The 62,223-nt window shown below is 39.2% G+C and overlaps 3 protein-coding genes across 5 annotated transcripts; 1 reads left to right on the plus strand and 2 right to left on the minus strand.

Annotated features, from left to right (window-relative positions):
• Positions 1-638: 638 nt before the first annotated feature.
• On the plus strand, positions 639-3,925 carry LOC114261513 (protein NRT1/ PTR FAMILY 6.1). Its single transcript, XM_028201777.2, has 4 exons — positions 639-1,387; positions 1,739-1,956; positions 2,183-2,763; positions 2,868-3,925. Exons 1-4 carry the CDS (start codon positions 1,069-1,071, stop codon positions 3,730-3,732), a joined length of 1,983 nt encoding a protein of 660 aa, XP_028057578.2. The 5' UTR covers positions 639-1,068; the 3' UTR covers positions 3,733-3,925.
• A 167-nt stretch (positions 3,926-4,092) lies between these two features.
• LOC114261514 (E3 ubiquitin-protein ligase At3g02290) lies at positions 4,093-13,978 on the minus strand. Of its 3 annotated transcripts, XM_082871525.1 has the most exons (7): positions 13,718-13,976; positions 13,509-13,615; positions 13,278-13,424; positions 11,563-11,633; positions 8,145-8,583; positions 7,825-7,934; positions 4,093-4,461 (listed from the first exon to the last, which is right to left on the minus strand). In XM_082871525.1, exons 4-7 carry the CDS (start codon positions 11,620-11,622, stop codon positions 4,435-4,437), a joined length of 636 nt encoding a protein of 211 aa, XP_082727651.1. In that variant the 5' UTR covers positions 11,623-11,633; positions 13,278-13,424; positions 13,509-13,615; positions 13,718-13,976; the 3' UTR covers positions 4,093-4,434. The 3 variants fall into 3 exon arrangements, with proteins under 3 accessions (XP_082727651.1, XP_082727650.1, XP_082727652.1); XM_082871524.1 differs by lacking the exon at positions 11,563-11,633 and having other exon boundaries at positions 13,718-13,978; XM_082871526.1 differs by lacking the exons at positions 11,563-11,633; positions 13,278-13,424; positions 13,509-13,615; positions 13,718-13,976 and adding an exon at positions 9,439-9,573.
• A 1,615-nt stretch (positions 13,979-15,593) lies between these two features.
• Positions 15,594-24,630, minus strand: NEF1 (no exine formation 1). The gene is made up of 4 exons (XM_028201776.2): positions 23,135-24,630; positions 17,962-18,533; positions 17,643-17,862; positions 15,594-17,074 (listed from the first exon to the last, which is right to left on the minus strand). The coding sequence occupies exons 1-4, from the start codon at positions 24,410-24,412 to the stop codon at positions 15,737-15,739; spliced, it is 3,408 nt and encodes a 1,135-aa protein (XP_028057577.2). The 5' UTR covers positions 24,413-24,630; the 3' UTR covers positions 15,594-15,736.
• Between the last annotated feature and the right edge of the window lie 37,593 nt (positions 24,631-62,223).

Consider the following 62,223-nt stretch of genomic DNA (forward strand, 5'->3'; position numbering starts at 1 on the left):
CGTTTTGCAAATATGAATATGAGGTTCCGATACAATATATGTTAGATTCACAGAGAAGAGAAGGGGAGTTTTAACAAATGTAAAAAACTCAAGTCCTCATTGTCCAAAGTAATAATCCATTTAGTAGGGATTAGAATTACCTATAATAAATATTTAGTACTTGTTTAGGAACATCATTGTTTAGTTTGAAAATTAAAAAGTTATTAAAAAAATCAAAAGTTTAATAAATTATATAAAAAAAATTAAATCTTATTTTTTCTGTATTTTTTGTATATCTTTTCGTAAAAAATTAAAAAATTATTCAAAACATATTAATTTTTTTTATTTCATATTTTAGTTAAAAAATTAAAAAATTATTAAATAATCTATTCCCATACGAAGCTTAATTTGTGTTTTAGTTGTTATTTAATTTTAATTTTAAATGTTTAATACATAGTTTATTGTAATTAAAACTATAGTAAAATTATTGTAAGAAAATGATGGTAAATAAAATCAGGCTCATTGGTGAGAATCAAAATTCAGCCTTGCGATCGTAGCGACGAAATAATTTTGTCCCATTTAAGGATCGAATGGCATGGAATGGGAATGGGGGCCTACCCACCTACCATTCCCATATACATACATAACTCACTACTCGCATATTACGAGAGAGAGAGAGAGAGAGGAGCTGTCAAGTCTCAAGTGGGACCTCACTCTGATAAAAACGTAGAACGACTGAACAATGGAGCTGCAACTACCTCCTCCACACGCACTCTCTCTCTCTCTCTCTCTCTCTCATGGGAGGAAGGAAGTATCTTTCATATTTCTCAATTCCATCTATTATTATTAACACTCCATTTACTCTTTAACCATCTTGACAAATGACCACTTAATTAGCTCCACTTGTTTGTAACCCCTTTTTTTGTTTTTGTTTTGGTTTTGGTTTTGGTTTTGGTTTTGATTTGTTCGATGTGGGGATAGGAAGCTCCACTTGCAACCTTAGTTGACAAAAAATAGTTGTTGGGTTGGGGGTTTTATGGTGTATATATTTATTTATTTGCAGCAGGGACAACTTCATAGTTGAGGGATATGGGTAGCACTAGCACAGAGATCAAGTCACCGGAAGTGTTGCAGCAGCAGCAGGAGGATCCACCTCCTCCTCCACCTCCTGCTGCTACTAGTTTAGAGGGGAATTCAAATGCAAATTCAAATTCAAATTCTGAATCTGATCAATCATATATGATGAGAAAGAAGCTTGGAATCTACTTCATTGAGTCTGACCACAGACCACACACTACTTCAGCCGCCGCTTATTCTGCAGGGGGAACTACACCCGTTAATATCCGCGGCAAACCTATTCCCGATCTATCCAAAACTGGCGGTTGGATTGCCGCCTTCTTCATTTTCGGTAAATTTTATTCACTTCACTTCACTTCACTTCACTTCCCCCAAAAACAAAAACAAAAACAACAATCTTGTTGAAACATTACTAGCTACTGAGAGCTTAATACAACTGATGGCATGTCAAATATGGTTGTGGGTGTTGATGTTTTCTTTTGTTGTGGGTATTATTTTTCTTTTATTTATTTATTTATTTATTTATTTTTGTTTTGTCATTCATGTCAAATATGGGTTGGGTTGGGTTGGGTTGGGTTGGGTTGTGTTGTGTTGTTGTGAGGGTTTGTTTTTATGTTTGATGATTGTCAGCCGGCGGCAGTGAGAAAGAGCTTGACTCCTTCCCTTGCTTGCTTTGTCCCAGGGAATGAAATGGCCGAGAGAATGGCTTATTTTGGGCTTGCAGTTAACATGGTGACATTTATGTTCTATGTTATGCATAGACCTTTCTCAAGTTCAGCAAATACAGTCAACAATTTCTTGGGAATATCACAGGCCTCCTCTGTGCTTGGTGGCTTTTTAGCCGATGCATATCTTGGTCGATATTGGACTATTGCAATTTTTTCCACTTTATATCTCGCAGTAAGTAAGATGTGTTCCTCCAATCTATCTAGCCCCACTATTTTTTTACAATATCTACTGTGATTTCTAAATTTATTACTTGATAATAAATAAATAAATAAATAAATAAAAAGCAATACCAATTCATTATAGATATCAAACCAACTTTTGTGAAACCTTAATTGAAAAACCACGTGTTCTATCAAAAATTGCCTAGATTATTAACATCTTATGTTCATTTCTGGAGGGTTTGATAGGAATTACCTTATGTGCCACCAAGACCATTTTTGTGCCAAACCAAGCTGAGTGTAGTCGGATTGCCCTTCTTTTGGGAAATTGCGAACCCGCAAAACCATGGCAGATGCTTTATCTCAACTCGGTTCTTTACATGACTGGATTCGGAGCTGCAGGTATAAGGCCTTGTGTTTCTTCTTTTGGGGCCGATCAATTTGATGAAACAAGCAGAGATTACAAGTCTCACCTGGATAGATTTTTCAACTTGTTCTATTTGTCTGTCACTGTTGGGGCAATAGCGGCCTTCACTGCAGTGGTCTACATACAGAGGGAACATGGTTGGGGATCCGCTTTTGGTTTCTTGGCCATAGCTATGGGGATCTCAAACATGGTCTTCTTCCTTGGCACTCCCTTGTATAGGCACAGATTGCCCGGAGGCAGTCCTCTGACCCGTGTTGCACAAGTCCTGGTTGCTGCCTTTCGCAAGAGAAATGCTTCCTTTGATAGCGGTGAGTTAGTGGGCCTCTATGAGCTTCCAGGCAAAAGATCTGCCATAAAGGGCAGCACCAAGATAGTTCATACTGACAGTTTCAAGTAAGCCATTTGTTATCTGTTGGCATATCTATTTGTTGATTCTTTACACTCAAATATGTTATTGTTTTAGTATATATTTATTTCTGAGTCTTTGGCCTTTACAGATGTTTAGACAAAGCAGCCCTGCAATTGAAGGAAGACAGTGCTGAATCGAGTCCTTGGCGGCTCTGCACCGTCACACAAGTAGAAGAAGTGAAGATTCTTTTAAGGCTCCTTCCAATTCCAGCTTGCACTATAATGCTCAGTGTAATCTTGACAGAGTTCTTGACTCTATCAGTACAGCAAGCATTTACACTGAATACCCACCTGGGTAATCTTAAACTCCCTGTGACATGCATGCCTGTCTTTCCAGGACTCAGCATATTCATTCTACTGTCCCTCTATTACTTGATATTTGTCCCTCTATCGCGGCGCATTACAGGTCACCCCCATGGGGCCTCTCAGCTTCAGAGGGTAGGCATTGGGTTGGCAGTTTCAATTCTTTCAGTGGCATGGGCTGGCGTTTTTGAGAGGTACAGAAGGAATTATGCGATACAACACGGGTACGAGGCTAGTTTTCTAACAGCCATGCCAAACCTGAGTGCATACTGGCTATTAATCCAGTATAGCCTGATTGGGGTAGCTGAAGTATTTTGTATTGTGGGATTGCTAGAATTCCTATACGAGGAAGCCCCGGATGCCATGAGAAGCATAGGTTCAGCTTATGCGGCTGTAGCTGGGGGTTTAGGTTGCTTTGCAGCCACCATATTGAACAGCATTGTCAAATCTGTAACGGGTAGGAGTGATGGAACGCAACCATCATGGCTGTCCCAGAATATTAATAGTGGAAGGTTCGATAACTTGTACTGGCTCCTTGCGGGTCTGAGTTTAATTAACTTCTGTGCTTTCCTATACTCAGCGCATAGGTATCAGTACAGGGAAAAACAGCAGGAAAATATTGAAATTGAAATTGTTGGGGATAAAAAATAATGGACCTGCCTTTCCATTTGTAGTAAGTTAAGCTAGGCTAGCATTATATATGTGAAACTTCAAACGAATTGGGTTGACTTTGGAATCACAGATTCCATCTCTCAATAGAACTGAACTTGGCTTGATAAGATCTGTATATAATTATGTTTTTCATTTTTGTACAAATGCAGCATAAAAAGCTTCTTCTTGGTCCCTTTCTTTCTTTCTTTCTTTCTTCCTTCCTCACTTTCGTGTTTATTTATTTATTTTATGCGTTAATAATTTGCCAAAAGTCTTTTTGCTTTGGCAAGAGCAAATGGCCATGGAATATATCAAGCTTGAAAATACCTAGTTCATAAAACCTAAATAACCTTAATCATGTACAATAATCCAAGTTCACTTTTATTGGTAGTACACACAAATTCAAGGGATATTCATAAAAGGTATAGGTGTTTCCAGATGATTCCATGACAAATATAATTACACGAATCAGTTAATGTGATCGAACACTGGCCAATATTTTCCTATACAAAAGAGACGCAAAAGTGCATTGAAATATCAAGTAAGGAGGAGGATATCATTACATGAAAATACAAACGAGTGCCATAAAAATAAACCACCAGCTTCCTCCATGGGAACCTGTTATGCACAGTACTTATTACACATTCTTGGCTGCTTTGTACGTTTGCTCTTTTACTTTGAAATCAACCTCCTCGCAAAACTTCAAGGGCTTTCACAGAATTCCATCTCCTGAGACACCAAGATTAGACGTAATTGCAGCTGACTTGCTAAATCAGTGAACATTGAACTATGGAGATCAAATTATTATTCAAGAACCGAAATAGAATTATTAATTTCATGTCTTAAAAAAGAGCAATTCTATTCACACTTTGCCACTTTCCCTTACTCTCTTTTGTCTTTTAGAGGGAAGCGTGAGAGGTTAATAATGAAGTGTGAATATCATTATTACTCCTGAAAAAATCACAAAACTCTAATTCAAAACCATAAAAGTTTATTGCTCTACTAATAAACCTGCAACCGTAGAAGAGTAACTTATTAACAAACAACTATCAGAGGCATCTTATTTAAAACTAAACAAGGATTGGATAAACAGACCCCTAGCCCATGATGCGCATAAAATATAAAAAAGAAAAAAGAAAAGAGGGGGGAAAAAAAAAGTAAAAACGAATCATGTTTTGTTGCTGAGATAACTTGAATAACATTTCAGATAATTTAGCATATGGACTACCAACATTATATTCCATCAATACCTCCGTCACGTGTGCATGCATGCGAGCATGTGTTTAAGAAGGCTTCACAAATAATGTTAAATTTGATATATCCAACTTACTGAAAGATGGAGGAAAATGTGCAATAACTAACATCCAAAATGGAACCACCTACAGTTTGGTATATTTAAGGGTTTAAATTAACTATGGATTATTATGAGTTTTGGCATAACATTGAATTTAGAGACTTAGTATTCTCTCTCTCTCTATCTTGGGGCTGATGCTCCCACTTTCTCCCAACTTTCTTTCCTCTGTTCTTCACCTTTTCTTCCCTTCTCTTCCCTTCTCTTCTATCAAATTCATAAATGGACTAATACATTGCATCCCGTTGTCCACATCAAACCTTGATCCTTAACTTTGAGCCATGAGTTTGGAAGACCTGAATTGACTAGGAAATTAACCCTTTAGATGAGTCCTTAGTGTCGAAGGAAAAGGGTCATGAAATCTTTGAAAATGGCCACAATTACATTAGTGTCATGAGGTGCAATTCATGCTTGGAAAACACCAAATAGTTCTCATACATTTGTGAAATTAAGGACAAGGTTTGTAAAGTCACCATTGATGGTGTGAGTTCCACTAATATTTATGAAAAACCGCCACCTAAGGCCCCACATTTTCAAAAGCCCCCCAACATTTCTAAGTTACTTGTCTAAACACCCAACCAAAAAAAAGGGTCAAATGAAAGGCTTAAAAAACTTACTGAAAAAAATCCTCATTGTTCAAAGACCCTTAATGGTAAAGGCTTTAAAAAATAAATAAATAAATCCTCCTTGTCTAAAGGCCAACAAAAGCATAATATCCTCATTCAAAGACCTATGACGACTTTTGGAGATATCTTATGCATTGGAAGAAATCATCAGAACACCAATACCGCTTAGAATTTCGAAGACGATTTTCATTGCTTTGATATTGTGGTACTCACAGGAGGATAGTTTTTAACCGGGGAGAATTGACGGAGACCATGTGTTTGCACCCATTTTTGTAAAATTCCTATTGACAGGTGGATTAATCGGATGATGACACGTGGCAGTGAAGTCAGAATGAAGTCTTTTAAAAGTCAGGGGCTACGTGGTGTGAAGGAACTGATCAGGTGCATCAATTGGCTGAGAGGGTCGTGAGCTAGTTATCAATTGGTTAATTGGCTTGGTGGACTGATTTATAGGGGACCATATTTGTGAATTGGAAAGCTTTTCTCTGCCGATCATGCTCATTAATTGAAGGAAAATTGTGTGATGACGTGGTTGGAGGTTTAAAAGCGGAGTTGGGTCAAAGATAAAAGTTTAAAGAAGCAAAGGAGGTTACAAGTAGTTATGGGCCTTAGTAAAATGTTTTTCTCTGTCGAAGGTAGTGCTAGAGATCATGGGGGACATGTGACAGCATTGAGAAAGTTGGTTTTGCTTTAGAAAGAGGAACCAAAGAAGGTTTGAAGGTTCAAGAAGGCCAAGGTAGTTTTGAGCAGTTGAATGAAAGTGGCCTGCTGATTTGAAGGATCATGGGATAGTGGCTAAAAAGAACGAAGGCGTGGTTGAGATTTGGGGCATTATAAAGGAAGTAAATGAGCAAGAGAAAAAGACATCAACAACAATACAACAACTTAGGCCTCATTTGGGGACTAGCCGGTTTAACCAAAAAGTCAAAAAGCTACTAAAAAAGCCAAAAAGCCAACAACCTATACAAAAAAGTCAAAAATTCTCTTTTCTCTCTACTTTTTGCACATCTTTTCGTAAAAAGTCAAAAAATTATCCCAAACATACTAGTTTTTTTTAACTCATATTTTAGCCAAATAGCAAAAAAGTTACTAAATTAGCCTGTTCCCAAACGAGGCCTTAGTTTTAGACTTAGGAGTAGTTTCAATTGTAATTTAGGAGTAGTTCATTTGATTGTGACTTGTACTTTTTTTAGTGAACTTCAGTAATTTCAATATGAAATTACTTATGTTTATTCAAATCTACTTTGCTACCATCAGTTTATATAAAAAGTGTGTTCTTTCTTCTTGTTTACTTTGTTATCATTGATCCAAAAAAGTCATCATTCTTTTAAGGCATTCGAATCAAAACCACAATTGCTTGATTGTTCTTGTTTAAATTATTCAGTTTGAATTATTGTTTGATTGCTGTCGATCGAACCCCAGCATAATTTTTACTAACACCATGAAAAAGGCAACAACCAGGAATTCTACTTATTTAAGAGTTTACAAGAGAAGTCTGAAAAGCGGCTAGTTGAAGCCTTGTGACACCAATAACAGTCATTTCTATTAATTAGGATTTTATTATAAAATTTCTTATTTTCAATTTATTTTCTTATTTTTATTTATTTCTCTTTTTGGGGACAAGCATATATATTTTATGTCTAAGGCGGCTTGGGTGTATCGAATTTTTGGAGTTTTTGGCATAATATTGAATTCAAAGACTTTGGCATAATACACTCTCTCTCTCTCTCTCTCTCTCTCTCTCTCAGCAGGTTCTCCCCATTTTTATCGATTTTTTTTCACCTTTTCTTCTTCCTTTTCCCTTCTATTCTAGTCCTTCCCTTCCTCTGTAGTTTCTTCTCAGTGCTGCATCTATAAGATTATACCAAATATCTCACTCTCACCTAACTCACGGTCGGGCTAAAGAGATATCATCCATCTGCACGTGAATGTTTTTGTGAGGAGTTCTCTTGAATATAAAATTTGGTCACCCCCCTAACCTCACCACACACGCGCGCGCGCCACACACAGACAGAATATAGATAGATAGATAGATAGATAAATTGGCATAAGGAAAAATATTTTTTTAAAAAAAATCCATACAGAAACTGGCATAAGAAACTGCGTAGTGTGTACCTTGCCACAAATTGGACAACTGTCACTTCTTTCCATCCATTCGTATATACAACCAAGGTGAAAATGATGAGAGCACTTTGCTGTGATTTTTGGATTTTCTGGAGTATATTCTGCAATAGTATATGTCAGTAAATATCAAAGTAGTTAAGCAAGTGCATAAGAAAACTGATTTTTCAATCTTAACATTCACCACTCATGGCTAGCATAAAAGTTTAATCATATTCAAATAATGATCTACCAGAAAACTACAGGATTTTAACGCCACAAAAGACAAGTTCACATTGGCTGCTAAAAGTATGAATGAGGATATACTAAAGTACCGTCAAGACATGTAGGGCAAACATCCTCATCTTCAGAAGAATGTTGTATATAAATTAGTCCATGTGCAACTTTTGTAGTTAAGGCCTTCTCTGAAGACTCTGAATGGCCAAGTTTGAACTCTTCTGCAGAATCAACTCCATTCCATTTCTTCCCAGAACCCAATGGTTCCATACCAGAACTACTCATATTTCTTCTCAGTGGTTGTGAATCTTCTTGAAAATGAGTCATTGACTTATCACGCCTAGAGACCAAACCATCACGTTGCGAACGAGAGAATCTCTGATCAGCATCATAAGGCAATGGTCTAGAGACAGAGTGGTGTGCATCATTGAGGGAACTATCAGGTAGCACTGTGCCCATCCCTGAGGATGCTAAAGCAGTTCCTTGGATTGATGATGATACTGACCTTCCTTCAATTCTGAGAAACATTGTACTATACTGCAAGACAATAAGGCAGAGTGAAAAATCGGCACATTGAAGTAATGCAGAAGCAGATTATACAGGCTTTATCTCCTTGAAAATTGAAGAAAATGCTAATATTATCATAACAATAAACCTTTCGAATGAAGACAGTAAACACTGGACAAAATAATGATACAATTGGATGTCCCATAAATATCCAACAATTCTATATGCCCATGGTTAGAAATGACTCTATGCTAAAATGCATGAAATTGTTTTTCATTAACACTAACAAGAATGACCATATTTTAGGAATTCCTCAACAGCTGTCATTTCTATTCTACCTGGATACTCGTAATGCCTTAGTAACTCTATGTAACAATGGGCAGAGCTGTGGTCACATTCATTTAAATCTAATGTCTCACACAAATATGATGGTTGTTGTGCCTGCTTTGACATAATTAAATTTCAAGCACCTAGCATAAATACAGATTCTCAGACATGGTGCCTCCACATTTGTAAACTTTTTACCCATCAGTAAAACCTATTATCTCTTTTGGGTGATGAAGGAAAATAATCTTTCAAGGAAATAAGCTTTTGCCTAAATTCCCATGTAGACAACGTGGTTCTCTTGGCCAGCCAAACCACTTGCTCTTACATATGGTCCGCCAAACAAAAACTAAGGTATCATTGTGCATTGCCCTGTACCAATACATACCGACATTATGTGAAGGTCAACAACAGACCTACTTCTTAAAATTAAGTTACCCCTATAAGATAGATTGATCTCCAAGACATTGAGTTATATCCACAACATCACAGTGGTCAGAAATGTTTTGACGTGACATTGATGCATGTTTCTATATATCAATTATGAAAAGTCTCCCAAACCTTTTTTTTAACATTTCTGATGTAGTTCAGTATAGCTTTTGATTGGCACGTCTGATTCTGACCAGACAAACATACTCACTTGGGAATGGCTCCCCTCCATACTCCATATTTTATTTTTTGAGCTCCATTTTAGGCCTACATTGATAATCTAAACCGTTAATCTCGTAATCCCAACAATTTAGATAAGTTATGTAAAAAATTAATTTCATCGGATATCACTAGATATGAATAAATTGCATATTGTTTTTTAAAATGGACAGTAATTGTGAGTTTATACTTAAACCTTTCATTCTATAAAAACAAAAAGTGATTTGTTTATGTATTCATTGACATTCGATGAAACTAATTTTTTTATACAGACTGTCTTTATTGTGAGATTTACAAGATGAACAATTTAGATTACCATTGTGGATCTAGAATGGAGTTCAAAAAATAAAATATGGAGAAGTATGGAGGATAAGAGTATGGAGGGGAGCTATACCCTACTCATTTTCAACATTATAGTTGCACAAATATAGCCAATAATCACCAAATCAAGGAAAGAACCATCAAGGTGCACAAATACTTGCTTAAATTTTGGCTGCAAGCCATTTGGAGTACACTCAGTCATCCTCTGAAAGTACCATGTGTCTTTAACTGCAGCATGCAATTACAAACTTCAGCAAACCAATGGTAACACTACGTAATACACCGCTCCATCATTCTGGATTAGTGAGGGCGAAAGAAAGAACTCAAAACAGTGGTCTAACAAAAACAATAATTTTAACGACGATGGGTCATTCATGTAGCAAGCATCTCAAGTGTAATAACAAGCAAGTGCCCAGTCTTACAAACCTGATGGACAAAATCCCAGATTTAAAAGGTAAAGCTTTTGGGTAAATACAATTATCTTGACACCTGGCACTAATGTGTCATTAAAAGCATCCACGCTTTTGCCCGTGCATTGGACACGTCAATCTATCATACAATGCCACATTTTCTTCTACACCATTGCTCCCTCTTTCAATCTAATAATGAGGATAAAGTACTCAGTACGCTATCCTTGGTTTTTGACATGAATACCCTCAAGGAAATCTAGTAACTTGACATGAACTTAGGTCTACTGTCTCATTTCCCCATTTTGCACCATTGAGTTTTGCTTCCTCACAGTGCTTACACTGTGCCACTTGCATGCCGCACTCAGTTGTAATGAGCAAGTACAATATAAATGAAGTTGTGGCTTCGAGGATAGGGTGAAGAATTTGCCCTAAGAAGCACGGACACATGGACATGCAAAGTTTTAAAAAATACAGTATATGACACGTTGGGGACACATGCAAAACATATAATTTTATATATTTATTATATGTACCTTTCTAAAAAATATATATATATATTTATTATATGTCATATTTTTAAATATTTAATATTTAATTTTATTAAATTATCAACCTTCAGTTAGGTATGCTATTTTAGTGAAAAAATTATTATTTTTTTAAAAATAGTCCTCAAAGTGTCCAACACCTCAGCGTATCCCCAACGTGTCCTCAGTATGTCCCAACATGTCCGCAGTGTGTCCCAAAGTGTCCCAGCGTGTCCAACACGTATCCAGCGTGTGTTCATGTTTGACACGTGTCCAACGTGTGTTCATGTCCGACACGTGTCAGACACCTGTATCATCTCCGAAGAGGTGTCTATGCTTCATAGAATTTTCCTAATCACTCCTCCCATTTGTGGTTTGCTTGGCCAGTTTTAGAAAGAGAGATCCATGCGTTGCATGGTCTCTTAGACATGCATAACACTCTTTACTAGAATATGTGAACTCCTAACAGATTGCTAGAATCGCACAAAGGCAATCAACTCTCCATGCTTCAGATCACTTACTATAAATAGAGGCCTCTAACCCCTCATGGAACAAAATCGCAAAAGTGAAGGCTGCAATTCCTGTTAGAACAATGATAGTAGTGTGCATGACAATTGAAGCAACAAATCATATGCAAAAGAGCTTGTGGTTGTGAAACCAAATTTCCTAGTTATGGCAATAGCAGCAATAGTGGCATTGGAGTTTTGGTATTTTGGTATTGATAGTCGTATTGTTTTAACCATTAAAACATAACATGAAAGAAGATTATATGCCCAAAATACCTGCACAACGGCCAACCACACCCATCCAATTGATCCAAAGAAATGATATGACCTACACATACAAATGGAACCTACAAATAATAGCAATAACAGAATGTGGAATCAAAGGCTTCCATGAGGCTTATGAAGAAAGCTACAAATATAACTCTTATTATGCATAACAGCTGTGAAAGACCTTAAAATGACTAACATTTGAAATTTGGATATGCATAAAACCAATACTATGATTAGGAGAGGATGGTATCGAAGAACTATGAACGCTTACAAGAATATGTCATGCCCGTGTACAACACGCCTCAAACAAGCATCCGAACTTAAGATTAATTTTTTTTTTTTTTTTTTTTTAAGAACCGGATACAATTTGTACACTTGACGGACACAACTACACATTGATTAAACACGTGAAACACATTACAAATTTGAAAATAAAATAAAAACAATGTGAATCAATACCTATTAAATCCCCCCTCCTCCTTTAGAATTTTTAGTTTTAGGATGGTTTTTTAATATAGTTTTCTAACATAGATATCAAGACTTTTTGTTCACACTTCTTTCTCAATGTAGAATGCAGAAATGATTTCTCACTATTTTGATATAATAAAATCTAGATGTATTTGGATTTGTTTAGCTGTATCAGGTCCAAATAATGCAGCAATACTTATGATCAGCCTTTTTTGGCCCACACAACACAAGTCAAAAAAGAATCTGCGCAGCATATGATCCACTCTGATACATCTCTATGAAAAACTTTCATATGGCCACTTTTTATAACTTCACTAGATAATCATTACAACATGTTTGTTGCAAGAAGTGATCTATGTGCAAATCTTACTCTGAGGGAGCCTGACACATTAACGCCTCATTAGCCCCTTAAAAATACAGGGTGACTGAGTCAGTAGTTACAAACAAACATCTTTCAGCCATATATGTCCATGCATGTTTTAAAGAAAGAGTTACAAGAATGCAGGCACCAAAGCACAGTAAATGATTGTATTAGCTATCGAATCTATGGAATTTGCAAAAATTGGCCATAAATAACCAATATGATCTCTGCCAACCACAAAGGTTTCCCTCTGTAACTTACTAGTCAACATGTTAAATGTTAATAGTCGGATCCTATTAATCTTTGTAGAAATAACTACAGAACATGTACAAAGAGAGTTACTCAAATTGGTAAAATGATCTATGAAGTATGAAACAATAGCTTTATTTCAATAACCATGGTATGTAAGTGTATGGCATGAACATATAATTACATCGAAGTATGAAACAAAGAAAAAGAAATGCATCAGGTTACATGTTAAACAAGACATTAATGCATATATATATATATATATATATCATGATAAGGCACTAAAGATTATATATTTACTAGCAATGCAGCATCTTACAAGTTGGAGGTTGAATTGTTGATTATATATGTAAACATTTTTGCCAAGGAAAAGAACAACACATTGACCTAGGGCATAGATCAGCTAGGAAAGCCTAAATGGCACGGCAGCTCCTGAATGCCTTGATTACATATCTTGAGTAAAGGAGTTCATAAAATTGGTTGCAAGATTTCTAGCTCATGAAAGTCAGCAGCCATACCACACTTGAATAGGGGGAAAAAAAAGAAGAAAAAGATTGATTTACAACAACAGCCATGAAAAAAAAAAAAAATGAATAAGATCGCAGCAGCGTGGTAGAAGCTGAAACAAAGAGTGAGTGCTTACCCCAGAAAAGAGCTGGTGGAAAAAGAATCTGAGGGATAAACAGTGAGTATAGATTGAATTGTTTTGATATTCTTCAAAATCATCAGCACATGGACAGCAGCAGAAAGCACCCATCTCTTATGTATTATTATTGTTATTATTCCTTTCCTGATAAATTTGATTATACAATAATCAAACTTTTTACTTCCATAAAAAAAAAAAAAAAAAAAAAAGGAAAAAACGAGCACACACAAATGTAGCAGGCCGCCGATAATAATCCCAAGTTATGCAGAGCTCTTCTCTTGAAGACTTGAGAGCAAAGCAAAAGCAGAAGCAGATACAAAAGATTTTGGTGAATCCTGCAAGGAAACAACAAACACCCCAATTCACAAAATTAAAGTATGTATTTTTAGGCTCAAATGGTCTTAGGGTTTTTTGTTTTTCAAAATGCAAATACTTACTCTCTCAGGAGTCGCAGCAAAATTACCGACTGCAATACTTCGTCAAACTATGCTACTCCAATAATAAGGTATGACTACTACTCGTAGAGCCGTAGTAGTAGTGGGGAGGCGGGGAATGCAAACAAACTTCCATCGTCTGGTCATTGTGGGAGGGACAGCTCTCTAGAAATAAAATATATATATATATATATAAAAAAAAAAAAAAGAGACCGCAACAAACGCAAGCGATGGCGGAGTCATATGAATATGAAATATTAAAAAATGAGCTTGTTATTATATATTTATATATAAATAAAAATAATATAATTAAATGTATCTATTACTACTATCGTAGCGTAGGCAGGCATGGTATGAATTAAAAAAGAGCAAATTACAAACATTTCTTTCGAGATTTAGTAAGAATATAGATTTTTCTTGAGGTTTGAGAAATTATAAATTGTCTCTTAAAAGTTAAATTTTCATAACAAATTAGAAGAAATTAGGGAAAAATCTGTATGAAAATAAAAACCTCATAAGACAATTTGTTATGGAAATATAACCTCAGGGAGCGGCATGCAATTTTTCAAACCTCAAGAAAAAATCTGTATTTTCACCCAATTGTAATTTGTCTATTAAAAAAAGAATAAAATAAACAAAATAATATGGGAATTTGGTGAGCGGGGTCTGCACAAGCTTTGAAAGGAAGTAACAATATTAAGGTGTGGGGAGATTTATGAAAAAATTTGAAAAGAAAAAGAAAAAGATATATATAAAATTAAGTAAGATATAATTATTTTTTATTTATTTTATTTAAATTTTTTATTAAATTTTTCAACCAAACACAATATAAAAATAAAAATAAAAAATTATCAAATATTTTATTAAATATCTCACATAAATATAGATTTCATACTTATGTGAGACCTATACTTACGCTGCATTTGATTAAAAAATTTAAAAAGATCAAAATATATATATATATATATATAATTAGATAAAATATAAATATATTTTATTTATATTCTAACTATTTTTTTTTCTTTTTAAATCACTCCACTCAACTAAACAGTAGAACCCTGAAGTCCCTAACATTTTTTTGAAGGAAATTAGTGTTGCGCATTGCGCCCCCGTTAGAGAGCTGTTCTCAACCATTGACCCATAACCCACCCCCCTCCTCTGTGAACAGTACTGGACAGTGACCCCTCCCCTCCCCTCCCCTCCCCTCCCCTCCCCTGGCCCCAGTTATAAATCGGCGGACTTTTCTTAGCTTCTATTTGTATTGCATTTGATATTGTAAAGACTTCTGTCCCTCTAATTATTATTCTCCTCTTCCTCATAGTGTTGTTTTCTTGTACACCTTTTTATTTTATTTTTTATGTCCTTTTTTCGGTAGTCTTTTGATGAAAAAGATGGTAGGTAAATCAATACACAATACAGTATTGTCACATAAAATAATAAATTAATAAATAAACTATAATTAAAAAATATGAATTACTGCTAAACTAGTAGACTCTGAGCTTAAAATCAGGGGACTGAGCCAACCAAAATGTGATTCACTCACTACAAAAGATATGCATGGGAATTTTGATGATGCGTGTCCATAAATGAGCCTTACTAGATAATCACAATCCCTTATATTGTGTTTTGATCATAGATTTGAAAAGAAAAAATAAATATATAAATAAAATACAATTACATTTCACACATTTTTTTTCCTTTTCAAATTCCTATATAAATCCATGATCCAAACACAGTTTTAGAAAACCATGATTTCTACCAAAACATAAACAGAAAAATCCACGATTGCTTTAAAAATCACCAAAAGAGGGAGGGCTGCCAAGCACGAGTAAAAGAAGGCCAAGATATTCCATCTAAGTTTAATAAAGGAAAACACATAAAAAGGAATCATCTCAGCAATTGTATTTAACCAAACAAAATCCAAACGGAGGTAAGAACAATTAGTGTCCAGAAAACAAACTTTCCATATCTCACTTGAAAATTGCCCAAATATATTGTACATAGTATGTTTTCTTTTTTTGTCTAAATAAACTTCAAGCCTGAAATATATTGTTGTCTAGAAATCAGATATTGAGCCAAGGAGTATATAATTCCAAGAAGTCCCAAGATCTTAACCTTCATCACATCCGTTATTATGACTGACGGAAGATTAAGGGGCAATGTCAGCAGTGGCGTTGAGTCTGTCTGCTTTGTGTAGCTCCACACAAACCGGTTAAAAAGGATATGACTCGGAAATGTAAGGATGAGAAGGGCCACATTCTTCACTGCAAAAAACCAATCTGGTCCTCCAATTTCAAGGCCCCACCCAGAATTCCCATGCCAGATATCTTCCCATATGCTATAAAAGGCAGTGGATACCAAGTAGGCTGAAATGGCAACTGTAACTGGGAAATACCTCTGCTTATCCCCGAATCCAGCAACAAAATCAGAGTCCTGGTTGAGTAGCAGCAAGATAGGTGCCAAGAAGAATATTGCACGGTTTGATCCACCGGTGAGATTGACATTCAAGATTAGGCATATAGCAAAGCACATTATAGTACCAACATTACCAACTGCCGGCATCCAGGCTCCCTCAGCAGCCATCCTCTTGATCGTGAAGGCTGTCACAGTTGAGGCCCTACGTTGCTGCATGAACCTTAACTTTGCAGGGAAAGCAGCAGAGCCACTTTGACCAGAATGGCTATGTTTAATTCCACCCTTTTCAAGAGCCTTTTCTCGCATAAGTGACGCCAGTTCAAACTTAATCTCCAATGCAATAAGCATAAAGATAGCTGCATATAAACCAAGCAGAGATGTCCTTGCCCCCTCAACAGCAAGTAGAGTGGCCAGCTTGTTGTCTTCTTCTTCTCCACTATCCCCAAGTAGGTTTTTGATTCTCACCTGGCCTTCCAACAAATAAGTCACAGGAAATAGAGCCACAAGTAAAGCAAACACCCATGGTAGGAGCTTTGTGCTGGAGGCAGATGGGAAATGTGTGAAAACCACAAAGACACAGGTGCAGACCATTGTTATGACTATAAGGACATGCAATATAGCAGCCTGAAGGAAATATTCTGCAGCTATATATACGCCAATAGCAATCCCTATGGCAATGGAGTAAAATGCCCTCAATTCAACAATATACTTAATAGGGATGACAGAGGTTACGGCTGCTAGAGTGAGGAGGATTGCTGTGATAAGCAGCCATGATGGCCATGTAGGCTTTGATGTCATGAAACCATATATGGAGATATCATCGGCTGATTGACGAGCGGCTTTGATTATGTCAGAGTGATAAGTCCATGATAATGGAATTGGGGGCTGCAACAGAACAAAAAGCAGACCTGTTGCCACTATGAGCACCAAACATCTCTTAGCAGACTGCATAGAGAAGAAATAAGAGTCTTTTAGCTTGATCCAAGTACCAATTATTTCATTAGTTGAAAAAAATAAAATAGAAATAAAAGCTTGATGATTCCAAACAAGTATATAAACATGATGAGAAGTATTAAAGTAACGTAATATCTGTAACTGATACTAATTCTCAATAGTGGAAGAGAAAGAAATAATTCCAGATTGTTGAGCAGCTCCTGCTATTTGGTAGTAAATGCCCACTTATTTTTATTCATAAACTCATCCAACTAAATAATCAGCATCCAAATTTCTGTGCTAATTCTTAGTTCTTACACTAGAAAATGTTCTTTTAATCAACAAATTACGGAAATTTTGATGTCATTAATCACTCAACGAAACCCATATGCACAAGAATGCATAACAGGAAACATAAATACTTGTAGATGCTCAAACAGATCCCGTCAAGCAGGTAACAAACTGTGTTTTGTTTCAATTCTTCTTTTTCTTTATAATTTTCCAATAGGAGGATGGAGTATTTACACTAGTGTCGGAAAAAAATTAGGCAACATAACCCAAAGAAAGGCAAAACTAGTACCATGACATGAGAGAAGTGGAGAGCGACTATTGGTACACAGGCCAATCCAGTCACAAGAATACAGGAACCCAAAAGTAAACCATCAGATGGAGATCTCCCGTTCCACCACTGGAGAGCTTCAAAAATTGCTTCACGACAAAACCAAACTGATAAAGCAACCACAGCAGCATGCACATAACCTTGCCAAGGTTTCATCTTTGAGGCTGCTCTTGACTTGTCCCTGCAATATTAGTGAGAGAATTACAAGTCTGATGTCATATAAAGAAAAACAAGTATAAGAATAATGGTCAGAAATGTGATGAAAATAACTAATAATTACTTGTAAAGAAGCAAAGGAGGAGAAACAGCCAATAGAAGAACAGCAGACGCCCATAAAGCAGACTTTGAAGCGATAAACAGCATTGCCACCTTTGAAGAGTACAGGCAAGTCAGAATCCAGACTGCCTTTGGTCCAATTCGGTTATCCACAGAAAGTCTCCTCACCAGAGCCAAACCCACAAAAGTAGTCAGGGCAACCATGTAGCTTGGATACATTACATCATCCTCCAACCCATAATAGTAAATGCTCGAGTAATTAAAGAAGCGATCCTCAATGTAGCATAGCAGCAGTACATGGCTGACCAAACCAACCTCAGCCAAGAAATGAAATTTTGGAGGAAGAAGAGCTAAACCAGGGACAGCCATTGCCAGGACAACACTGGCAACTATGAGCTTACAGAAGGACTTTAAAGACATGCCTGCCAACCAAATATTCAGATCCCAGAAATTATGCAGAACAAACCACATGACCATCAAACTCCCTAGGACGACAAAGGCAAAGTAAGATGGCAGACTCTTCTTTGTAAAGAAACGAGCCAAATAGAAACCAGCAACTGAAGGGAGTGGAAGGAACTGCAAAATAAAGGATGAAAACGACTTCAATTTGAAGCACATCCAAATTATATTGAAATGCAAAATAAATAGTTTAATCATATGCATCTCCCTCTCAAATTACAAAACCAATAAACATCAATTATTGCCCAAATGTCAGTAATGTGTACTAAAATTAGTACTTTAATCACTTTTTCACAAGTACTAAAATTATTGGCATGGTATTATACAATGCAGAAACTGACACTCCTCAAAACCAACGAAGTATTTCATCAAATCACAAGAATTCACTTTACTTGCACTCCATCAGACTACCCTTTTAGGTAAAATACTATAACTTGTTCGTCATAATGACTCCATTTCTTTTGGCAAAGACACATCGGTGGAACCGTAAAAGGGTGGCTTCCACGCTAGAAAGTTCATAAAATTTCTTCATACACAATAGGATTCTAAATAATCATTGGCTCCAAAAATTATAAACAGTCATCACTGTTCTCTGGATTATTTCCCCATGTAAGATGCAAGGTTTATAAATTATAAACAATCATCACTTTTAGGACTCGTTTTTGACAGGATCGGTGGTGTAGCAAGGTGCCTTTGGCGAGTATATTTCCTATGGTTTATGCTATTGCTGTGGATGGGGAGGAGCTGGTGGCGTCTGCCAGAGTTAGGTAGGGGCAGTTGTTTGTTTGGAATGTTCATCTTCGTCGTGATGTGCAAGATTGGGCGTTGGACCAACTGGTGGATCCCCTGAGCTTTTTGTATGGTGTGAGGGATGGGAGGGATGGGGAGGATTCCTTGGTGTGGTATTGTCGGAGATCTCAAGGGATTTTTTTAGTGCCTTCTTTTTATGGTGTGCTTGAGGGGGGTAGTGGGGTAGTGTTTCCTTGGAAGAGCATCTGGGCGACGGGATCACCGTCTAAGGTTACTTTCTTTGTTTGGACAGCCACTTTGGGTCGGATTTTGACCATCAACAACTTGAGCCGGCGAGGCATGTTCTGGTCAACTAGTGCTGCATGTGATGTAGGGATGGGGAAATGGTGGATCATTTGCTTTTACATTGTCCAGTTGCGTCTCAACTTTGGAGTTTTATTGTGGCTTTGTTTGGTTTGGTTTGGTTTGGTTTGGATGCAACCGGGATCAGTGTTGGGTGTGTTACAAAGTTAGGGTGGGGCTGGGGTGGGGAAGAGGCATAGGAAGGCTTAGGTTCTTGCTTCCTATTGTTTGCTTTGGTTGGTGTAATTGGAGCGAAATCGGCGTGTTTTTCAGAATGAGTGCCGTTCTGTTTCATGGTTAGAGAGTCGGTTGTTGATGGTGTTGCATATTGGGTTACAAGTTCGGTTAATCCAAATGTTTTGATTTTTGTAGATTTTGTAGAGAATTTGATTAGATAATTTTGTTTGGCCCTTGGTGGGCAGTTTTTTTATTCTTTGCATCGTCTTAATACTTTTTAAAAAAAGTATTGTCTACTTATTTATCAAAAATAAATAACAAAGATATAACCTTTGGGGTTGCAGAGCAATTTTTTAAGTATGCGAGCACATGCTAAGAGATCAACATCATTGAAACTTCTCATTGGACATAACTTCAAGGGGAAAAAATGAAGTAAAAAATTTCTCTAGCTTTGCTATGCTTTTAATTCTTAGTTTACAATGAGTGATTTCAAAAGTTAAATTTCAAGTTGTAAGAATAATTTGATTAACAAACAAATAAAATCTCCAAATGGATGTACCATATATTAGTAACAAATTTGTCCATCTAATTAAGAAACAATGTCAAAAGCAACTGTAGATTTTTGTTAAAACTTAAACAACATTTTTCCACTCAAACTTCGCTAATACATAAAATGGCCTACAAGTTTTATTTCACATTTCAAGCCATACACAATTAAGAGTATTTGTTTGACAAAATTGACACATACATACACACTGTGCTTTTTGCTAGCAGGCAAGCAGCCACCAACTCCATTTTGTTCGACCCTCATTTACAGCCACAAGGAAAAGGTTCTACAGATCCAACCTCCAATCAGGACCTTTCGCGCATAATCAGGCACTTAGATGTCCACATATAGGTGAAGGTATCACTCTCATAATAATAAAAAAGGTCGTATCCAATCACCAAATAATTACAATCTACCAATTTGCAGTAAATATTGTTTTAACTTTGTAAACATGACTTGCAATAGAAATGTTTTTAAAATTGAAGCAATATTTCCCCACCCCACCCTTCTTTAAAAATAATAATAAATAAAATGAAATGAAAATTTACAAGCATGCATATATAAAAGAAACTGAGATATTGAAGTTCTTGGTCCATTAAATAACAATGCTTCAAAAACATTTCATTCAAAACCCTCCAAACTGAGAGTTGTACCTCAACCTTACTCGAGCCTCATGATGCCAAGGATTTTTGGATGTTTAATAACTTGTTTAGGCTTATTAAAACATCCAACATATTCTACATGTTTATGGTTATCCAAATATATATATATATATATATATTTAGGGTCAAGTTGAGGTTTTTTTTTGGGACACATTTTATAGATTAGAATGCAGCTGGACAGGTTTAACAATATTTTATAAGGATTTAGGAGTCAATGACTCCAGGGAGTTTAGTAATTCTGCAAATTGCTAGACATGTGCTATAGGTGTCACTCATTGATCATATTACGACCCAATTATTGTTATTTATGTTGTATATAGGGTTTTAATGAGGACTAAAATTTTGCAGTAGGTCAAACTTTCCTTATTTTTTGTAGTCATAATCCTAATAGAGTTGGGAGAACCCAACAACCTATAAAAATCTATATAATTCTTCTATTCTATAGAGCTGAGTTTAAATTTATGTGAAACATCTGTAACTTTTGTGTGATACAACCTTATCTTAGGAGGTTATTCCTGGGGAGATCTAGGTGAGATTCCTAAATTCTTCTTCTTCACAAAATTACTATTCTTAGGATACATTCCAAATCATTAAAAAACAGCCCCAATTTCATCCATAAAGATCTACCCAAAGTCACTGAATCCATGCAATGTGGTCCAGCAGATCACAAACTGATGCACAGATTGAAGAATTTAGAACAAGAGCAGGTCAAATCCGTGAATTGAAGTGGTAGAAATCGCAAACTACAGATGAATTAAAGTCTAACATGTAATTGATTGTCACGTGTACATATTATGTTATGGTGAGCCTCACAATAATGCACGGGCTTGATTTGTGTAACAAAAATAAGCTTGCCCTCAGCAACAACCAGTAAACCACAGTACAGTGCTATTTGCTTAATACTTCTGAAGTATTTTTCATTTATCAGTATGTTTCGGAGGTGCTCCCGCTCTGAATGTATTTTTACAATGGGCACTCCTGCTCTACAAATCGGTGACTTGGGTCAACCTAATGAACCCAAAATTGTCCCTAAACTTTCCCCTTATTTGTAGGCTGTTAATTCCATACCTAAACATCTAAACATCATATAACTTTAGCTATCCAGAAAGTTCCAGCCATTATTCTCTGCAAATATAGTAACTTTCATGGCCAAAAAATAAAACCACAATCCACTCAGTCGGCCTTAGGTCAAGTTTCCTCAAGTTGTACTATATCACCTCCAATCTCCTAGACAATTATTTACCCAAATAATTTTTTTTGGGTAAATAAAAATGTATTATATTATATATTATATAACTAAATCAAAAACACCCCAAAGGGTGAAACATATACACGTGTCAAAAAAAGCTTGACGGAAAAATTAACCTCGACTATAAAATCCACAAGAGAAGAAAGGATTCACAAAAACAACCTTTACGCCAAAAATAAAAAGTATGCAAAGACTCGTCTTAAAATTGTGTACCCCTAACACCGATTCTTCAAAAGTAAGTGTATTTCTTTCCCTCCATAAGGCCAAGGCATGAGGGAGCAACCATCCAAGCCTTCCTTTTATCCTTCCTTCTACAACCACTAACCAACAATCCAAAACATACTTGATTGAGTTTGGCATGACCCATTGGACACCAAAGCCTGAAATCTTTTGCTATTGGGCAATGAAGAAGTAAATAATCCATCCTCTCTTTTCCCTATTAACACATACAACACCCGCTAGGTGTTCAATGTCACCTCTTCATCAAATTATCAGTGTTGAGAATAGAGTTTAGAGCTAATGTCCACACAAATAGAGCCCACCCTAGAAGCAGCTCCAGATTTCCAAACAACCTTCCATGGAAAAGAACCAAAGTGATAGGTCAAGTTGAACAAAGTCAATTTAGTCGTTGGGCTTAGTGTTTCAATACACTCGTCTTCTGTCAAATATTGGCACGTGTGCTACTAGTGACTTTTTCTAAGTGCACAACTCAAAGCGGAGGGACTGAATACAAATTTTGGTGAAAGTACAAAGGACCAAAGTGAGATTTTAGCGAAAATGTAGTGATGCTAATGACAAGAAAATTTCATCAACCTCATTAATGTCACAATTGAAAGTGGAGGGCCCAAAATATAGTTTTAGTGAAAGTTTTTTAAGTGTAATTAACCGAAACATTAAGATAATAAGATACAACCAATAATACACACGGTACATCCATCCAGATAAATTTGTACCCCTGAACAAGATAGAATAGAGTTGATGCAAATCATACCAATATAGGAAATCCCACAACAACTGCTGCAGCAGCACTGACTAATACAGCTAAAGCAGTGAAGGCCAGGGAGCTGAAAGCATCGACAATCACACCAAGGGCATAGGCACCAGCTGCAGCCGCCCCTCCAAGCATGGTAATGGTCACAAGAAAATAATTCAACGGTGGTGGCACCTGAATGTAGCGGCCAAATGAATGGAAAACAACTCTGACCTCGAAGCAAATCACGACCACCACCAAAGCAACAGCACCATTCACCAATCGGATACTCCGCAGCTGGTGCTCGTTTTTAGTGACCCACCACAGTGCGCCTCTTGTGGAGGCATATAGTTGAAACAGGAAAGGAATGAAGAAGAGAAGGAACAAATCACAAACAGAAGCAGCGGAAGAGAATAGAACCGAGTAGTGAGAGGCGATGTGAAACAAGAGAGGCAAGTGTAAGAGAGTGAGAGTGTGGATACAACTGTCGAGCTGGCCGAGGATGAGATTGTCGTCGGGGACCTCTCCGCCATGGTAATTGAATTTGACTTGTTGTTGTTGCTGCTTGGATTTAAAAGAGGAGAGGCGAGGGACAGAGAAAAGCCAATAGAAAACACAAACAAAGACCATGAGATAGTAAGAGGAAGCGTGGCTCATACCAAGGGCAGAGACAGTAGCCCAGGTGAAGAGCACGGAAGCGGTGAAGGGAACGCAAGCGAAGAGAAGGCGCTCGAGGGCGAGGACGATGGTAGGATACTCGATTTGAATCCACTTGAACTGAAGGGAAGCCCATACGCCGATCATGAAGTTAGCCTCGGCGCAGACGAAAGCGGAGAGGAGAGCGAGAGGGACGGAATTGAAGGTGGAGATGAGAGAGGAGGTGGAGCTGAAGAAGAAGGCGATCTGAGCGGAGATGAGGGATAACCAGACGGCGAAGAAGGAACCGGGCTTGAAGTTGAGGGAATCGAGGATGTAGGCGACCATGAGTCCCAATGTCAAGGCAGCGAAGACAGGTGTGCCGCCGAGGTCGAGGAGAAAGGCGGCGCAGGGTACTAGGGCTACGGCGATCCTAGCGTTGTGGGCGAACGAAGAAGGTGAAAATCGAGAATTCTTGAGAGATCTGATCGAAGAAGAACAATTGCTGCTGCTGTTGCCGCCGTAAAATGCAGAGTTGCGATGGTTAGGGTTTCGTTCGGGGGAGTAGCCGCCGTTGAAGGAGGTGGTGGGGAAGGAAGGAGCGCTCATGGAGGAGGAGATGTAGGGACGGTAAGACCGAGGCTGGAGCTCCGGCGGCAACATTTTCGCTGGACCCGGAGGAGCTAGCTACTCGTCGTCCGGAAATTGCTCGTGTTGTGTATATGTGTTGAGCAAGTTTGTGTACTCTTCTTTTTTCCAGTCTTCCTTCCAGTTCCACTGAAAATTTGCCCATACGATACGAGTCTAACCAATTGCGCAACAAATAATTAAAAGAAAATTTTGAGTTACTTTTAATTTTTTTTTTTTTTTTTTTTATCGGTTGATTGGTCGGATGACTATTCGGGGGTCAAGTAAAATAATTATTTATCGTGATTGTCACCTAATTAACCGTTATTGTTAATTTTTTTATTAAATGACTGACCGAATAATCGACAAAATAAAATTTAAATCATTTAAGACAAATTCGAATTTAAATTCAAATTACGTAAGATTGCTCTAAATAAAATGGGCTATAACCCTTGGAGTTGTGCCCAAACCCAAAAATTAGCACTCTCGACTAACTAGCCAGGCGATGGCCCCATGTTGAGGACAGCAAAACAAAACCCAAGCATATCATATGGCACAATGCACAACATCACGCTAAACATCAAGCCCAGCACCCTCAATGTCCTACTTATGGCAAGCCCAACAACACATGCTACTGTGCACTCAAGTCCAAATTGGCCCCGATCGGGATCTGTTGAAGATAGATTATAAATATAAAAACAATTACATTAAATTGAACATCATTTTCCGAAAGCAATCCCTCTACAAGCTCAACAACTACCAAACCCAACAATCAATCATATACATGGAGTGGTTGCTGTGAGTGAAGCATAGCAACCACTATTGTGTAGATATTGAGATTCATTTTTTATTTTATTTTAATTATTTTAATTATTCATTTTTTAAGATATATAGTATAGAATACACCTGTAAAAAATTAAATTGATCGAATAGCAATAATTTTTTTACCAAAACACATTTGTATCGAAAAAAAATAAACGATAAGTGTTATTTTAAATATAAAATTGAATACAAATATATTTATATGAAAGACGATATCCGATCAATTTAATTATTTGTAAGTATGTCCTACATGATGTATCTTAAAGCCTAAATAGTCCTAATTATTGAAAATAGACTCGAGATGGACCTCAATGCCAACACAACAATAGCGGGCCGTGTTTCGCTCACAACAACCACTCCAAATCAAAATAATAGCCAATAATGAATAGAAATAATAACTTACTACAAATCTCATAATGAAAAATAAAACTTAAATTTTAGGGTAAATTACAAATATACCCCTTGAAGTTTGCTTAAGTTACAGATTGTTCACTGTAGTTTGAAAAATTACAAATATTCCCTTATTAAAAAAATTTATTTAACAGAATTAACTAAGAAAAGAAATTCATAATTACTCTCCTATATAATAATAAAATTACTTAAATTATTAATTAAAATATACTTATAACATCATTAAAAATTATTAATTGATTGACGAGTTATTAATTAAATAGGCGATTTGTTATTTGGCGGTGTATGGGAACAAATTTTTTAGGTTTATTTTTTTTTTTCACTAAAAGACAAATTGGTTACAAAACCAAAAAAAATAAATCCAAACAAAATATCATATCAAATCTCACAATCATTTTACTTTTTCTCTCACAAACATCACATCCAACCAAAAAAAACTCAACTATCTTCCCAAACACAAAAAAAAAATTTCTCCAATAATATCTTACAACTAAAAAAACTTACAAAAAAATTCACTTTCCAAACACCCACAAAATTAGAAATCTTAGAGGGTGAAATGTAATTTTTAAAATTACAAGAAACAATTTATATTTTAATCAAATCTCAAAAAATATATTTGTAATTTACTCTAATTTTTATCTTGGAAAATGATTAATCCCTAACTTTCTAGATGCAGCGCAGAACTCAATTGGTCAAATAAAAATTGAAACCATGGCCAATAGATGACATGGCCAAAGAATGTTACTTATCCAAAAAAATAAAAAATAAATAAATAAAAATTTGTTTGGATCAGTGTGATTACATTGTACTGGTGATCTTATCCCCTTTGGCATATAGTTAATATATAGGAAAATTTATCCATAAATCTTATTTTTTGAAAAGTTAAACCATTTAGTCCTAAAAGTTTTCTTATGCACCATTTAGTCCCATATAATTTTGGTAAACAACATCAAACATCATCATTAAAATAACATCAAACATCACAACATCATCATCAAACAACATCTGGGACTACCAAAGAAGAACCCTAACTTCCTCGGCGTCCGATCTCGAAAACCTCACTGTATTTCCCTCTCCCAATCTTCCTCACAACCTCATAATCGTCCTGTTCCCCCCATTCCGAAACGCCATGGCCGCAACAACAATTGCCCGTGAGAGAAGGAAACAAATAGTAACCCATCTCCCGTTCTCCATTTCTCACAAAGCCACAATCGTCATCGCTGTCTTTACCTAATAATCAACACCAAAAAAAAAGAGACAAACCCACCATTAAAATACACAACTTTCTCAAACCCATATTGCAATAACATCAATTTAATAACAAATGATCAAAACCCATCTGAACCAGTGGTAGCAGGCTTGCGTTCGAATTGCAGTGGCTCCATAACAAACACAATTTTCCTGGAAACAGTTTTCTTGGGATTCTGGATGGAAAACGACGGTTGTGTAGAGAAAGTTGAGAGACCCACATCTTTCTGAACCTCAAGAAAGAGAAAGAAACAAGAAAATCAAAAATGGGTTAGCAAAATTTTCCCGAGAAAATATGGGTAGAACGTGGGCCATTATCCTTCAGAAATGGTTGTTTGTTTAGTGATGTATAATGTATATGTTGATGTTTGATGTATTTTTTTTTAGTTTGATGTTGTGATGTTGTGTTGTTAATGATGTGATGACGTTTGATGATGATGATGATGATGATGATGCTTGATGATGATGTTGTGATGTTTGATGTTGTTTGAATGATGATGTTTGTGATGTTTGATGTTGTTTTGATGATGATGTTTTATGTTATTTAACGTTGATGTTGTGATGTTTGATGTTGTTTTCATGATGATGTTTGATGTTGTTTTGATAATGATGTTGTGATGTTTGATGTTGTTTTGATAATGATGTTGTGATGATGATGATGATGCTGTTTTGACAATGATGGTGTTTGATGTATATACCTTTTATGGTCAATTTTCTTATAATGGGACCTTTCAGTTTATAAGAAAACTTTTAGAACTAAACAGTGTATAAGTTATTAATTTGGGATTTATTGGTGCATCACCCTAATATATATATATATATAAAATTTCTTTACTTATATAGATAATTAATTAGGTGAGAAATGGCAAGAAATGATAGGAGATAGTAAGAAAATGATTCTCATCAAATTTGTATTGTGTTTCTTATCAAAAGTAGTAAGATTTTTTAAGAAAAAAATTGAGTTTAATGAAAGTTTTCTAAAATACGAAAATTACCCTTATGACAAAACATAAATGGAAGGTTATTTTGATAAAATGAAATACAACATTTTCCTTTTATTTTCCCTTATTTATTCTATCTAAACAAGGTAAGTAATAAATCACATTTTATTCTCTTTTATTCATTCAAACATAGTGGTGAAAAATCATAATCGATTTTTTTTTTTTTTTTTGGGTCACCTAAGTGAGAAACCACAATCATTTCTTTTTCTCATATCACCTCACTATCCAATCGGAAACATCTACAAATTTTATATACTTTCATACATTTTAATATATTTTTGCAGATTTTAGTATAACTTTGTAATACATATGTTAGGTTTTCGTAATTGACAATCCTGTTAGACAAAACTCTATTTAATTGTATTTTTATTCACTCTATTGTATTTGTTAGACTTATTTATTTTGATAATTTATTTAATTATGTTTTTAATTTATTTGGAAGAAAAAAATAGAATCAAAATTTATTTTGATGATTTATTTGAAAGAGAAAAATAGAATCAATATTTATTTTGATAATTTTATGTTTTAATTTATTTGAAAGAGAAAAATAGAATTAAAATTTATTTTGTTCTACTATTTCTTACCTAAAACTTTTATCCTAAATGTTGTTAAAATGTATTTAATATTTGATTAAATCAGATGTTTAAATAGCTCAAAACAAAGGTTCAAACAGCCCAGCACAGCAGCAAGCCAAAAGGTCCAAACAACCCAGCATAGCAGCAGGCCAAAAGGTTCAAGTAGAAGATATTCAAATTAGTAATAATAGAGTGGAAGATATTAAAATGAATACAACGGCTATAAATTCAAATGAATACAACGGTTATAAATGGCTATAAGTTTCATTATATATACCAAAGCCTCTAATGTAAACAAGTTACAAAAAAGATCAAAAAATATTCTTTGATCTAATCACTCACATCTATTATTTGAGAAATTTTCTGAGAAGTGTTCTTCAATTTTTGTTTACATCCTCTTTCAGAAATTGTACACTAAGACGTATAGTTTTAAACCCATCTTTCCTGTGTGAGGTTTATAGAAAAATCAGAGTTTCATTTTTATATCTATCTTTGAGAGATAATTCTTGTAACTTTCTGTGAAAGCAAAAACACATTTTTTTCAACCTTGTAAGAGTGTAGTACACTCAGTGTTCTTGACTTAGAAAGTCTGTGTAAAATCCGTAGAGGATTGCTTCATCTGTAAAAAGGTTATTAGCACCCTGTGAAGCTAGAGAGTAGGGAAAAATCTCAAATGAAGCTTGAGAAGTAGACGTAGGCCGAATTGAAACCAAACCACTATAAATTTGTTTGTCTCTCTCTCCCTTATCTCTTTATTTTATTTAAATTGCCATAAGTATATTTCATATTTTTATTGTGCTAAAATCATTAATTGATATAGTTGTTAGAACACTTGTTTTAATTATTTTTATTTCATCAACTAAATTTATTTATTGTGCTAGTCATAATTTTTATTAGGATATTATTATTTTTATTTGTAAAAACTTAATTCATCCCCCCTCTTAGGTTGTCTTTTGGATAACAGTATTTATGAGTTATGAGAGTTTAGATGTGAATCCAACCCGAGTTGTGCTTGAGTAGAAGAGTTCGTGTTAACATTCTGTATTTTATTTTGAGCATTTATTATCTGTCACTTGTAACAACCCTAACCTATTATTAGCCATAATCCTTGACTAAGGATGCTTAACAAGTAATTAAGATGAAATTATGAATTAATTGTGCATTCTATGTGTTATTTGTTTTTATATCTGTCTGTTGTAGGATTATTTGTTGGTAATTCAGCTTGAATCTGTGAATTGAAGGCTTTATCGGCATCTGAACACGAAATTGACGATGTTTATATGTTATTTAGAATTTTTAAAATTTTATGGTAAGTTTAATTAAAATTTGATTCAGAATCAAATAATTAGAGTAAAATATACAAATTAGTTATTCTTAAGCCAAGCTAACTTAAATCCCACTAATCAAGCCCATATAAGGCTAATGGTGACACAATAACAACTCTAGATTTCATTTTGAGATCAAAACGTAAGAGAGAGGAGAACAAATCAACTTGAAGGCTAGGGAAATATAGAGAATTTGGAAGGAATTGGAAATAACTTGGAGAATTAAGCTTCTACATTTGAAAACTCAAAGTTCTAGATAAGAGTTCAACCTTGAATTTGAGACATTAAGTTAATTCCCATGAGAATTTAAGGAAATATAAGAATTAATGTATCATTTGATCTAAGAAAATAGAAACGAAGAGCATATCATGCATGCATGCTCATTTTATCATGAATTGAATTTATTTTCCAAGAAATCTCCTCATCCATGTCATTGTTCTAACTTGGTTTTGGGAATTCATCAAGTTCTACAACATTTTACCTCAATTGATCATGTTTTGGAAGAAAAGAACTGTATCAATTCATGCATGTTCTACATATTGTATTTCAAGTTGAGTTTTAGATAATTGACAATGCTTTTGGGCTTGATTTTGTGAAATTGTTTTCAATGCATGATATATTATGAGTTTACATATGTTTTCTCAGGTTTTGGCCCAAAAGAGTGTGTTTTGATACTTTAAAAATGGATTTTGAACTTGGAACTGAAATTTGAAAATTCCAAATTCTGCATATTCGCTCGAGCTACCACCCTTTGTTTTGAACCTCGGCTCGAGCGACCAAAAGTTGGCTAGAGCGTGAAATAAGTGCTCCCAATAGTTTTGTAGACAATTGCACGGTGGCTCGAGCGACTGATTGTGCACTCGAGCGAACATCATTTTTCTCAATACTTGGCTCGAGCAACTGTTGAGCGTGAAAATTGAGCATCCAGTACTTTTATAGACTTTGCAGACTGCTCGAGTTAGGGTTGGGCATAGGGTCATCCGACCGACCCAAACCGCCTTACCTGATCCGAACCGCACATGTATGGGCGGTTTCGCAAACACATTAGGGTAGGGTGAGGTTTGGATTTTATCTAATTTTTGGGTTGCGGGTTTGACCCGCACCCGCCCAACCTGTCAGCATAATTTATTTATTTATTTATTTTTTAAATCTGACCGTTCAAAAAAACCCATTTTTTTAATTGTATTTTGGTTTTGGATGAATGTAAGTTAATAAATTTTTATTTTTTGCATTTTGCATTTTGGATGAATGTAAGTTAATAAAGAATTACTTTTTTTTTTTTTTTTTTGTATTTGGGTTAGAAATGATGAATGTAGGATTTTTTAATTTGGGTTAGGAATGATGAATGTAGGATGAATGCAAGTTAATGATAATTGTAGATTTTGAATGATTTGTTTAGGTTACGAATTGATTTTGTTGTGTTTTTTGTCTTATAAGTTTTTTATAAGTTTTAATTCATTAATTATTAATGTTAGAGCATTTTAGAAAATGGGAAGAAAAAGGCCTAAAAGAAATATTGATAAAAAATGGAGAAAAAAAAAGGTTTAACAAAAAAATTTTGAAAAAAAATTCAATTCGCAAACCGCCTGCAACCACCCGCGCAACCGCAAACCCTATCAGCACAAACCGCAAACCGCATTGCGGGCGGTTGCGAGTTGACTTTTTCTCAAACTGCATACAGGCAGGCGGGTCTAAACCAAACCACAAATTGTCCCAAACCGAACCACGGACACCCCTAGCTCAAGCGACCAAAGTTTCACTTGAGCAAATTGCCCTGTTTTCATAAATTTGGCTAAGCGTTTCAAAGAGCATTTTTGCATCTGCATTACATCTAAGGCATTCCTAGACCATGATAAAGCCATAATAATGAGGATAAGATTTAGAAACCCATGCTAAGAAAGAATAATAATAAGTTAAATACCTTTAAGTTGTGTGTTCAATGTGTATCTGTCACATGTTTGTGTAGGTCACGTGTTATCACTGCCTGATCAGCCTGTTCTGTCCAAGTGCTCTGTTCTATTATTAGAGCTATCTATGAGTAACAATCCTGTGAATCTATGTTTGATTATAAGTATTTTCTTACTGAAATGATACGATCTGTTTTCTAAAATGCTATATGTGAACCATGAATGAATGTCCAATTTTTTGTAGCATAATGTGGCATCCTATGTTCACGTGGCCCTTGCCCAGGGATAACAATACCATAGTCTATGTTTACGTGATCCTTCCCCGGGGGTAACAATACCGTGGTCTATGTTCATGTGGCCCTTGCCTAGAGGTAACAATACCGTGGTCTATGTTTATGTGGCCCTCACCTGGGGGTAACAATACTATGGCTATATGTGCACAGAGATCTCTGACGATTCCAATCTTTGGAACTGACTGTTGACTTATACAGTCGTCGGTACCGACTATGGTCTTAATGATCACCTACTTTGCACGTGGGTCTTTTGACCAATCTAATCTGTTAGCTATTGAATATAACACGTATAACTATTTATGAAATCTGCAAGCATGTGAATCCAAATTTGTTTCTGATCTAAAATTTGATTTTTTAATCTAATGGGACATCATTCATAAACCCTTTATCTTGTTGTTATTCATTGAGCTCTCACTAAGCTCCAGCTCACTGTATTATTTATGCATGTAGGTGATCAGGTGCAGGACTAGGCTTAAGCTGTTGCCTAGAGTTCACTCTTGTCAAGCCAACCAATGTGCCTCTCGAGGAGGTTCCCAGGTGGTTCAAGTGATTAAGTTTTGTAAGCGTGACGTTTGTTTTTATCTTTCATTTTTTCTTGCTTGGATAAGCCTTTTGTGTATTTATATATAAAGGTGACGTAAGATAATGATATACATATAACATCACTATTTATATATGAAAATAAATTCAAATTTTCTATCCCATATATGTTTGCACAGCTCTATGGACATTGTATTTTATAGGGTTAATTACACTAATAGTCCCTATAGTTTGGGACTTGTGTCACTTTAGTCCTTAACTTTTCAATTATGACACATTTGATCCTGAATTTTGAATCTTGTTCCAAATAAGGACAATTGAAAATATTATTAGATTTTTCAAGGGTAAAATCGTCAATTTGATAAAATATAAACTAATTTGACAAAAATAAATGTCAAAAAAATATGTTTAGTTTTTTAAAAATTATTTTTATCCACCAATGATAAAATTATGTAAAATTAATTAATTAATAAAAATTACATGATTAATTTTTTTAAATTAATTTTACATGATCATCATCTAAACACATAATAAAAATTAATTTGGTAAAAAAAAAAATGTCTAAAAGATTTATCAATTTTACATAATTTTGTTTTTAGTAGGTAGAAATAATTTTTAAAAATTTAAAAATATTTGTTTGACATTTATTTTTGTCAAATTAGTTTATATTTTATCAAATTGACAATTTTACCCTTGAAAAATCTAATTATATATTCAATTGTCCTTATTTGGAACAAGATTCAAAATTCATGGTCAAATGTGTCACAATTGAAAAGTAAGGGACCAAAGTGACACAAGGCCCAAACTATGGAGACTATTTGTGTAATTTGCCCTATTTTATATATTTGTTTTCGTTAGTCCCTTATTTTGTTAATCTGTTTCAGAGGCTTTCGGTAATCTTAGGATTATTAGCCAGTTACAATGCTAAATCTATAAGGCGAGTTTGGGTCGTGACATCACTTTACTAACTATATAGGCGGGGACAAGGGGCAACGCCCTCGAAGTGAAACAATAAATCAAAGTTAATTAATCGCTCAAGTGATTTTTTTTGCGCTCGAGCGGTGAAATGGTTCATCCAGTATCTCTGTCTATATTCTGAACTTCTAGGAAGCATGTTTTACTGCTCGAGCGGTAAATGTTGTGCTCAAGCGGTTAGCCTATATGTAAGCACGACCTTTAGTTACACCGTTCAAGCGATAAAGTGAACACTTAAGCTGTCTTCGCAACTCTATTTAGTATAAAGTGTGCCATTTGATATTTTTAGGGTTGAACCCATCTAGATTCATAGAGAGGAAGATAAAATAAAGTATTCTATATTGAAAGGTGTTTATGTATTATTTTCCTTGATGATTTGAGGGTGATCGATTGATCAACAAGTTTCATATTGACTGTAACAACCCCGACCTATGATTAACTGCTAAATCATGATTAAAAATGCCTAATAAGTAATTAAGATGAAATTCTAAATTAATTGCATGTGTGTTGCATTATTTGTGTTTATATCTGTCTATCGTAGGAAGATCTATTTGAGTTTCCATTTTGTTCTGCGAATTGAAGGCCTTGTTGGCATTCGAACATGAAATTGACTTGGTTTATGTGTTATTTAGAATTTTTAGAATTTTATGGTAGGTTTAATTGAAATTCAATTCGGAACGAATTAATTAGGATTAATTAGTGCCCATTTGATTAACTTACGCTAGGCTACATAAGGCTCATTTTACTCTAGACTCTCAAAATTTCACTTACACTCATCTTCTTGACATTAAAAATATGGAGAGAGAGAAAGAGAGAGAGAGATGGGAGAAGATTGAACTCACTCTAGGAGAATTGCTAGAGAACTTAGAGGTTTTGACTTGGAGCTTCAAACAATTAACTATTTAGAGCATAGTTGATCAACTAAGGTAAGAATTTAACCTTGAAACTTTGAAATTGAGTCACTTAGTACATGAATCTAAAGAATTAAGTTGTGTAATACAAGAATTGAGCTAGAATTGATGTTTTGACTTAGAGCTTCAAACAATTAACTATTTAGAGCATAGTTGATCATCTAAGGTAAGAATTTAACCTTGAAACTTTGAAATTGAGTCACTTAGTTAGTACATGAATCTAAAGAATTAAGTTGTGTAATACAAGAATTGAGCTAGAATTGATGCATTTGAGCCATATCATGCATGCATGCATAATTCTCATGATTTTGAAGTTGAATTCAAATAATTTCCTCTTGCATGTCCTCATTTTGGCCTTGTTCTAAGAATTCAACATGTTTTTGAGTTAAACACCTCATTTGATCATGTTTTGAAAGCTTTGAACTTGCATCTTCATATGCATGATATGTAATGATTTGTTTTCACAATTTCAAGTTTGAGTTTTGAACAATTGACAAAGCTTTTGGGCTTAATTTTGCAAAATGATGTTGAATTCACCATGTTTTATCAGTTTACAAGTGTTTCCTTAAGTTTTTGGCCCAAAAGACCATAATTTGTAGCTTTGAATTTGAGTTTTGAGCTTGGAAAAGCAATCTGGAAATTCCAAATCCCGTCTCTCTGCTTGAGCGACAGAACCTGCACTCGAGCGACCACTCTGTATTTTGCACTCTCGCTCGAGCGACCAAAAGCTGGCTCGAACAAAAATTGCATACTGTAGACACTCCATTTTTGACTGACCTCAAGATTTTGACGTCATCGATTGCGCACTCGATGATTGCACATGTTTGTGCTTGTTTTGGGCGCCCGAGGGTTTCGGCTGAGTGCCTTGTCTTTGAGCCTCTTAACACTTTGTGTTTTGGCATTGGTTTTTGGGCCAAACCTTGATCCCTCTTGCCTAAGGGAGAAGAAGGGATTGCCGGCCACTTTTGGCATCTGTCGGCTACTTTTCTCCCTTGTAGGCCACTTGGAGTGGTCGGCCGGCTAGCGAAGGTGGCCGGCCGGCCACCTTAACTGGCCGGCGGCCAATTTTTCTCATTTTTAGACATTTTTAGATATTTTGAGCCAGGTGTTGCTTACTGAAACTCATCCTTCATACACGTGTATGGAGGGATGAAGCAAGCTTTATGCTTGCTTGCTCTATATAAGGAGAGGTCCCTCCCCCCTTTGAGGGGTTCAGAAAATTTAGGAGCTAAATTTTCCTCTCTCTAGAATTCTCACCCTCTCTCTATATTGTGCTATATTGTGCTTAAAAGTGTGTTTTCTTCACATATTTGCACTACAACACCTAGTCAAACACCACTACCTTGTTCCTGAGGTACTTAAGGGTCTTGTTTGGACTCAAAAAGCTGGTTTTAGCTTAGAAAAGTTGCTGTCTTGCTGTTGTTCTTCAAGGGTGAGCATCTCCCTCTTTTAAGCTTATTTTTGTACACAATCTTGGCCACCTTTGCATGCTGTTTTAGGCCTACTTGTCAACTACAAAAATCTCTATTTTGAAGTGTTTAAAATGGTGGTTTGAGGCCTTGTTGGAGTTAGGGGTGATCCAACCTCTTTTATTGCTTATTTGCTAAGCTTTTGGGCCATCATTTAAAGCTTTTGAAACCATCTCCTTTTGGCCCTTTAACCACTGAATTCCAGAGAAATTTTAGTGGTGGAAAGGTGGTTTTGAGGTCCAAAATGGGAGGGGGTGGTCCCCTCTCCTCTTGTCTTGTTTGCATGTGTTGATGGCCTACCAAATGAGCATGTTTTTCTCCCATTTTGAAGCTTAGTTTAAGCATGTTTTTGCCACTGATTTGCCATGTTATAACTCCATTTTTGACTGAATTGGTCACCTCTTGCATGCTTCTTACACTTGTAGTGTAATCTTGCTTACTAGCTTAAAATGCTTAATGAATTGGCCTATCATTTTGGCTTGTGTTAGCTCTATCTCAGCATGTTTTTGATCATATTTTAATATGCTTTAACTCTGTTTTGGGTAGTCTTGGTCACATATGCTTTGCCTTGTAGGGTTATAACGTAAAGAGCCTTGACTAGCTTTGAGTTTTGAGGCCTTCAACATGTTGTGTATGTGATGATTGCATGCCTTAGCCTTGTTTCTCACATGATTTCAGTGTATATAGTGTAGTGACACCCTCACATGTTCCACTCTTTCAATGCTTTTGAGAGTTGCTCCTTATGCCTCGCTTATGAGCCAATACGTGAGCATGATCTTCTTGCTTTCTAGGCTGCCATTTCAGCATGTTTTGGCCTTTGATTTGGTATGATTGAGCTCTGTCCAGAGCTGGTTTGGTTATTTAGGCTATGTATTGCATGCCTCTTGTGTGATGCTCTTTACTAGCTTTGAGTTTTAGGGTCTCTTGCATGCTTTACTTGTAATGTTTACATGACTTGGCATCATTTCTCATGTGATTTCAGAACATATACTCTTGTCATACTCTCATGTATATCACTCATTAATTGTGTTTGAGAGCTGAGTCCTATGTCTTGTCTATGATCCAATACATAAGCATGTTTTTTCTAGCTTTTCATGCTATCTTCTAAGCTCATTTCAGCCACTGTTTTGGCCTGCTATAGCTCTATTTTTTGGATGGTTTAATTATTCGAGCTTTGTATTGCATGTCTCTAGTGTTGTGTCCTTCACTAGTTTCATCGTTTTTGTTCTAAACATGTTATGCTTGTATCGCTTGCATGTTTTAAGGTTTTTAGCATACCAAGATAATACATGTTGTTTGCATTGCATTGTGTTTGGATCGGACGTTAATCCAAACACAAGAAATGTGGGATGTTTCATACTTATAGTGATGAAACGTGTCACATTTCTTGGTCGCCAACCCTCTTGATCATGCATGATAGAGGTGAAGGCTCTTTGTGTTGTTTGTGCATTCACTAACATTGTGCAAGCTTAACTCTTTGGCCGTCATGCATTGAGATGCATGGTTGGTGGCTTGAGAGCCGAGTACTACGCTCCTTTGAGCTTGAGAAATGATAAGGAGAGTGGTTGCACATACATGTCCTTACAAATACATTGTTATGCCTTTGTTGTTCTCTATTGCAGCAAAAATGGGATTCTGGAAAGAGAAGTGGCCGGCCGGCCACTTGCACTAGCCTACCGACCACTTGTACTGGCCGGCCGGCCAGTTGAGGTAGCCTACCCACCAGTTGAGGTGGCCGGCTGGCCACCTGCAGCAAAAATGCTCCTGTGTTGGAGCAGATGTAACTTGGAAGTTCATATGATGTTCTGAGATCACCATGAGTGTAAACAGAGGCAACTCATGGCAAGGCAATGCATTTTCAGGCGAAGCAAACCGAGCATGCATGTCTTCCTCCTCTCGAGGCCATTTTAATTGCTTTACTTAGCTAGTTAATTTACCGGTTTTGTAATTAATTAGTTAATGTGCTTGGCTGATTTACTTCATCTTTGTAATATTTTAATTAGCTTAGATTAGCTAGTTATTCAATCTCATTTGTGTTGTAATATTTAATTAGTTAGAATAGTTAGTTAAATATCGGTTTGTAATAGGTAGCTTAGCTTATTCATTCGGACCCTCCGTCAAGAGGGCGTATTGTTGTAATAAGGGTGCGTGTGTGTGTGCATGTCTTCCAACCCCCATTTCTTTCTCCTTTTTACTTATTAGCTTTTGATGGTTAGTTTAGGGCTGTAGACGTCCCCGAACGCCCCGGGAGGGTTGAGCTCCCGTTCTGTTCATTTGGGGTCACTATAGCTTAGGACTCTCAAATGTCACGGTTCTAAGTCTGAACCAAAGAGTTCAAATCCGGCAAATCGTTTTGAGACAACTGATTTTTGAAAGAAGTGCCAAACATGGACTGCTTTGTCAGATACAGAGTCGCCACCTAAATATTTTACTTTGGGAAAATTTAGGAAACCCTGACTCGGTGCCAAAGGCCGCGTGTCCGTCATAACCAAAGTTGCCTCGGCTCGGGAACTTGGGTACGATTGGGGAAGGTCACTTCGTGAGCACCCCCGCTCGCCCGATCAAAGATCGGCCTCAACTAACCGTGATATCAAGTTTTGAAAACATTGTGTGTCCTTATTCCGGTTATTAGCCTAGGTTACTATGTGATGCGCACAGCATACAAGTATAGACTGAATCGCCCGAATTGGAAGAAAACATTTCATGTTTGTTTTTGAAAGATGGTTTGCTACTCGCAAGTAGGCTTAAAATGCAGATTTTGCCACCCTCGGGTGGGCTTAGAAAAGATGGTTTTGCCACTATCTAGTGGGCTTAAAACAAACAGTTGATGATTTATTCCAATCCAAGTAACCCAACCTTCACCCACAAGCATTCAGGCAGATATATCACATAAGCAATTAGCCTCATGGTAAGCATGCTATTCATGGCAGTCACTCACACGCATGCAAGGATGCTAAAGCATAAAAACTCACCGAGTACTCCAAGCCAAAACAAAAACTACATTAGAAATCATGCATGATCCTAAGTATACAGAAATGCCTAATGCAACACATGCAAAAATGCAACTATAACAGGCTCGGCTATTCTAAACATGGCATATAAGATGCAACAGTTAACAAGTATTCAATTTTGAAATTAAAATACAAATGCAGTTAGTATGATGTGCCGAGCCCGGTGCATGCAAAACAGATGAATGATGCAAACATGCTGTCATACTGTATGCTAAATTGAAACATGCCCTAATCTAACCATCATAAGTAGGTAAATAAAAGGGAAGAAAGACGTGGGGTTGGAAGACATACATCACACTCACGCACATTTATTACAACATTGCCCTCGCGCAGAGGGTCCGAATAAATATACAGTCCCGAATAAAAGAATATTACAGTCCAAATAATGTACAAATTCCTAATTAATTAACAAATTAACTAAGAAAATAAATAAACTGGCATGCAAGCCAGGGACTGCCTTGATTCCATTCCGGATGATGAATGATGCATGCCCGGGTTGCCTTTGCGCGAAAATCCATGACGATGCCCCAATTAGCCCCTGTTTGCACTTATTCTTAAAATGCGTGCCAAGCTCCGAAAAGTTGCTGATTCTTCATTTTGCTGTAACAGAGAGCAAGAAAGGGACATGGCAATGTATTTTCACAGATATATGCATGCCTCGATCCTCGTGCCACCAATCACGCATATCGATGCATGATGGCCGAGGGGTCGAATTATGCAATTCAATGTAGAATGAATGCACATATAAACACAACAAGAACCTAACTCCATCATGGATAATCCGTAGTGTCGGTGACTGGGAATTGAGACACGTTCCGTCACTCGGAGTACGAAACGTACCTCGTTTCCCGTGCCCGGACTAACTCCTATCCCGAACACGATGCAATATGCATGACATGCATGAAATGCAACTAAGATACAATCCTAACATACACAATGTTATGGAATGGCATACACAATGAAATAAGGTAATACACAACCGAGTATACACAGTGCTATGGATGAAATGGCATGCGCAATGCAATAATGGGCTTACACCAACATGAGAGAGCCTCAGCCATACTCACATAGGAGGCCATCAGATGAAAACAAGATAACTCGAAATGCGTGCACGCGTGCACGCAAACTGAGGACCGACCCTCGGGCACCGAAATGCCACTCTAATGAGACATGGCAAAGACATGGAATATGATATGCAAACATGCAAAAATCAGTAGCAAAACGAGGGGGAAAACAGCCCCGAAACAAAGCGAAATGATACCCGATGCATGGAACAAGTCCCGAAACATGAATTTTGGCGCATGAAATGGCCTATAGCTATGCAATGCATGCATAATTTGAACATGAGATGAAAATACAGAAGCAAGGCAGCCCCTAGATAAGCATTTTTACAGTTCAAATCATGGCCAAACAGCAAACACAAATAGGGCAAAAATAGCATGCAAAAATGGCCCTAAATGTGAGATAATGAAACAACTCGCAGCTTCTGACCCCAAACAGATTAGGGCCCTTCAACAAAGTTGAAGAGAGGCCCAAAATATGATCTTTTACAGTTTATGGAAAACCACAAAAACCAGCACAAGTATGGATAAACTCTCATGCAAGAAATGGGCCAAAAGATGGCCAAAGAAGCAAGTAATGGTTGCTGGCCTTAAACACAAAGGGTCCCTTCAACAATGTTGAGGATGGGCCAAAAATAAAGCATTTTAAAGTTGATGGCCGGACCCAAAACAGTATGAAAATATGTCCAAAATGCTATGCAAAATGAGGCCAAAAAGAGAGATATAACATAAAGTATATAAAAGATGCCTCAAACCATGAAAGGCCCTTAATAAAACATGAAGAATGGGCCAAAATAAGACTGTTTTCAGTTCTGAAAATAGCCCAAAAATAGAATCAGAATAGGCTAATAAATCATGCAAAAATGGGGACCAAAGAGAGGTATAATGGCAAGTGGCACATGGAGGTCCCAAACAGTGATGAGCCCTTCTTCAATGTTGAAGAGGGGCTCAAAATAAGCCTATCTACAGTTTACATCATGCTCCAAAACAGATCATACACAGGACAAAAATACTATGCAAGATAATGGCATATAAGAAGGATAATGAAGCAAGTGTATCAAGAGGGCCTCAAACAGTGACAGGCCCTTAAGCAAAAGTGAAAAGGAGCTCAAAAAAATGCCACTTTCAGTTAGGGCCGGAGCTCAAAACAGCAAGCATGCATGGCTAAGAAATGATACAAAAATAAGCTCAAAAGAGGGGAAATAGAACTTACCCTTGAAGACAAGTCTTTAGCAACTCTTGGCTTGAGTTTGCAGCACCCCTAAGCTCTAGAGAACACCCTCAAACTGCTGGAGTGGAAGATGGAAGGGTAGGGCTTGGTGGTGTAGTGTAAAATGGTGTAGGGTTTGAAGAATGGAAGCTTGGAGATAGAGAGGGAGAGAGGTATAATGCAAAGGGCTTGAAGGGAAATTTTTCTAACCCTTAGGACAGAGGTGGCCAGCCAAGTATATGGACCAAAGAGGGGGGGAAAAGGAGGGAAAGAAATGGGGGGAAAACAAGCCAAGTTTCCCCCCAAAAGTTGTTCCCCGGATACAGGTTTTTTGGGGGAAAAAAATGTATAGCTGTAATGTACATATTGCAAGGATCATGGCCGGCCACTTTTTGGAGCTGCAGGTGGCCGGCCGGCCACCCCCTATGGCCGGCCGGCCAAGGGTCAAAAAGGTCAGGTGAGATTAATGGCCGGCCACCACAGATTGGTGTCCTCCCAGGTGCCCTCAACACAACCCTGTGGTTCAAAATTGTCAACTGTAAAACAGGAGAGAGAATAGGTCATTTTTAGAAAGGGTTCAAAAGGGTCAGGTGGAATTACTGGCCGGCCATCAACTTTTGGTGTCCTCCCATGTGTGTACAACACAAATATGTGGTTAGAAGTTCAAGAAAATGATCCAAGGGTGTTCAACATTGGCTCGGAAGTGAGAAAAACGGGCGTCGGAGGGCGCCGGAGGGCACCGGAGGAATATAATTGGTTGCTGAAACAATTTCTAGCCTCCCACCCTTCTACGGCCTTCCTAGTGATGAAACAGAGGTACCTGCCAAAAATGAGCGAAAACCGATGCAAAACGAATGTTCGGGGGCTAGAACACGAAGTTTGGGGCCCCGAAAACTGCCTGTTAAGCACCGAAAGTGGCATTCGACCACGAAGTGGGTCTCTCAGACCTCAGTGTCCCTCAAAAGGGAGCACATAAGAAGTATGCCAAAAATTGAAGCAAATGGAGGTGGTTAAGCGGTCCCGAACCGAGGCACACGGCCAACGGCTCCGAAAAACCGGGAACCGGGCTCCGAAATGGGCAAAATGGCCTACAGCCACAAAATGTAGCCCATGGCCACTGAGAGATGGTCTACGGGACCTCTCCCTCCCCTCAGGAAAAGAAACAGAGAAAACCGAGTCTGGTTCGCAAACCGAGGCAAGGCACAGAAGAGGGTTCGGAAATCCGGAGGCAGGGCTCACGGCTAAGACTTTGAAACTTCTGAACGAGCACATTATGCACTATCACCAAGCGCTCAACTGGTGACGTCTGAGTCTCAAGGTCGGTCAAAAATAGGGTGTCTACAGTTGCCCCTCTTTGACAGAACTCGGAAGTCACAAGTGACGGGAGTGAATGTCAAAGCCTAGAGACGACCCATTTTTGACAAGGCCGAAGACTTAGACAAACGTACAAGATAAACAGAGATGTGCCCGCAGGCATGCCTGCAGGCAGGGGCAAAATGCAAATGATAATACAAGAAGCCGAACATAACTTATGATCATGCAAAGAAACATGGGGACGTATCCCGGTGTTTAGGGACGTATCCCAAGCTTTAGGGACGTATCCCAAGATTTAGGGACGTATCCCAAGGGTTAGGGACGTATCCCAGAGGTTAAGGACGTATCCCAGAGGTTAGGGACGTATCCCAGAGGTTAAGGACGTATCCCAGTGGTTAGAAAAGAAGGAGAAACATAGGGACGTATCTCGGTATTCCGCAAGGAATGAGAAACATAGGGACGTATCCCGGTGTTCCGCAAGGAATGAGAAACATAGGGACGTATCCCGGTGTTCCACAAGGAATGAGAAACATAGGGACGTATCCCGGTGTTTCAGAATGGTGTGAGCATTGGAACGTATTCTGAACACTTTTAACCGAAGGGGGAGAAACATAGGGACGTATCCCGGTGTTTCAGAATGGTGTGAGCATTGGAACGTATTCCGAACAATTTTAACCGAAGGGGGAGAAACATAGGGACGTATCCCGGTGTTTCAGAATGGTGTGAGCATTGGAACGTATTCCGAACACTTTTAACCAAAGAGGGTCTAACACGTCACACGCGCGAGGAGAAAGAATGATAATTGCAAGTGAATTGGTGCATAAAAATGCAAGTAATGAGCATAACAATGCGAGATAGATGTGCATAATCAATGCAATGAATGGGTATAACAATGCTAGTGAAGTGGGTGCATAACAATGCAATTGGAACGTGCATCACAATGCAAGCACGAGAAGTGCATAACAATGCGAGTGGAAGGATGCATAACAATGCAAGTGGAATGCGCGTGACAACGTGTATTTGAAACAAAGTGCCAAATAAGGGAATACAAGCCTTAACGAGACCAGATAAAAACGCGACCTCCGATTTACCTTTCGGAGGGGTTTGCAACACATTCAGCTCAAAAACGGGCACACCCTGTTCATATTAGAGAGAGATAACATCTATTGCTGCTTTAATTGCCATTCTGACTTGAATCAGGCTTAAGCTTGGGGTCGAGATACACTCATACTTCGGAGTAGTGACAAGGCCTGAGGAGGTACATCCGGAGTACAATCACAGAATCCGCTGAAGGTGAAATACACTCAGGTGCTTCGATTTTTCCTCTTTTCTTTTGCTTTGCAGTCTAGAACCTATATAGCTTCAGGTAGGCCCTGATTTCACTGTTCTCACATGACCTGGGTTAAACCCTGCAGTTTTCGAAAGAACAAATCTCGTTTTGCACAGATGTGGAGAACGGCACGGCACTCGGAGTACAAAACGATTTTATTTTTTTTTTGAAATCGAGAGATGAGTTTTCGACCAGGTATTGAGCCTACGACTGAACATAGCAAAACAACTCAACAAGGAAATAGAAGGCACACAACCTAGACACATCGAGTAACACTTGAAACAACTCAAAACAAGAATCGAGATAAAACAAAAAGACACGACACTCAGACGTGCACAGGGAGCCTGTTTCACCGGGTAATGTTTCCCACCCTTTCTCATTTGTGGTTCTCATATCACTCGGCCCTCAAGTTCTGTTTTTTTTTTTTTTCTGAAAAAGCCCTTTTCTCACTTTTTCTCTCATCGCACATCTCTCTATTCTTCAATCTCTCATTTTTCATCATTCCCCTGGGTGGTTGATGGATGAACAGCAAACTGTGGGCTCGTGCCCCTAGCATTCTGCTAGATTCTCTTTTTTCCGCTCACAGCTAGTGAATTCCTCCCACGGAAGGGTTGCGCTGCAACTGGGTGTGTAGCAAATCTGCAGCTAACATCAATTAATGATGCTTTGTTGGGGAGTTTGGACGTGATAAGATCTATCCAGACGATGGAGTGGAATATCTTGCCCCATTCTAGTTCGTGCTTCGCACTTGGCTTGATACCTCGTTGGTTGGAGGACGTGAGAGCTTTCTGCCCATTTGTTGTGCCCTTTTCTGTGGACACGGTGCCCTTTCCGACAAGTAGAGTGCCCTTTCCGGCAAGTATTTTGACAAAGGGGAAAAGACAGAACACCTGACTCAACTGTGCCCCTAGTTCATCATTTTGACCATTTTTGTTTTAGTTTTCTCCTAAAAAATTTTGACCAAAATGAGAGTTAGATTAACGCGCTTGTTCGATTTTCTAATTTAAAATCATGCAAGTTAGGCTGTGAGCACTGAAAATTTTCCTCTTTTGGTTCCAAGAAATTGTCCAGTTTTAAAAATGGAATACTTTTCGAGAAGATTAGTCAACCTTCGTAAAAATTCTCAAAAACTATTTTTGCAAATGACCACTGCTCAACGAGTACAGAACCTACTCTCGAGATGCACAACCTCGGATTCGAAGGAAAATTGCCCCTTGCTTGAGGGGAACTGCATGGCAACGGAAAATTGCCCCTTGTTTGAACGGCACCGTGGCGCATTGAATGGCAACGGAAAGTTGCCCCTTGTTTGAACGGCGCCACGACGCATTGAATGGCAACGGGAAGCTACCCCTTGTCTGAATAGCCTTGCAGCGCATCGAGTGGCAACGGAAAGTTGCCCCTTGTTTGGATGGCACCGCAGCGCTTTGTGGGCAGTCCTCAGAGCGACGAACGCAACCAGACTCTCAGATACAGAGAAGACAAAGATGACCAAAACCATCGCATGGACATAATCGAATTTGAAGTGTTTTACGGCTGGACTTCAGAATGAAGTTGCCTACGTATCCCAAAGATGGGAATCAAACCTTACGTAGTTCGGGGTTAAGGTACACTCGGGTATTAACCTCTCCTTTTTAGGCTCTAACTTTTGCCAAGGCGCCCGTTGCGGGTTTTCGACCTTGCGAGCTTTGTTTTTCTTTTCTTTTCAATCCTTTTCATTTCTTTTTTTTTTATTTTCTCTTCTTTTTTTTTTTTTGTTTCATGTTCTTTTCTTTGCATTTTTCTTTTTTGTTCTTTTCTCTTTTTTGTTCTTTTTCTTCTTTTCTTGCTCTAACTTTTGCCTGGGTCGCCCTTCCGGGTTTTCGACCCAACGAGCCTCTTAAGGGTAAAAGTGTAGCTTTGTCCATGTCAAATGGTTTTGAGATCCTGAAGTCATCTGAATCCAGGAGAATGGCTGCTGTTTTGCAAGAGGACCCATCTTCAGCTCTTCGAGCATGTCTGATATCTTTGCCCCTAGTTCGAGGGGGTACTTCTGTTCTAGCTTTGCAAGCTTCTTTTGATCTGATCTTCTTGATCTGACTTTGGTGCCTGTTGTTCGAGGGCTGCTTCAAAATGGCCACACAAGCCTCACGTTGTGGTTGACCGTTGAACATTCTGAGCTCAGGTTCAAGGTTTGAAAGTGAGGGGTCGAATCTCGAGGCTGAGAGCGATCCTAAGCTGCACAATCTCAAGAGCGATCCTACACAAGTCTTTGGGGTCACTACAGCTCAGGACTCTCAAATTGTCACGGTTCTTAATCTGAACCAAAGAGTCCAAATCTGGCAAATCGTTTTGAGAAAACAGATTTTTAGAAAGAAGTGTCAAACATGGACTGATTTGCCAGATACAGAGTCGCCACCTAAATTTTTTATTTTGGAAAATTTAGGAAACCCTGACTTGTTGCCTAAGGCCACGTGTCCGTCATCACCAAAGTTGCCTCGGCTTGGGAACTTGGGTACGATTGGGGAAGGTCACTTTGTGAGCACCCCCGCTCGTCCGATCAAAGATCGGCCTCTACTAACCATGATATCTAGTTTTGAAAACATTGTGTGTTCTTATCCCGGTTATTAGCCTAGATTTACTATATGATGCGCACAGCATACAAGTATAGACTGGATCACCTGAATTGGAACAAAACATTTCATGTTTGTTTTTGAAAGATGGTTTGCTACTCGCAAGTAGGCTCAAAGATGTAGATTTTGCCACCCTCAGGTGGGCTTAAGAAAAGATGTTTTGCCACTATCTAGTGGGCTTAAAACTCACAGTTGATGATTTGTTCCAATCCAAATAACCCAACCTTCACCCACAGGCATTCAGGCAGTTATATCACATAAGCACATAGCCTCATGGTATGCATGCTATTCATGGAAGTCACTCACACGCATGCAAGGATACTAAAGCATAAAACTCACCGAGTACTCCAAGCCAAAAAAGAAGCTGATTAGAAATCTATGCATGATCCTAATTATACAGAAATGCCTAATGCAACACATGCAAAATGCAACTATAGCAAGCTCGGCTATCCTAAACATGGCATATGAGATGCAACAACTAACAAGTATTCAACTTTGAAATTGAAAATACAATGCAGTTAGTATGATGCGCCGAGCCCGGTGCATGCAAAACAGATGAATGAATGCAAACATGCTATCATACTGTATGCTAATTGAAACATGTCCTAATCTAACCATCATAAGCAGGTAAATAAAAGGGAAGAAAGACGTGGGGTTGGAAGACATACATCACACTCACGCACACTTATTACAATTATGCCCTCGCACAGAGGGTCCGAATAAATATACAGTCCCGAATAAAAGAATAGTACAGTCCAAATATGTACAAATTCCTAATTAATTAACAAATTAACTAAGAAAATAAATAAACTGGCATGCAAGCCAAGGACTGCCTTGATTCCATTCCGGATGATGAATGATGCATGCCCGGGTTGCCTTTGCACGGAAATCCAAGACGATGCCCCAATTAGCCTCTGTTTGCACCTGTTCTTGAAATGCGTGCCAAGCCTCGGAAGACCGCTGATTCTTGATTTGCTGCAACAGAGAGCAGAAAAGGGGCATAGCAATGTATTTTCACAAATGTATGCATGCCTCGATCCTCGTGCCACCAATCACGCATCTCGATGCATGATGGCCGAGGGGTCGAATTGCACATTTCAATATAGGATGAATGCACGTGAAAACACAACTAAAACCTAACTCCATCATGGACAATCCGGAGTGTCGGTGACTGGGGAATTGAGACACGTTCCGCCACTCGGAGTACGGAATGCACCTCGTTTCCCGTGCCCGGGCTAACCCCTATCCCGAACATGATGCAATATGCATGATATGCATGAAATGCAACTAAGATACAATCCTAACATACACAATGTTATGGAATGGCATACAAGCTGCACGAGGTAATACACAACCGAGCATACACAATGCTATGGATGAAATGGCATACGCAATGCAATAATGGGCTTACACCAACATGAGAGAGCCTCAGCCACACTCACATAGGAGGCCATCAGATGAAAACAAGACAACTCGAAATGCGTGCACGCATGCACGCAAACCGAGGACCGACCCTCAGGCACCGAAATGCCACTCTAATGAGACATGGAATATGACATGCAAACATGCAAAAATCAGTAGCAAAATGAGGGGCAAAACAGCCCCGAAACAAGGCGAAATGACTCCCAATGCATGGAATTTCTTCCGAAACATGGATTTTGGTGCATGAAATGGCTTATAACTATACAATACAAACATAATTGGTACATGGAATGAAAATACAGAAGCAAGGAAGCCCCTAGAAAATCATTTTTACAGTTTAAATCATGGCCAAACAGTAAGCACAAATGGGACTAAACTATCATACAAAAATGGCTCCACAAGGGAGGTAATGAAGCAAGTGGTAGATACAAAGCCCAAACAGAAAAAGACTCTTCTAAAACACTGAAGAGGGACCAAAAATATGAATACTTACAGTTTATGGAAACCCCCAAAACAATATACAAGTATGCTCAAAATGCCATGCAAGGTAGGGCCCAAAGGAGGTCAAAACACAAAGTATACAAAAAATTCATCAAACAGCCAAAGACCCTTAATGAAACATGACAAGGGGGTCAAAATATGGCCACTTTAAGTTTGGACCAAGGTCCAAAAACAGAGACACAATAGGCTAATAAATCATGCAAAAATGGGGACCAAAGAGGGGTATAATGACAAGTGGCACATGGAGGTCCAAAACAGTAATGAGCCATTCTTCAATGTTGAAGAGGGGATCAAAATAAGCTCACTTACAGTTTATAACATGCCCCAAAACAGATTACATATAGGCCAAAAATATCATGCAAGATTAGGGCCTAAAGAAGAGATAAAGAAGGAAGTGCAAGATGGGGACCTCAAATGCCAAAATTCCCTTAATGAAACATGAAATATAGCTCAAATAAAGGGTACTTTAAGTTTTGGTCGGAGCTCAAAACAACAAGCAAAATAGCTAGAAAAATGTTGCAAAATTAAGCTCAAAAAGAGGGAATTGACACTTACCCTTGGAGACCAACCCTTGGTTGCTTCTTGGCTTGGGAAGTGATGCCTCCTAGCTGATGGAAAGCTCCCCAAGCTGCTAGAAATGGAGTAGTGGTGGTGATGCTAGGTAGTGGTGTGAAAATAGGATAGGATTTGGGTGTTTTTTTAAAGGAAATGAGAGAGGGAGAGGGATATAATGCAAGAGGCTCTTAGGGAAAATTTCCAACCCTCAAGACCAATGCTGGAGGCCAGGTATATAGACCAAAGAGGGGGAGAAAAGGAGGGAAAAAGTGGGGGGAAAACAAGCCAAGTTTCCCCCCAAAAGTTGTCCCCCCCGGATGCAGATTTTTGGGGGGGAAAAAGTATACAGCTGGAATGTACACATCCTGAGGATCATGGCCGGCCAACTTTTGGAGCTGCAGGTGGCCGGCCGGCCACCCCCCATGGCCGGCAGGCCAAGGGTCAAAAGGGCCAAGGTGAATTAATGGCCGGCCACCACAAATTAGTGTCCTCCTAGGTGCCCTCAACACAACCCTGTGGTTCAAAATTGTCAACTGTAAAACAGGAGAGAGAATAGGCCATTTTTAGGAAGGGTTCAAAAGGGTCAGGTGGAATTACTGGCCGGCCACCAAATTTTGGTGTCCTCCCATGTGTGTACAACACAAATATGTGGTTAGAAGTTCAAGAAAATGGTCCAAGGGTGGTCAACATTGGCTTGGAAGTGAAAAAAACGGGCGTCGGAGGGCGCCGAAGGAATATAACTGGTTGCTGAAACAATTGCTGGCCTCCCACCCTTCTACGGCCTTCTTGGTGATGAAACAGAGGTACCTGCCAAAAATGAACGAAAACCGATGCAAAACGAATGTTCGGGGGCCAGAACACGCAGTTCGAGGCCCCGAAAACTGTCTGTTAAGCACCGAAAGTGGCATTCGACCACGAAGTGGGTCTCTCAGACCTCAGTGTCCCTCAAAAGGGAGTAAATAAGATTCATGCCAAAAACCAGAGCAAACGGAAGTGGTTAAGCGGTTCCGAACCGAGGCATACGGCCAACGGCTCCGAAAAACCGGAAACCGGGCTCCGAAATGGGCAAAATGGCCTACAGCCACAAAATGTAGCCCACGGCCACTGAGAGATGGTCTACGGGACCTCTCCCTCCCCTCAGGAAAAGAAACAGAGAAAACCGAGCCTGGTTCGCAAACCGAGGCAAAGCACAAAAGAGTCCGGAAGTCCGAAGGCAAGGCCCGCAGCCGAGACTCTGAAACTTCTGGACAAGCACAATATGCAGTATCACCAAGCGCTCAACTGGTGACGCCTGAGTCTCAAGGTCGGTCAAAAATGGGGTGTCTACAGTTGCCCCTCTTTAACAGAACTCGTAAGTCACAAGTGACGGGAGTGAATGTCAAAGCTCAGAGACGACCCATTTTTGACAAGGCCGAAGACTTAGACAAACGTACAAGATAAACAGAGATGTGCCCGCAGGCATGCCCGCAGGCAGGGGCAAAATGCAAATGACAATGCAAGAAGCCGAACATAACTTATGATCATGCAAAGAAACATGGAGACGTATCCCGGTGTTTAGGGACGTATCCCAAGTTTTAGGGACGTATCCCGGTGTTTAGGGACGTATCCCAAGATTTTAGGGACGTATTCCAAGGGTTAGGGACGTATCCCAGGATTTTAGAAAAGAAAGAGAAACATAGGGACGTATCCCGGTGTTCCGCAATAGGGACGTATCCCGGTGTTCCATAATGGTGTAAGCATTGGAACGTATTCCGAACGCTTTTAACTGAAGCGGGAGAAACATAGGGACGTATCCCGGCGTTTCAGAATGGTGTAAGCATTGGAACGTATTCCGAACACTTTTAACCAAAGGGGGAGAAACATAGGGACGTATCCCGGCGTTTCAGAATGGTGTAAGCATTGGAACGTATTCCGAACAATTTTAACCGAAGGAGGAGAAACATAGGGACGTATCCCGGCGTTTCAGAATGGTGTAAGCATTGGAACGTATTCCGAACGCTTTTAACCGAAAGGGGGAGAAACATAGGGACGTATCCCGGTGTTTCAGAATGGTGTAAGCATTGGAACATATTCCGAACGCTTTTAACCGAAGAGGGTCTAACCCGTCGCACGCGCGAGGAGAAAGAATGATAAATGCAAGTGAATTGGTGCATAAAAATGCAAGTAATGAGCATAACAATGCGAGATAGATGTGCATAACAATGCAACGAATGAGCATAACAATGCCAGTGGAACGCACGTGACAACACCCGTTTTAAACAATAAAAAAATACCAAATAAGGGAATACAGGCCTTAAGTAGACCAATTTCCAAGCGCAACCTCCGATTTACCTCTCAGAGGGGTCACGATACATTCCAAAAAGGATACACCTCGTGCATGCCGACTGACGATGAGCTACACATCGAAGACATCAGTTGAAAATTCCGCAGAAACATTTTGAGCTGAAAAGAGTGGGTTCTTCTTGCACTTTCTTGATTGTACTTTCAAACCGCAGTTACTACCTTTCCTTCCTGGCCATGTTCACAACTTTCCCTATTCTCCAACGGGGTGACAGACTAGGTTGACTCAGTATCCAGGATCGAGGCGCATTCACATGCTATCTCAATCTATGGGGCTGCTATACAGATTTCAAGCTGAGGATAGACCCCTGGGTATTTAAACCAGACTTTAGTCTCAGAAATTCCGAACCTTTGCGTTCTAGGCAATAGCCGTCCGAACTCTAGTTTCCACCGTCGTAGTTGGTCTCCTAGGAACTCATTGCAAACACAGCCAAGATGCATCTGGCAGGGGCTGGTTTTCTGAGGGAGCACTTCAATTGCCATTTTGGCTTGAAGCAGACTTGATCTTGAGCTTGAGGTAGAGGCACACTCATACTTCGGAGCTTTGGCAAGACTTGAAGAGGTACACACGGAATGTAGTCTCGAAACTTACTGAAGTTGAAACAAACTCAGATACCCGACATTTTCCTCTTTTGCTTTTGCTTTGCAGTCCGGAACCATATATAGCTTCAGATAGGTCCTGGTTCTACTGTTCTCACATGACCTGGGTTGAATCCTGCGATTTTATGAAAAAACAAATTTTGTTTTGTACAAATGTGGAGAACGGCACGGCACTCGGAGCACAAAACGATTTTATTTTTGAAATTGAGAGATGAGTTTTTGACCAAGTATTGAGCCTATGACTGAACACAGCAAAATGACTCAACAAGGAAATAAAAGGGACACAACCTAGACACATCGAGTAACACTCGAAACGACTCAAAACAAGAATCGAGATAAAAAAAAAGACACGACACTCAGACGTGCACAGGGAGCCTGTTTCACCGAGTGGTATTTCCCACCCTTTCTCATTTGTGGTTCTCACATCACTCGGGCACTCAATCTCTTGTTTTCTGAAAAAGCCCTTTTCTCACTTTTTCTCTCATCGCACATCTCTCTATTCTTCAATCTCTCATTTTTTTCAATCCCTCCCCTGGGTGGTTGATGGATGAACAAGAAGTTGCGGGCTCATGCCCCTAGCATTCTGCTAGATTCTCTTTCTTCTGCTTACAACAGTGAGTTTCTCTCGCAGAGGGGTTGCGCCACAACTGGGTGTGTAGCAAATCTGCAGCTAACATCGGTCGATGATGCTCTGCTGGGGAGTTTGGACGTAATCAGATGTGTCCAGACGAGAGAGTGAAATATCTTGATCCATTCCGGTTTGTGCTTCGCACTTTGCTTGATACCTCGTTGCTTGGAGGATGAGAGGGCTTTCAGCCTTTTGTTGTTAACTTCAGTTGTGCCCTATTCTGGTAGGTAGAGTGCCCTTCTTGGCAAGTATGTTGACAATGGGAAAGACAGGAAGCCTGACTCAACTGTGCCCCTAGTTCATCACTTTGACCATTTTTTTTTTGTTTTAGTTTTCTCCTAAAAATAAAAATAAAAAAAAATTTGACCAAAATGAGAGTTAGATTAACATGCTTGTTCAATTTTCTGATTTAAAATCATGCAAGTCAGGCCATGAGCACTGAAAATTTTCCTCTTTTGGGTCCAAGAAATGGTCTAGTTTGGGAAAATGAAATAATTTTCGAGAAATTAGTCAACCTCAGTAAAAATTTTCAAAAACTATTTTTTCAAACGGCCACTGCTCAACGAGCACGGAACCTACTCTTGAGATGCACAACCTCGGATCCATAGCAATGAAAAATTGCCCCTTGTCTGAAGGACACTGCATGGCAACGGAAAGTTGCCCCTTGTTTGAACGGCACCACGGCGTATTGAATGGCAACGACCAGAACCATCGCATGGACACAGTCGATTTGGAAGTGTTTATGGCTGGACTTCAGAATGAAGTTGCCTACGTATCCCAAACATGGGAATCAAGCCTTTTGTCAAGGCGCCCGTTGCGGGTTTTTGACCTTGCGAGCTTTGTTCTTCTTTCCTTTTCAATTCTTTTCATTTCTTTTTTTTTTTTGATTTTCTTTTTTTTGCTCTTTTCTTTGCATCTTTCTTTTTTGTTCTCTTTTTTTTTCTTTTCTTTTGTATTTTTTTTTTTTGCTTCTTTTTTTGTATTTTTCTCTTGCTCTAACTTTTGCCTGGGTCGCCCTTCCGGGTTTTCGGCCCAGCGAGCCTCTCAAAGGGTAAAAGTGTAACGAGTCCATGCCAAATGGTTTTGAGATCCGAAATTATCTGAATCCAGGAGAATGGCTCCTATTTTAGCTTCGTAAGCTTCTTCTGATGAGATCTGATCTTTTTGATCTGACTTTCCTGGCCTCTTGTTCGAGGGCTGCTTCAAATCCAGCCACACAGGCCTCATATCGCGGTTGACCGTTGAACATTCTGAATCCAAGGTCAAGGTTTGAAAGCAAGGGCTCAAGTCTCGAGGCTGAGAGCGATCCTAAACTGCACAATCTCAAGAGCGATTCCACACAAGTCTTCGCAGGACCGCGCAAAACATTTTGTTTTTGAAAATTTTTAAGAAAGCGACAAATCGCTCGCACTGAAGATAGTGTAAAGCCAGTCTGGATCAAGCCAGGGTCCTTCTCAGTACTCACGCTAACAAGCATGATTTCATTCATAAAGGGGCTTAGCACGCCTCTCTTTCTCTTAAATGATCAAAGTTTTGCAAATCCCAAGGAATTCCTTCTTCTTCGTTTTCACCGCAGTGCTCAAAAAAGTTTTGAAAAACTTAGGTCGATACAATGATTTCAAGGCACAGAAAAGACAGAGTTCTTTAGTCAAATACTGCCGTCTCATTCAGAACTTCCGGCATAACTGGCACAAGGCAGAAGCAAATGCGAGAGCGTGAAGATCACCGCTATTTTATTCAAAAAAATCTGTTGGCACAACTGGCTCCCTGGCAGAAACAGACTCAAAACAAAACGAAAAGACAAACGCAAAACAAAACGGTGACGCCCAAGGTAACACCCCCCAGAATCACCCGACTTCTATACAACAGGGTTGACTTGATACAACAAGACAAACCCAAAACAAAAGAGACTGACTCAAAACAAAAAGACAGACTCAAAACAAACAACAAGACTGACCCAATACCTAAGTCGGCATGTACAAAAACCAGCATTCACAAATGCTCAAAACAGTGCGCGCCATACTCCATATCTGAAATAAACTGAACGCCGCCTGCAGATGGTTCATCCCTCGATCACATCACATTATCCCCCCATAAGTTCACTTATCAAGTGCCGATAGACTTTGCAGGACCTGGTGCAGGGATGACCCCGTTGTCAATCAAATTTTGTATCTCGTGGTGGAGACGGACGCAATAGTCGGTGTCATGACCGGTTTGTTGATGGAAAGCACAGTACTTAGTTGGGTCATGTTTTGGAGGGAGAGGATCGGGTAGAGGCCGTTGCTCTAACGGTTTCAGGTGTCCCTTCCTGAGTAGGACCCCCAGGGCTTTAGACAAAGACATATAGAGTGGGGTGAAAACCCTCTTGCCTTGGGGTAGATAGTCTGAAGTTCGGGGGTTTGAAGTGGATGCACCAACAAAGGGGGTGGCTGCTCTTGGTGTGGTGGTGGCGACCATGCCCACTTCAGAAGATCTTGCAGCTGCGTTACCGCTGGTGGTCACATTCGAACTGCGGGTAAACGCCCTCCTGGGCTGCTCCCTCTCCTGATCAATGAGACCCTGCTTCATAGCATCCTCGATCTGTACTCCTATCTCATGCAAGTCCGAAAAGGTAGGGAAGGGGAGCACGATCATTTTCTGCATTAGTTTTGGCTGGAGATTGCGCACAATCATCCTGATCTGGTCCTTGTCAGTAGGTCTCAGGGTCATCATTGAAGCCTTGGCCCTCCAGCGGGTCACGAATTCTGAGAAGCTCTCCTTCGGCTCCTGCCTCGTCGTCTCAAGATCACGGGTCGTAATCTCGATTTGGGTATTGTATGAATATTGTGCGACGAAGGCCTCGGCCATCTCCTCCCAGCTTCGTTTCATTGAATCCTCTAATTTGGCATACCAGATGACCGCAATACCCGACAGGGTCCTGCCAAAAAGGGAGAGCTTCTGTAATCTTGTCAAGCCCATCGGGCACAGAACATCTGAAAACAAACTCAAGTGGACTATGGGATCTCCTGACCCATCAAAACGGTCGATGTGAGGCATCTTGAACCTGTCCGGAAGAGTTACAGCTGCGTCGGTGTACCCGTCCTCAATGTCCGGGATGGACTTTACCCCCTGGGATTTCTTGAACAACTTTTCAAGGTTGCTCAACTTCAACGCCGTGGGGTCGACCTCGAACTCGAAGGGAGAGTCCAGTAGATTGGTAGGTGTTTTGGATAGTTGGGGTAAAATTGGGAGCGGAGCCAGCCCTACCGAAATGCCCGTACCTCCCTGGACATTTGGCGTCTCCCCAGGTGCTGGAGCTCCTGCTGGGGGAGGAACTTGTTGTGAAGCGGACGCGCCGCTTTGCTGTTGCAGCTTGGTGATGAGCTCGGCTTGCTGGGCCATGATCGCAGCCTGCTGTTTGGCAAATTCCGCCTGACGGGCAGCATCTTGCTGCATGAGTTTCATACTTTCTTGCATCTAGCGCATCATTGCCTCCATCCCTGACGTGTTCTGTTGATCCATCTGACTGACTGGTATCTATCCCTGCAGTAGAAACTGAGACCTCAGCCTGACTGTTCACTGGTGGGGTGGATAAGGGCCACTGATCTGGTAACTGCTGAACTGGTGATTTGTGCCCGACTAGCCCTTTTACCCTGCCTTTGGCAAAGGAACACTGATTGCCCTTGAACTGAATCTCTGACCTGACAAAGTCTATCAGCACAAGTTCGATGAACCTCGGGGGATATCGGAGCCTTCTGAAGCTATGGTTCTAAGACTACCTAGCAAAAGAGAAAACAGACGGCACCTCAGCCTGATTTCACGATAACCCACATGAGCAAAGCTGAGTGAGTGTACTCTTTACTGAATTCTGCCCCAAAATTCTGCCCCAAATCTGAGTCTGATACCCACAGGTAAATCTGACTCCCAAATACTGAACTGGTGCCCACAGGCCTGATGCCCAAACTTGTAAACTGATACATGCATTCTTGTAGAGACGCACTCTAAAAGCACATAACAAGTAAGTGAGAGCCAAAACACCCCTATGTTGGGGTAGGGTTTCTCTGTCCTATTTTGTCAGGAACTAGGGTTTCACTACGCACGCAGCGGTTTCAAACAACCTATAAACGGGTAAGCAACCTGTCCTAGTTTGGAATGGTCACTATGGATCCGAATATGCACTAGGTCGAATGGTCAAAGAGGGTGCCCCGACAAAACCGGGGTTTGTGTTCCCATACTGGCAGAGCCCACAACCGGTCAGCCTTATGGTCATGCCTTGACAAGACAAGCCTCCGGCAAACCGTTCAGGAATAGCAGATGGCAAACACGGTGTCCTAGGCACACCAATGCAAATGCAATGCAAAGAAACACACAAGTGCAGTCAAAACCAGATATCACGAGTTCGAGTCAAGTTCTCGAACTCCCCAGCAGAGTCGCCAGAAACTGTAGACGTCCCCGAACGCCCCGGAAGGGTTGAGCTCCCGTTCTGTTCATTTGGGGTCACTACAGCTCAGGACTCTCAAATGTCACGGTTCTAAGTCTGAACCAAAGAGTCCAAATCCAGCAAATCGTTTTGAGACAATTGATTTTTGAAAGAAGTGCCAAACATGGACTGCTTTGCTAGATACAGAGTCGCCACCTAAATATTTTACTTTGGGGAAATTTAGGAAACCCTGACTCGGTGCCAAAGGCCGCGTGTCCGTCATCACCAAAGTTGCCTCGGCTCGGGAACTTGGGTACGATTGGGGAAGGTCACTTCGTGAGCACCCCCGCTCGCCCAATCAAAGATCGGCCTCAACTAACCGTGATATCAAGTTTTGAAAACATTGTGTGTCCTTATTCCGGTTATTAGCCTAGGTTACTATGTGATGCGCACAGCATACAAGTATAGACTGAATCGCCTGAATTGGAAGAAAACATTTCATGTTTGTTTTTGAAAGATGGTTTGCTACTCGCAAGTAGGCTTAAAATGGAGATTTTGCCACCTTCGGGTGGGCTTAGAAAAGATGGTTTTGCCACTATCTAGTGGGCTTAAAACAAACAGTTGATGATTTATTCCAATCCAAGTAACCCAACCTTCACCCACAAGCATTCAGGCAGATATATCACATAAGCAATTAGCCTCATGGTAAGCATGCTATTCATGGCAGTCACTCACACGCATGCAAGGATGCTAAAGCATAAAAACTCACCGAGTACTCCAAGCCAAAACAGAAACTACAATAGAAATCATGCATGATCCTAAGTATACAGAAATGCCTAATGCAACACATGCAAAAATGCAACTATAACAGGCTCGGCTATTCTAAACATGGCATATGAGATGCAACAGCTAACAAGTATTCAATTTTGAAATTAAAATACAAATGCAGTTAGTATGATGCGCCGAGCCCGGTGCATGCAAAACAGATGAATGATGCAAACATGCTGTCATACTGTATGCTAAATTGAAACATGCCCTAATCTAACCATCATAAGCAGGTAAATAAAAGGGAAGAAAGACGTGGGGTTGGGAGACATACATCACACTCACGCACACTTATTACAATATTGCCCTCGCGCAGAGGGTCCGAACAAATATACAGTCCCGAATAAAAGAATATTACAGTCCAAATAATACAGTCCAAATAATGTACAAATTCCTAATTAATTAACAAATTAACTAAGAAAATAAATAAACTGGCATGCTAGCCAGGGACTGCCTTGATTCCATTCCGGATGATGAATGATGCATGCCCGGGTTGCCTTTGCGCGGAAATCCATGACGATGCCCCAATTAGCCCCTGTTTGCACTTATTCTTGAAATGCGTGCCAAGCTCCGAAAAGTTGCTGATTCTTCATTTTGCTGTAACAGAGAGCAGGAAAGGGGCATGGCAATGTATTTTCACAAATATATGCATGCCTCGATCCTCGTGCCACCAATCACGCATATCGATGCATGATGACCGAGGGGTCGAATTGTGCAATTCAATGTAGAATGAATGCACATATAAACACAACAAGAACCTAACTCCATCATGGATAATCCGGAGTGTCGGTGACTGGGAATTGAGACACGTTCCGTCACTCGGAGTACGAAATGTACCTCGTTTCCCGTGCCCGGACTAACTCCTATCCCGAACACGATGCAATATGCATGACATGCATGAAATGCAACTAAGATACAATCCTAACATACACAATGTTATGGAATGGCATACACAATGCAATAAGGTAATACACAACCGAGCATACACAGTGCTATGGATGAAATGGCATGCGCAATGCAATAATGGGCTTACACCAACATGAGAGAGCCACAGCCATACTCACATAGGAGGCCATCAGATGAAAACAAGATAACTCGAAATGCGTGCACGCGTGCACGCAAACCGAGGACCGACCCTCGGGCACCGAAATGCCACTCTAATGAGACATGGCAAAGACATGGAATATGATATGCAAACATGCAAAAATCAGTAGCAAAACGAGGGGGAAAACAGCCCCGAAACAAAGCGAAATGAAATCCGATGCATGGAACAAGTCCCGAAACATGAATTTTGGCGCATGAAATGGCCTATAGCTATGCAATGCATGCATAATTTGAACATGAGATGAAAATACAGAAGCAAGGCAGCCCCTAGATAAGAATTTTTACAGTTCAAAGCATGGCCAAATAGCAAACACAAATAGGGCAAAAATAGCATGCAAAAATGGCCCTAAATGTGAGATAATGAAACAACTCGCAGCTTCTGACCCCAAACAGATTAGGGCCCTTCAACAAAGTTGAAGAGGGGCCCAAAATATGATCTTTTACAGTTTATGGCAAACTACAAAAACCAGCACAGGTATGGATAAACTCTCATGCAAGAAATGGGCCAAAAGATGGCCAAAGAAGCAAGTTGTGGTTGCTGGCATTAAACACAAAGGGGTCCTTCAAAAATGTTGAAGAGAGGCCAAAAATAAAGCATTTTACAGTTGATGGCCGGACCCAAAACAGTATGAAAATATGTCCAAAATGCTATGCAAAATGAGGCCAAAAAGAGAGATATAACATAAAGTATATAAAAGATGCCTCAAACCATGAAAGGCCCTTAATTAAACATGAAGAATGGGCCAAAATAAGACTGTTTTCAGTTCTGAAAAGAGCCCAAAAACAGAAGCACAATAGGCTAATAAATCATGCAAAAATGGGGACCAAAGAGAGGTATAATGGCAAGTGGCACATGGAGGTCCCAAACAGTGATGAGCCCTTCTTCAATGTTGAAGAGGGGCTCAAAATAAACCTATCTACAGTTTACATCATACTCCAAAACAGATCATACACAGGCCAAAAATACTATGCAAGATAATGGCATATAAGCAGGATAATGAAGCAAGTGTATCAAGAGGGCCTCAAACAGTGACAGGCCCTTAAGCAAAAGTGAAAAGGAGCTCAAGAAAATGCCACTTTCAGTTAGGGCTGGAGCTCAAAACAGCAAGCATGCATGGCTAAGAAATGATACAAAAATAAGCTCAAAAGAGGGGAAGTAGAACTTACCCTTGAAGACAAGTCTTTAGCAACTCTTGGCTTGAGTTTGCAGCACCCCTAAGCTCTGGAGAACACCCTCAAACTGCTGGAGTGGAGGATGGAAGGGTAGGGCTTGGTGGTGTAGTGTACAATGGTGTAGGGTTTGAAGAATGGAAGCTTGGAGATAGAGAGGGAGAGAGGTATAATGCAAAGGGCTTGAAGGGAAATTTTTCTAACCCTTAGGACAGAGGTGGCCAGCCAAGTATATGGACCAAAGAGGGGGGAAAAGGAGGGAAAGAAATGGGGGGAAAACAAGCCAAGTTTCCCCCCAAAAGTTGTCCCCCCGGATACAGGTTTTTTGGGGAAAAAAAATGTATAGCTGTAATGTACATATTGCAACGATCATGGCCGGCCACTTTTTGGAGCTGCAGGTGGCCGGCTGGCCACCCCCTATGGCCGGCCGGCCAAGGGTCAAAAAGGTCAGGTGAGATTAATGGTCGGCCACCACAGATTGGTGTCCTCCCAGGTGCCCTCAACACAACCCTGTGGTTCAAAATTGTCAACTGTAAAATAGGAGAGAGAATAGGCCATTTTTAGGAAGGGTTCAAAAGGGTCAGGTGGAATTACTGGCCGGCCATCAACTTTTGGTGTCCTCCCATGTGTGTACAACACAAATATGTGAGAAGTTCAAGAAAATGGTCCAAGGGTGTTCAACATTGGCTCGGAAGTGAGAAAAACGGGCGTCGGAGGGCGCCAGAGGAATATAACTGGTTGCTGAAACAATTGTTGGCCTTCCACCCTTCTACGGCCTTCCTGGTGATGAAACAGAGGTACCTGCCAAAAATGAGCGAAAACCGATGCAAAACGAATGTTCGGGGGCCAGAACACGCAGTTCGGGGCCCCGAAAACTGCCTGTTAAGCACCGAAAGTGGCATTCAACCACGAAATGGGTCTCTCAGACCTCAGTGTCCCTCAAAAGGGAGCAAATAAGAAGTATGCCAAAAATCAAAGCAAATGGAGGTGCTTAAGCGGTCCCGAACCGAGGCACACGGCCAACGGCTCCGAAAAATCGGGAATCGGGCTCCGAAATGGGCAAAATGGCCTACAGCCACAAAATGTAGCCCACGGCCACTGAGAGATGGTCTATGGGACCTCTCCTTCCCCTCAGGAAAAGAAACAGAGAAAACCGAGTCTAGTTCGCAAATCGAGGCAAGGCACAGAAGAGGGTTCGGAAATCCGGAGGCAAGGCTCACGGCTAAGACTTTGAAACTTCTGAACGAGCACATTATGCACTATCACCAAGTGCTCAACTGGTGACGTCTGAGTCTCAAGGTCGGTCAAAAATGGGGTGTCTACAAGGGCATATTTCGATTATCATACCTTATGCTTGCATGCGTGCATCATTAATTTGTATTGCATGCACCAGGCTCGGCGCATCATTCGAACTGCATCGTATTTCAATACCTATTTGGATACGTGTATCAATTGTTGCATTCATATGCCATCTTAGATAGCCGAGCCTATCAGTTACATTTGTATGTGTTGCATTAGGCATCTAACATAGTTAGGATCATGCATATTTGTAACTATTTTTTGTTTTGGCTTGGAGTACACTGTAAGTGTTACGCTTTAGCATACTTACTTGAGTGTGAGTGTTGCCATGAGGCTATGTGCTTACTTGATAATTGTATGAATGCCTGTGGATGAAGGTTTTGTTGCTTGAATTGGAACAATTTGATAAATGTATGTTTTAAGCCCACTTGAGGATAGTAAATCATCATGTTTTAAAGCCCACTTGAGGGTGGCAAATTCGCGATTTAACCTACTTGCGAGTAGCACTTTCAAATCATTTTTGAAAAATAAACATGAATTGTTTTGTTCCAATTCTCGCGATTAAGTATATACTTTTGTGTTATGCGTATCACATAGTAAGTTAGGTTAATAGCCAGAATAAAAACACATGTGTTTATAAAAACGACATATCATGCTTAGTAGAGACCGATCCTTTGATCGGGCGAGTGGGGATGCTCATTTCAGGACCTTCCCCTCTCGTACCTAAGTTCTCAAGCCGAGGCAACTTTGGTGATGACGGACACGTAGCCTTAAGCACGAGTCAGAGTTTCCTAAATTTCTCAAAATACAATATTTAGGTGGCGACTCTGCAATCTGGCAAAGCAGTCCATGTTTGGCGCTTTTTGATTAAAATCAATTTTTCAAAACGATTTGCTAGATTTAGACTCTTTAATGATTTATCAATCTTACATTGCACTTTGTGAGATTAGATTCAGAACCGTGACAGGAGTCCGAACTGTAGTAGCACAACG

This window comes from Camellia sinensis, chromosome 5 (assembly GCF_055761805.1).
Source record: "Camellia sinensis isolate YWXY chromosome 5, ASM5576180v1, whole genome shotgun sequence".
NCBI lineage: Eukaryota > Viridiplantae > Streptophyta > Magnoliopsida > Ericales > Theaceae > Camellia > Camellia sinensis.

Bases quoted from the DNA above. Each gene is read 5' to 3' on its own strand.
- LOC114261513 (XM_028201777.2), top strand. From the start codon at position 1,069: ATGGGTAGCACTAGCACAGAGATCAAGTCACCGGAAGTGTTGCAGCAG. The intron at 1,388-1,738 runs GTAAATTTTATT...GCTTTGTCCCAG, and splicing joins TGCCGCCTTCTTCATTTTCG to GGAATGAAATGGCCGAGAGA. The intron at 2,764-2,867 runs GTAAGCCATTTG...TGGCCTTTACAG, and splicing joins GTTCATACTGACAGTTTCAA to ATGTTTAGACAAAGCAGCCC.
- NEF1 (XM_028201776.2), bottom strand. From the start codon at position 24,412: ATGTTGCCGCCGGAGCTCCAGCCTCGGTCTTACCGTCCCTACATCTCC. The intron at 17,863-17,961 runs GTAATTATTAGT...CTAATATTGCAG, and splicing joins CCTCCTTTGCTTCTTTACAA to GGACAAGTCAAGAGCAGCCT. The intron at 17,075-17,642 runs GTACTAGTTTTG...TTCTCTATGCAG, and splicing joins TCCACTTCTCTCATGTCATG to TCTGCTAAGAGATGTTTGGT.
- LOC114261514 (XM_082871524.1), bottom strand. From the start codon at position 13,391: ATGGGTGCTTTCTGCTGCTGTCCATGTGCTGATGATTTTGAAGAATAT. The intron at 8,584-13,277 runs GTAAGCACTCAC...ATTGTCTTGCAG, and splicing joins TCCACCAGCTCTTTTCTGGG to TATAGTACAATGTTTCTCAG. The intron at 7,935-8,144 runs GTACTTTAGTAT...ATACTATTGCAG, and splicing joins TTGCCCTACATGTCTTGACG to AATATACTCCAGAAAATCCA.